Below are 72,089 nucleotides of genomic sequence, written 5' to 3' on the forward strand. Positions count from 1 at the left end.
ATTAGCATGTGACGTTCAGAACTAGCATTCCCACCGAACACTTCCGGTGAATTTACTAAATTACTCACGATAAACGTTCACAAAAAACATAACAATTATTTTAAGAATTATAGCTACAGAACTCCTTTATGCAATCGCGGTGTCCGATTTTAAAATAGCTTTTCGGGGGAAAGCACATTTTGCAATATTCTGAGTAGATAGCTCGCCATCACGGGCTTGCTAATTTGACACCCACCAAGTTTGGTACTCACCAAACTCAGATTTACTATAAGAAAAATTGGATTGCCTTTGCTGTTCTTCGTCAGAATGCACTCCCGGGACTTCTACTTCAATAACAAATGTTGGTTTCGTTCCAAATAATCCATAGTTATATCCAAATAGCGGCGTTTTGTTGTGCGTTCAAGACACTATCCGAAGGGTGACGAAGGGTTACGCGCCCGACGCGTTTCGTGACAAAACATTTCTAAATATTCCATTACCGTACTTCGAAGCATGTCAACCGCTGTTTAAAATCAATTTTTATGCGATTTTTCTCGTAAAAAAAGCGATAATATTCCGACCGGAAACCCTGTTTTCGTTCAAAGACGAAAAAATAAAAACATGGTGTCGGCTCGTGCACGCGCCTCAGTCTCATTGTTCTCAGATCGACCACTATCCAAATGCGCTACTGTTTTTCAGCCTGGGCCTGCAAAGGCATCATTCAGCGTTTTGCCGCCTTCTGAGAGCCTATGGGAGCTGTAGGAAGTGTCACGTTACAGCAGAGATCCTCAGTTTTCAATAAAGAGAGTGTAGAATGCCAAGAAATGGTCAGAGAGGGCACTTCCAGTAAGGAATCTTCTCAGGTTTTGGCCTGCCAAATGAGTTCTGTTATACTCACAGACACCATTCAAACAGTTTTAGAAACTTTAGGGCGTTTTCTATCCAAAGCTAATAATTATATGCATATTCTTGTTTCTGGGCAGGAGTAATAATCAGATTAAATCGGGTATGTTTTTTATCCGGCCGTGAAAATACTGCCCCCTATCCATAACAGGTTTTAAAGGTTTAACGTTACATTACATCATTTCACAGTTTCATCTTTACTCATTCATTGTATACAATAATTGAGAAATGTACACATTCAAAGATATAGTTATGTGTGTTTCCTGTCCTCTCTGAGGTCACGAAATGAAACACACTCATCATACCCATCCCTTAAGTCTGCACAGACAACTAATGAAATTTTACACACTATTTGCTGACTGCCACGTATACAGAAAGGGGCTGAGTTTTCTCTATAAAAGCAGAGACCCAGCTATGTTGGTTAAGCTTTCAACTCTGAGCCATTCTTGGTGATGTTTGATTGCTTCATTTTTGCAAAAGTTTATAAAATTGTTGTTTGAAAGAATCTGCAGAATCTCTTCCTATAGAATTGCTACCACAATTTGGCGACGAGGAGGGACAGCTAACTTTTCTTGCTGATTGCTCCCGAGGAGACCGAGGTTACCTGTGTTTAGGGCTGCGTTAGATGTGGCCCAGGGAGTCTACACTCCAACTAAACCGGAGAAGAAAGGGACCCGCCTCAGACTGGCAGGGATCGCCAGTGAGTGGATACGCCATTCCGAACATGCAGAGTTAAGGGTGAGACTGATTTTCTTAAATGCAAACCTCCAATTGGGGAAAGTTAACTTTTAGAAAATCCTGTTCTGGGAATAGGTCACGTGTGTTAGAGATACCAGTCCTGATGAAAGCGATTCCAGAATAAGTACTACAGAGGTACTATAGAGACACCAGGACAAAGAGGGAGGCTTTGATGAAAACTACCAATGGGAAGAGGATGAAGCCTATCAGACCCAACTGGCTACACTGTGTGATCACATAAAATAACATTACCCACCCATGACCGATTGGGCAGCTAACCATAGTTGCACACAGAAAGAAAAAGAGTCGTTGGAAGACTACAGACATAGGCTGGAGACCTGCTACCGTAAGCATAGCTGGCTCAAACCAATGACTGATGGCCACCCCAATGATTACCACGAAAGCCTCTTTAAAGCTGCCCTAATGAATGGACTTTCGCCAGCCCTTGGTAAGCCGGTTAAAACAGCCTGCATTGGCTGGGAAACTACCACTCTACAAGCGGTTATTGAACACTGTAAACATGCTGAGAGGCCGCAACTGTCTCAAGAAGACAAGACAAAACAGAGAATAGAAGAAAAGAAGGAGTGAAGTTATAAGCTGCATAGCAAGCTTTTTATCAAGGACAGGGCCAGCAGCAGCAAGCTCAGGGAAAACCTCAAAATGATGGACAGAGGGGTAGAGGAAGAGGAGGGGGAGCCAGTGCTGACGGGTGAGCCAAACAACAACAGGACAGTAACTTTGCTTGTTACAACTGCGGAAAGGGGGGACATTTTGGCAGAACATGTCAAAACGAACCTACCGAACAGGGGGCAGCAGGGAGATTAGAAAACCAGACCTCCACTGAAAACAACCCTTTTACAACCCACATATCGACTGATGCGAGGTAGAGTCAGTTGACACCCTTAGAGAGCATTTAACCTGTCTGGGCCAGTGGGACGCTGCCTAATCAACAGCCAGTGGAATCGCGTCGCGCTAAATGCAAAACCTCATAAATGCTATAACTTCAATTTCTCAAACATATGACTATTTTACACCGTTTTATAGATACACCTCTCCTGAATCGAACCACGTCGTCCAATTTCAAAAAGGCTTTACAGCAAAAGCAAAACATTAGATTATGTCAGCAGAGTACCCAGCCAGAAATAATCACACAGCCATTTTCAAAGCAACTAGCATGCATCACAAATACCCAAAACACAGCTAAATGCAGCACTAACCTTTGACAACCTTCATCAGATGACACTCCTAGGACATCATGTTACACAATACATGCATTTTTCGTTCGATAAAGTTCATATTTATATATAAAAACAGCATTTTATATCGGCGCATGACGTTCAGAAAATCTTTTCCCTCAAATGCTTCCGGTTTATTAGCGCTACAATTTACAAAATTACTATTCGAAAACATTGTTAAAATGTAATATTGTCATTCAAAGACTTATAGATTAACATGTCTTGAATGCCATCGCTTTGCCAGATTTAAAAATAACTTTACTGGGAAATCACACTTTGAAATAAACGACTTGGTATGCCCAGAAAAAAAGTCTAGGCTATACATGTTGGAGCCAACTTGGAACGATTAACCATCAAAAATACTATTGTAAATAATACCTTACCTTTGATTATCTTTATCAGAAGGCACTCTCTTTGGCTCAGTTACTACCATAGGAGACTCAAACCACTTTGTAAAGACTGGGGACATCTAGTGGAAGCCATAGGAAGTGCTAAATGATTCACAAGCCCCTGTGTGTTTCAATGGCAAATGTTTGAAGTGATATCCACACATCAGTTTTCAGTTTCCTGTCAGGATTTGTCTCAGGGTTTTGACTGCAATATGAGTTCTGTTATACTCACAGACACCATTCAAACAGTTTTAGAAACTTTAGGGTGTTTTCTATCCAAATCAAACAATTATATGCATATTCTAGTTACTGGGCAGGAGTAGTAACCAGATTAAATCGGGTAGGTTTTTTATCCGGCCGTGCAAATACTGCCCCCTAGCCCTAACAGGTTTTAAAGAGTTTTTCAAACTTTGTCAGTGGTGAGTCAAATCGTATTTCTAGTAGATACTGGCGCTGCAATGTAAATCATCATACATTCTAAATCTATGTTCAAATCTCCCATGTGAAATGAATCAGTCACCACTTTAGGAGCCTTGGGAGTGACTATGAAATAGCTGCTCACGATGCCCCTACCTGTTAAAGTTGATAACACATGCATTTCAATTCATGTTTTCTACATGTTGTACTGTACATTTGGCAGGAAGAGGTCTTCTCTGTAAATTGGCAATTCATATTCTTTGTAAAGGAAAAGGCCCCACTGTTGTATTGCCTTAGGAGACATGTCATCTCATGATGTTGTCCGACACTGTCTCAACATGTGATTAGTACTATGCATGGGACGTACAGGATATTGATGGGTCACATTATGACCCTACTGACGAAATGTTGTCAACTGCTAGCAGTTGTTGGAAGCAGAAAGGTAGTTTTATGTCACAGACTGGCTTATATTGCACTGTGCATTTCTCACCATTGACAAGAGATTTAGATTATGAACAAAGTTGGCTGACAGGGACCATACCCCAAGAGAGCTTACTTTGCAGTGACATGTATAGTGGGCCCGAAATTTGAGCTTTAAGTGTTAAATTGACTAAGAACAGGCTTTGTTGTATGTATTTAGTGACAGGGTGCCACATGTATCGGTAGCTAAAACAGATGATGTTGCTTGGGACGATACTGTTATTTGGTTGATGTCTGTCTTGCAGGTCACTGACTGGGGACTTAAAGCGGATGGGTCTATATTCTCCTTTTTTGGGCTGTACATGTTCAACGAGGTGTACATGGCCTTCATAGCACTAAACCAACTAAACTAATGATTTCCGTCAAGAATGAGTCACCCTTGTTTATGACTCCCAAGTAGCACAGGGTTGATAGCCCAAGAGCTCAACCGTCTAACTCAGGGGTGTCACACTTTTTCTCCATCCCTAGCAAACACAGCTGATTAATGAAATTGCATTCTAAACTGAAGATCATGATTAGGTCATTATTGGAGTCAGGTGTGTTAGCTAGGGCTGGGGAAAAACTGTGACACCAATCAGGCCCCTGAGGACTGGAATTGCCCACCCCTGGTAACTGCATTCACAACAACAAACACTATAATGTACTCCTTTCTGCAAGTTTCCATACATGTGACTTTCTGTAGATGGTCAACCCACGGGATGTCACATTCTGCGGTTGCACCCAAACGGCTCTTTGCTGTTAGCTCAGTCTTATGAGTAAGTCACACTTAGACAAGTTTATATCAGGTTAGAAAATACACTAGCATATAACAGACTATTCTTTAAGCAGTAAAACATGGGATAGCATGACTAATTATGTAATTTTCCACGACACTTCATAATGTCATTTAAACCCATATGGACTACGATAGAATCGATTTCCATGTCTTGACGGAGTACGGTTGGGAGCAGCTTAGTAATGTCATTTGCTCGAGCTCTAGGATAGGACGTTGTTTTTGTACCAGGAACGGTCACATTTCTTATCATGGAGCTGCCCAAAATCATAACAGCAAGTGGCCACTCGATAAAGGGATTAGGGGCCAAGTGTCCCAATTTGAGATTCAGCCTAACTATTAACTGTAATTTGAGACCCTGAATGAGGTCCTACATTTTATGCTTATGCCTGGAACCGGCCCTACCACTGTGTTAATTTAACTCCTGAATCAACTCTAGAAATCAACACTTTTTAACACTGGCCAATTTGCTGTGTATGCTACCCTCAGTCACTTTCTAAAGCAGCTAAAGAGCACGGAAGAGCCAAGTTAAGTCTGTAGCATGGCTCTTCCATACCGTCCTATTCAAGCCAAGTGGAATCAATGCATGCAAGTCCACTAATTGTTTGGACAGACTGGCACATCCCCCATGCATGGAGGAGTTTAGACACAGCCTGGGATTCCATCAGGGACAACTGCAGTAAATCATCACTGTTATCTTTGCATCCACATGGTTCCCAGCATTCCTGGATCACTGGCACACTGCTCATGATCTCATGCCGCCTCCACCAAGGGATCAGCGTGTTTGCAACCAATCTTTGGGCACATAATCTGGGCTGCTAGTGTGGCATATTTCAAACAATTGATCAGGGTGTTGTTGGAGTATGCTTGGTGCTTGGGTCTTATTGTGGCTGCGACTGGAAAACTGGACTGTCTCTGATGGATGCTGCCAATGGTTGCTTGAAACCCAGACAAAAAATGTGATCTTGGATTTTTTTTGTTTGTTCAATTGTAGGCAACATTTGTTATTACGGGAGAACACAATATGGAATCATTGGCGTACCTGCTGTCTGACATGAATGGCCATAGAAAATGATTTCTCATGTTATCCCTCAAATAACAAAAGTTACAGAAACAACAAAACCTTCCATACAGGATACGCACTTTTACTTCAGCTTATGTCTATAGGAAATGCACATTGACCACACTTTAAACCGCAAAATCCCCTCATAGGCCCCTGCTGCTACAATCTTCATGTCATCAGTGGGAGTGAACATTAGGAAGGCATCCACCAGGGTTGTACTGCATAATGTGAATACAGTATTGAGGTAAATATGGCTCCGTCTGGAGAGTTCTGTATAGCAACAGGGTGTACAATCAGCCCCCATATTAATGACCCTCGGGCATTCTTCCAAAGAACATTGTATTGACTAACTTACAGTGTATATATAACAAATCAGCATCATGTCTGTTTTTCAAGTGGTTTAAAATTAGAATCCGTAATTGAAACAATAAGTGTCACCCCACCTCTCTATTAAAGGTATAAAGCTAAGGGATGGGCCTGGAGAAATGTAACCACTCTCAAATTCATAGAAAGAACTATGGATGCAAGGACTGACCGTTCATGATAAAACAACTATAGTATAGTTTCAACCATATTTTAAGGGTATACAGTGCTTGTTTGCATTTACATTGTTTACAAACATTTGAGTAAAACAAGCTTATTATTTGGGTTCTCATATTGTATGACGGTTGATCTAAGCTCATGAGGCATTTATAAGTTAGATTCTTTAAGAAGCAATGGGTATATATCATTCATCATTAAATCTAAAAATGTATGAAGCAACTAAGGATTCTAGCTTTAATGGCAAACTTATAGATAAACCACTTTGAATTCCTTTTATTCTGGGTCTATGTGATGATAACTACAGGCAGTGCAGATTTTTTCCACACAGAAAATGCATTGACTAAACAAAGGAAATAACAAAACCCCCACAAGGGATAGTGTTACTGAAGCCCTAAAAAGCTGTGTGGCCAGAGAGGCCTGATGAAAAATCTTGGCTGACTACACAGAGGCAATAACAAGTCCACACAGTTGTGAGAGGTGAGGAGGGAATGGAGGGGATGCCAGACTCCTGGGGGACTTCCTAATGTGTTTTTCACTCCGGCTTCTCCACTTCAGAAATGTTGTCACACCAAGACCCATCTTCTCCCTCCTTCCGCCTGTCATAGTTCCCCGCCAACTTCTATTCACCAAGTAGCAATGTGGAGCTCTGGGGTTTGGTACTCTTGATGTATTTTCAACATTCCTCAGTCGCAAATTAACTCTAGGGAGATGGGAGAGTTTATCCATCCTAACATTTGTCAGTCACACAGACGTAAACCTTTGTTTTGCAGCCTTCCCCTCTGAGGCACAGCAAGAGGTTAGCTCTGCCTTGAGGAAAGCCAATAAACGCTAAGGTCTGCCATGTTATTTCCAGTGCAAACTATCTGACACTACATTATTAACGTCAGTCAAAAGCTATTTCCTTTCATCCATCTAGCACAAGACAGGTGAAACAGATCAGGTGTGATGTTGTACATGACCCTAAGCATGATGGGATGTTAATTGCTTAATAATTAACTCAGGAACCACATTTGTGTGGAAGCACCTGCTTTCAATATACTTTGTATCCCTCATTTACTCAGGTTTTTCCATTATTTTGGCAGTTACCTGTAATACACCTAACAGTGAGCTATTAAAAGTGAAGTGTGTACCATGCCTACCCAGGGATCGGTTTAAATCCTATTAATGAAATGGTATTCTGATGAAAAAATATTGTGCAAATATATAGTATACGGAGCTCTTTTCTGAGTGCATGTCAACTGAAGCTAAATTACTATGGTGTTCTCTCTGCTATACAATATACTTGAAGAAATGCAACACTCTCTGTCTCTGTTTGTTACATTACCTAGCTGTGTAGTGCATCTTGTGCTCTGGGTGCTTGAATGACAGTAATTGTGCAGTTTGGGACCACTCTGGGAGATAGTGGAAAGCGAGGAGAGGCTAGAGATGAGTAGATAAAGGCCACAGGGTCACAGTAATTTTACTAGAGCTGTCCTGTCTATGTATATTCCAGGTGATCTAGCTACCTGGCCTGAGCCCACTTCATTCCACTGCGTATTACCTGTAGAGGACAGTCCACACAATCATGAACTTTTGGAATAGTGTCCAGTGGCTATTTGGTTATCCAAACAAAATCACAGTAGCAGAAGTTTAGGAAACTTTCAGAAAAAGTGCCTTCAGGAGATGGCAGTTTGTATACTTACGCTATGATACCCTTCCCATCCCCTCTTATTAGTTGGATGTGTCACTAAAGGTTGAATGTATTATCTTTGCTAAAATGGAACCCAACACCGCCTCAACTGATCCACTTCATTTTGCCTCCATTGATTTCTGTCGCCCTATTTCAGATCAAGTTCACCAGATTATTAGATACGCTGCACTTTGTTTAAGTGGAAAGACCCATGATTGCCTACAACTTCCTTTAAGGCAATTTGTATACAGTATTGATGACAATCCTCTGTAATTGCCACGTCTCTGTTAACCATAAATGTCAATGTGATACAACATGATTTGATTTGGAATTCTTAAGTATACATTGGGAAGACTTCAAATTAAACATTGTGTACATTGAGCTGTCATCTAACCGAAGTGCTAAGAATATTATCTGAGAGACAAGGTGACAGGGTGTGAGTATGAGAAGTTGTAGCTGAGGGGAGTCTTAGAAGCTGGGTAATGAATGTTTCTTTGTTGTTGACACTCTCTGTGAGAGAGAGCACTTTGTGTATTTTGCAGAAGTGAGAGCTAATAACCTCATCAACGTGGAGCAGCGGAGCATGAATTTTCATCTAAGGAATGGATCTGTCTGTGCATCTCTCCCTATTACTGGAAGCATAAAAAACTGACAACAACCATAATGAACCAATAAACATACTAAGTTGGTGAAAAAACCCTGACATAATGAAAACTAAAAAGAGCACTTAAATGGATAAACGAGGAGCGCAAACTGGTGAAGAGAAGCTAACATGAGGAAGTTAATGAATGTTTAAGAGTATATAAATGAACTTGTGGGCTTCTTTGCTGAGCACCCCAGTAATTACTGCATCTGGAGGGAGTTCTCACTCACACTTAATACTATTATTGTAAAATAACAATGTTTTCTTATCTGACTTGCCTAGTTAAAAAAAATATATATACACACAGTAAATGTGAAATTTTATTTGTAATTTCGAGTCTCATAGCAAAGGGTCTGAATACTTATAAGTATATTCTATTTGTTATACATTGCAAAAAAATTCCAAAAACCTGTTATTGCTTTGTCGTTATGAGGTATTGTGTGTATATTGATGAGGATAAAAAAAAATGATTTAATCCATTTAGAATAAGGCTGTAAAGATGAACGGAGCAAAGTACAGAGAGATCAAAGATGAAAACCTGCTCCAGAGCACTCAGGACCTCAGACTGGTGTGAAGGTTCACCTTCCAACAGGACAATGACCCTAAGCACACAGCCAAGATTGGCTTCGGGACAAGTCTCTGACTACCCTTGAGTGGCCCAGCCAGAGCCCGCACTTGAACCCGATCGAACATCTCTGGAGAGACCTGAAAAAAGTGGCGCAGTGATGCTCCCCATCCAACCTGACAGTGCTTGAGAGGATCTGCAGAGAAGAATGGGAGAAACTCCCCAAATTCAGGTGTGCCAAGATTGTAGGGTCATTCCCAAGAAGACTCAAGGCTGTAATCGCTGCTAAAGGTGCTTCAAAGAAGGTCTGAGTCTGAATACTTACGTAAATGTGATATTTCAGTTTAGTTGTAATATAGAGCCTATAGAGCACCCGTCCAGTGCTCTAACATCCATTGGAATGGAGAGGGGTTGAGTGGGGATGCCCAGCTCGGACGCCAGGGTAACGTCCATGAGACTCACATCGGCCCCCGAGTAGATGAGTACCTGGAGAGACTTGGACTGGTCACCCGACAGCAGGGTGGCAAGGAGAGGGAAGCGAGTAAGGGGAGAAGACCAATTATCTTTAAAACCCACCAGAGTACTCACTCCAACGAATGAGCTGGGACCCTTGAAAGGACAGATAGACACATAATGACCGACAGTACCACAATACAGACAACTCTGGGTGTTCAGCCAGCGTACACACTTGGCTGAAGGCAGCCTAGCCCTGCCGAGCTGCATCAGCTCGAGAAGAGGCAACTCGGCAGTCTTCGGAGACTCTTTGAGGAACTCGGGTAAGCTCGGATGCTCTCAGGGCCTTCCGGAGCTCATCAGATGCAAGGTGGGATCCTTGAGTGAGCGATTTGGACCTCTTCTCCCTCCTACGTTCCCGTAACTGTCCATCGATCCGGATGATTAAGGCGATAAGTGAGTCGAGATCCGTCGGTAGTTCCCAGGCTGCAACCTCATCCTTTCCCCCGATAATCTGTGCAGAAACGTGTCAAACAGCGCTCCCGGGTTCCAGGTACCCTCCACTGCCAGCGTGCGGAACTCCATCGCATAGTCTGCCAACTGAGGGAGCCCCGCCCGAAGCTGGAGTAACTTCCGGGCAGCCTCCCTCCCAGACACCGGAGCCTCAAAAGCCTTTCTCACCTCCGCCAAGAATACCTCCAGACTGCTGATTGTTACTCCAACACCACTGTGGCCCAGGCGAGTGCCCTCCCAGACATCAGCGTAATAATGTACGCTATCTTCGAGCGGTCTGAGGGGAACGAAGAAGGCTGCAACTCGAAAAGGAGGGAGCACTGGGAGAGAAAGGCCCGGCAGGTTCTGGAATCTCCATCGTAGCGCTCTCGTGGAGGTAGGCGGGGTTCCCTGGAAACCGTGGTGATGGCGCTGGGAGGTTACCGTTGTGGTAGACTACCTTGTAGGCAACCCACGGAATTGCTCCCGGCAAAGCGTCTAATACCAGGTCGTGACATTCGGCCACATCCTAGAACCCTTCCATCAGACCATGAAGCATCTCCTCGTGTCGACCAATGAGGGATCCTTGGGAGGAGATGGCGTTGCGGAGCTGGTCCAAGTCTGCTGGGTCTGTCATGGCCAGTTTGTACTATCAGGAATCAAGGTAAGACCTAATTACAGACTGTAACAATGTTTATTGTAACCACAGGGGCAGACAAACAACAGGTCTAGCTTCCCTGTGGCTCAGTTGGTAGAGCATGGTGTTTGCAATGCCAGCATGGTGTGTGTGCAACGCCAGCGTTGTGGGTTTGACTCCCACGGAGGGCCAGTACAAAAAAAAATGCATGAAATGAAATGTATGCATTCACTACTGTAAGTCACTCTGGATAAGAGCGTCTGCTAACCTGTTGGGGATAGAGGGCAGTATTTGCACGGCTGGATAAAAAAACATTCCCGATTTAATCTGGTTACTACTCCTGCCGAGTAACTAGAATATGCATATAATTAGTAGTTTTGGATAGAAAACACCCTAAAGTTTCTAAAACGGTTTGAATGGTGTCTGTGAATATAACAGAACTCATACGGTAGTCAAAACCCTGAGACAAATCCTAACAGGAAATGGAAATCTGATGTGTGGAAATAACTTCAAAGATGTTAATCTATAATTCTTTGAATGACAATATAAAATTTTAACAATGTTTTCGAATAGTAATTTTGTAAATTGTAGCGCTGATTCACTGGAAGCATTTGAGGGAAAAGATTTTCTGAACGTCATGTGCCGATGTAAAATGCTGTTTTTATATATAAATATGAACTTTATCGAACAAAAAATGCATGTATTGTGTAACATGATGTCCTAGGAGTGTCATCTGATGAAGATTGTCAAAGGTTAGTGCTGCATTTAGCTGTGTTTTGGGTATTTGTGATGCATCTAGTTGCTTTGAAAATGGCTGTGTGATTATTTCTGGCTGGTTACTCTCCTAACATAATCTAATGTTTTGCTTTTGCTGTAAAGCCTTTTTGAAATCGGACAACGTGGTTCAATTCAGGAGAGGTGTATCTATAAAACGGTGTAAAATAGTCATATGTTTGAGAAATTGAAGTTATAGCATTTAATGAGGTTTTGTATTTCGTGCGACGCGATTCCACTGGCTGTTGACTAGGGTGGGACCTTGCCCAGACAGGCTAAATGACTAAAATGTAAATGTAAAAATGTCAAGGCAGGCAGGGTTCGATAATCCATAGCAGAGCCCAAGGTACCGGACTGCAGGCAGGTTCAAGGGCAGGTCAGGCGGGCGGGTACCTGGACAGGCAAAGGTCAAAAACCAGAAGGACGACAAAAAGAACCAGGAGCTGAGACAAAACGCTGGTAGGCTTGAGCAAACAAGACGAACTGGCAACAGACAGACAGAAAACACAGCAACAAGTACCCAGGGGATAATGGGGAAGATGGGTGACATCTGGTGGGGGGTGGAGACAAGCACAAGGACAGGTGAAACAGATTAAGGCTTGAAACTATATACACATGGATACCAACAGTTCTGTAAATAGGCAGTCTACCACCCTAATAACAAAACTTCCAGCACTGTTCATTAACCCTGCAACACATTTCATTTGTGATGTTTCAACCGGCCAATAAACCTCTAACCCCTTTTCACCATATCAAAAACACATTCTGCATTGAAAGTTGATAAACTTGAAACTCACTTTTGAGAAAATGGCCTTTGAATGTTTTGATATCTACTGGAGAGCTCTCCTTTGTCTACAACCATTCAGCATTGTTCACACCCTCTTAAACCAGCCCCAACCATGTCTTTAACCTCTATGGCACGGCTTTAGGTGTGTTACTGAAGCTACTGTCACTCTGGAGGAGTTTCTGGTCGCCGTAGGAGATTCGGCAGTTGTGTTTCCTGTTTCCTGTTTCCGGTCCCAACTTGCAGACTTGTTTACGCTGCTGTGCGTTTTTGTTGCCGATCTTACTTTGCTACCTGACGGTTTTTACTTTTTCATTACCGTATATTTTTACTTTTTACCCTCACTCAACTTTTTTCATTCAACTTTCTTACCCCGGAGGTTTTATCTGGACATGGTTCGTCAGGACTTCAAACAGCCGAAGCTAAGTAACATTAACATGATGCCTTCTAATTGCAGTCGTTGTACTTATAATATACAGGAGAATGATCGCCTTACGGCAAGGATAGCTGTGCTGCAAGCCCAGCTTCAGACGCAATCGTTAGGCAAGGGTAATTTCAGTGTAGGAAAGGATGAAACAGCGTCTGCGCCACCAGCAAGTACAGATAGTAACGTTAGTATAAACCCCCTCGCACGGTCCCCGCAGCCGGACAACTTTCTCATGGCTTCTGGAGGGAAACGCTGTAGGAATGCTCAACCGGTGTCGCTTATTCAGCCGACAAACTTTCAACCGGTTCTCCCCATTAAGCGAGTCGGAGTCAGAGGCCGAGACTTCTCTGGTCACTACTCCTCCCGCTGTGGGGTCTGAGACGCCGACGGCTCCCACCATTAGCTCTGACAAATTGAAAACCCTAGTCATTGGCGACTCCATTACCCGCAGTATTAGACTTAAAACGAATCATCCAGCGATCATACACTGTTTACCAGGGGGCAGGGCTACCGACGTTAAGGCTAATCTAAAGACGGTGCTGACTAAAGCTAAAACTGGCGAGTGTAGAGAGTATAGAGATATTGTTATCCACGTCGGCACCAACGATGTTAGGATGAAACAGTCAGAGGTCACCAAGCGCAACATAGCTTCAGCGTGTAAATCAGCTAGAAAGATCACTTAATTGTCTCTGGCCCCCTCCCAGTTAGGGCGAAATGATGAGCTCCACAGCAGAGTCTCACAACTCAATCGCTGGTTGAAAACTGTGTTCTGCCCCTCCCAAAAGATATAATTTGTAGATAACTGGCCCTCTTTCTGGGACTCACCCACAAACAGGACCAAGCCTGGCCTGTTGAGGAGTGACGGACTCCATCCTAGCTGGAGGGGTGCTCTCATCTTATCTACGAACATAGACAGGGCTCTAACTCCTCTAGCTCCACAATGAAATAGGGTGCAGGCCAGGCAGCAGGCTGTTAGCCAGCCTGCCAGCTTAGTGGAGTCTGCCACTAGCACAGTCAGCGTAGTCAACTCAGCTTTCCCCATTGAGACCGTGTCTGTGCCTCGATCTAGGTTGGGCAAAATTAAAAATGGCGGTGTTCGTTTTAGTAATCTCACTAGTATAAAGACCTCCTCCATTCCTGCCATTATTGAAAGAGATTGTGATACTTCACATCTCAAAATTGGGTTACTTAATGTTAGATCCCTCACTTCCAAGGCAGTTATAGTCAATGAACTAATCACTGATCATAATCTTGATGTGATTGGCCTGACTGAAACATGGCTTAAGCCTGATGAATTTACTGTGTTAAATGAGGCCTCACCCCCTGGTTACACTAGTGACCATACCCCCCGTGCATCCGGCAAAGGCGGAGGTGTTGCTAACATCTACGATAGCAAATTTCAATTTACAAAAAAAGAAACAATGCCGTTTTCGTCTTTTGAGCTTCTAGTCATGAAATCTATGCAGCCTACTCACTCACTTTTTATAGCTACTGTTTACAGGCCTCCTGGGCCATATGCAGTGTTCCTCACTGAGTTCCCTGAATTCCTATCGGATCTTGTAGTCATAGCAGATAATATTCACATTTTTGGTGACTTTAACATTCACATGGAAAAGTCCACAGACCCACTCCAAAAGGCTTTCGGAGCCATCATCGACTCAGTGGGTTTTGTCCAACATGTCTCTGGACCTACTCACTGCCACAGTCATACTCTGGACCTAGTTTTGTCCCATGGAATAAATGTTGTGGACCTTAATGTTTTTCCTCATAATCCTGGATTATCGGACCACCATTTTATTGCGTTTACAATTGCAACAAATAATCTGCTCAGACGCCAACCAAGGAGCATTAAAAGTCGTGCTATAAATTCTCAGACAACCCAAAGATTCCTTGATGCCCTTCCAGACTCCCTCTGCCTACCCAAGGACGTCAGAGGACAAAAATCAGTTAACCACCTAACCGAGGAACTCAATTTAACCTTGCGCAATACCCTAGATACAGTTGCACCCCTAAAAATTAAAAACATCTGTCATAAGAAACTAGCTCCCTGGTATACAGAAAATACACGAGCTCTGAAGCAAGCTTCCAGAAAATTGGAACGGAAATGGCGCCACACCAAACTGGAAGTCTTCCGACTAGCTTGGAAAGACAGTACCGTGCAGTATCGAAGAGCCCTCACTGCTGCTCGATCATCATATTTTTCCAACTTAAAATAAGAACAATCCGAAATGTATTTTTGATACTGTCACAAAGCTAACTAAAAAGCAGCATTCGCAAATGGAGGATGGTTTTCACTTCAGCAGTAATAAATGTATGAACTTCTTTGAGGAAAAGATCATGATCATTAGAAAGCAAATTACGGACTCCTCTTTAAATCTGGGTATTCCTCCAAAGCTCCATTGTCCTGGGTCTGCACAACTCTGCCAGGACCTAGGATCAAGGGAGATACTAAAGTGTTTTAGTACTATATCTCTTGACACAATGATGAAAATAATCATGGCCTCCAAACCCTCAAGCTGCATACTGGACCCTATTCCAACTAAACTACTGAAAGAGCTGCTTCCTGTGCTTGGCCCTCCTATGTTGAACATAATAAACGGCTCTCTATCCACCGGATGTGTACCAAGCTCACTAAAAGTGGCAGTAATAAAGCCTCTCTTGAAAAAGCCGAATCTTGACCCAGAAATTATAAAAAAACTATCGGCCTATATCGAATCTTCCATTCCTCTCAAAGATTTTAGAAAAAGCTGTTGCACAGCAACTCACTAGAATATGCAAATAATTGTTTGATTTGATAGAAAACACCCTAAAGTTTCTAAAACTGTTTGAATGGTGTCTGTGAGTATAACAGAACTCATTTGGCAGGCCAAAATCTGAGAAGATTCCAAACAGGAAGTGCTCTCTCTGACTATTTCTTGGCCTTCTTGATCATCTCTAACGAAAACAGGGGATCTCTGGCATAACGTGACATTTTCTAACGCTCCCATAAGGCGCCAGAACGATGAATGGTGACTTTGCAGGCCATGGCTGAAAAACAGTAGCGCATTTGGATAGTGGTCGATCTGAGAACAATGAGACTGGAGGCGCGTGCACGAGCCGACACCATGTTTACTTTCTCTCTCTTTGAACAAAAACAACGACTCCCGGTCGGAATATTATCGCTTTTTTATGAGAAAAATCCCATAAAAATTGATTTTAAACAGCGGTTGACATGCTTCGAAGTACGGTAATGGAATATTTAGAATTTTTTTGTCACGAAACGCGTCAGGCGCGTAACCCTTCGTCACCCTTCGGATAGTGTCTTGAACGCACGAACAAAACGCCGCTATTTGGATATAACTATGGATTATTTGGAACCAAACCAACATTTGTTATTGAAGTAGAAGTCCTGGGAGTGCATTCTGACGAAGAACAGCAAAGGTAATCAAATGTTTCTAATAGTAAATCGGAGTTTGGTGAGGGCCAAACTTGGTGAGTGTCTAAATAGCTAGCCCGTGATGGCTGGGCTATCTACTCAGAATATTGCAAAATGTGCTTTTGCCGAAAAGCTATTTTAAAATCAGACATAGCGATTGCATAAAGGAGTTCTGTATCTATAAGTCTTAAAATAATTGTTATGTTTTTTGTGAATGTTTATCGTGAGTAGTTTAGTAAATTCACCGGAAGTTTGCGGTGGGTATGCTAGTTCTGAACGTCACATGCTAATGTAAAAAGATGGTTTTTGATATAAATATGAACTTGATTGAACAAAACATGCATGTATTGTATAACATAATGTCCTAGGATTGTCATCTGATGAAGATCATCAAAGGTTAGTGCTGCATTTAGGGTTTATGTGACATTATATGCTAGCTTGAAAAATGGGTGTCTGATTATTTCTGGCTGTGTACTCTGCTGACATAATCTAATGTTTTGCTTTCGTTGTAAAGCCTTTTTGAAATCGGACAGTGTGGTTAGATTAACGAGAGTCTTGTCTTTAAAATGGTGTAAAATAGTCATATGTTTGAGAAATTGAAGTAATAGCATTTCTAAGGTATTTGAATAACGCGCCACGGGATTCCACTGGCTGTTGAGTAGGTGGGGCGATTTTGTCCCACATACCCTAGAGGTTAACATGTGAGGTCATGTGCTAAACAGTGAGTAGTATAGCGGAACACCTGCTCCAATATCCAATGATCGCGAAATACAAATTCCTCTAAAATCCGAAAACTTCAATTTTTCAAACATATGACTATTTTACAGCATTTTAAAGACAAGACTCTCGTTAATCTAACCACACTGTCCGATTTCAAAAAGGCTTTACAGCGAAAGCAAAACATTAGATTATGAAGACAGCTAAATGCAGCACTAACCTTTGATGATCTTCATCAGATGACAACCCTGCTGTTACGTGACACTTCCTATGGCTCCAATGGGCTCTCAGAGCCCGGGAAAAACCTGAATGACGTAATTCAAAGCCCTGGCTGAAACACACGAGCGCTTTTGCTAAGTGGTCTATCAGCAGACTAAAGGCTTAGGCGCGTGCACTGTCCGCCCCCGTCTTTCTGTTTTTCCCTCTTTTTACCGAAACGCAGATTCCCGGTCGGAATATTATCGCTTTGTTACGAGATAAATTGCATAAAAATTTATTTTAAACAGTGGTTGACATGCTTCGAAGTACGGTAATGGAATATTTAGACATTTTTTGTCACAAAATGCGCCATGCGCACGACCCTGATTTACCATTGGGATAGTGTCTAGAACGCACGAACAAAACGCCGCTGTTTGGATATAACGATGGATTATTTGGGACCAAACCAACATTTGTTATTGAAGTAGAAGTCCTGGGAGTGCATTCTGACGAAGAACAGGAAAGGTAATAACATTTTTCTTATAGTAAATGTGATTTTGGTGAAGGCTAAACTTGCCGGGTGTCTAAAAAGCTAGCCCGTGAGTGCTGGGCTATGTACTTAGAATATTGCAAAATATGCTTCATCCGAAAAGCTATTTTAAAATCGGACATATCGAGTGCATAGAGGAGTTCTGTATCTATAATTATTAAAATAATTGTTATGCTTTTTGTGAACGTTTATCGTGAGTAATTTAGTAAATTGTTAGTAAATTCCCCGGAAGTTTGCGGGGGTATGCTAGTTCTGAATGTCACATGCTAATGTAAAAAGCAGTTTTTTGATATAAATATGAACTTGATTGAACAAAACATGCATGTATTGTATAACATAATGTCCTAGGTGTATCATCTGATGAAGGTCATCAAAGGTTAGTGCTGCATTTAGCTGTCTTCTGGGTTTTTGTGACATTATATGCTAGCTTGAAAAATGGGTGTCTGATTATTTCTGGCTGGGTACTCTGCTGACATAATCTAATGTTTTGCTTTCGTTGTAAAGCCTTTTTGAAATCGGACAGTGTGGTTAGATTAACGAGAGTCTTGTCTTTAAAATGGTGTAAAATAGTCATATGTTTGAGAAATTGAAGTAATAGCATTTCTAAGGTATTTGAATAACGTGCCACGGGATTCCACTGGCTGTTGAGTAGGTGGGGCGATTTCGTCCCACATACCCTAGAGAGGTTAAGGACATTACATCAAAGTTGGATCAGCCTGTAGTGTGGTTTTCCACTTTAATTTTGAGTGTGACTCCAATTCCAGACCTCCATGGGTTGATAAATTGGATTTCCATTGATTATTTTTATGTGATTTTGTTGTCAGCACATTCAACTATGTAAAGAAAAAAGTATTTAATAAGATTATTTCTTTCATTCAGATCTAGGATGTGTTGTTTAAGTGTTCCCTTTATTTTTTTGAGCAGTATATATTATTCAACTTGTTTTTATGGGCTAACAAGCAGTAAAGTCAAATACAATTTTTCATATATTGTTTTTTTATACTTCAAGGGGTATTAAAATTCAAAATCAAATAGCAAAATGATCCTTGGTATGACCTTTTTAAAACAGTTCCATATAGCTTAGTAGAACCCCACTCTCCTTCCCCTGTCTTAGACAGAACTTAGACTCTGATGGTTAAGCAAACTAGACGGCACCATTTCCTTTTGGATCGCCAGGGGTAAACTCCAACATTCAAACATATTATAAAACTTAAGCATTTGTGTTTTGTGAGTCCGCCATATCAGAGGCAATAGGGATGATAAGGGATGTTGTCTTGATGTGTGTGAATTGGACCATTTGCCTGTGCTGCTAAGCATTTGGATTTGAATTTATTATGGATCCCCATTATGAATGCCCAGCAGCTACTCTTCCTGGTGTCCAGAAAACATTAAGGCAGTAATATACATTATAATTCAATTATAAACATTAAAATACATTATACAACAATACATTCAGTGTGTGCCCTCTGGCCACAACTCTACTACAACACACAATCCAGGTGTACAGTCGTGGCCAAAAGTTTTGAGAATGATGCAATATATATTTTCACAAAGTCTGCTGCGTCAGTGTCTTTAGATATGTTTGTCAGATGTTACTATGGAATACTGAAGTATAATTACAAGCATTTCATGAGTGTCAAAGGCTTTTATTGACAATTACATGAAGTTGATGCGAAGAGTCAATATTTGCAGTGTTGACCCTTCTTTTTTAAGACCTCTGCAATCCGCCCTGGCATGCTGTCAATTAACTTCTGGGCCACATCCTGAATGATGGCAGCCCATTCTTGCATAATCAATGCTTGGAGTTTGTGGGGTTTTGTTTGTCCACCCACCTCTTGAGGATTTACCATAAGTTCTCAATGGGATTAAGGTTTGGGGAGTTTCCTGGCCTTGGACCCAAAATATTGATGTTTTGGTCCCCGAGCCACTTAGTTATCACTTTTGCCTTATGGCAAGGTGCTCCATCATGCTGGAAAAGGCATTGTTCGTCACCAAACTGTTCCTGGATGGTTGGGAGAAGTTGCTCTCGGAGGATGTGTTGGTACCATTCTTTATTCATGGCTGTGTTCTTAGGAAAAATTGTGAGTGAGCCCACTCCCTTGGCTGAGAAGCAACCCCACACATGAATGGTCTCAGGATGCTTTACTGTTGGCATGACACAGGACTGATGGTAGCGCTCACCTTGTCTTCTCTGGACAAGCTTTTTTCCAGATGCCCCAAACAATTGGAAAGGGGATTCATCAGAGAAAATGACTTTACCCCAGTCCTCAGCAGTCCAATCCCTTTACCTTTTGTAGAATATCAGTCTGTCCCTGATGTATTCCTGGAGAGAAGTGGCTTCTTTGCTGCCCTTCTTGACACCAGGCCATCCTCCAAAAGTCTTCGCCTCACTGTGCATGCAGATGCACTCACACCTGCCTGCTGCCGTTCATGAGCAAGCTCTGTACTGGTGGTGCACCGATCCCGCAGCTGAATCAACTTTAGGAGATGGTCCTGGCGCTTGCTGGACTGTCTTGGGCGCCCTGAAGCCTTCTTCACAACAATTGATTAGCTCTCCTTGAAGTTCTTGATGATCTGAAAAATGTTTGATTTAGGTGCAATCTTACTGGCAGCAATATCCTTGCCTGTGAAGTCCTTTTTGTGCAAAGAAATTCTGACGGCACATGTTTCCTTGCAGGTAACCATGGATGACAGAGGAAGAACAATGATTCCAAGCACCACCCTCCTTTTGAAGCTTCCAGTCTGTTATTCGAACTCAATCAGCATGACAGACTGATCTCCAGCCTTGTCCTCGTCAACACCCACACCTGTGTTCACGAAAGAATCACTGACATGATGTCAGCTGGTCCTTTTGTGGCAGGGCTGAAATGCAGTGGATATATTTTGGGGGGATTCAGTTAATTTGCATGGCAAAGAGGGACTTTGCATTAATTGCAATTCATCTGATCACTCTTCATAACATTCTGGAGTATATGCAAATTCCCATCATACAAACAGAGGGAGCAGACTTTGTGAAAATTAATATTTGTCTCATTCTCAAAACTTTTGGCCACGACTGTATGTGTGTGTATGGTGTGTATGTTCAAATAACATTTCATTTGTCACATGCATTGAATACAACAGTGAAATGCTTACTTACAACGCTTTTTTAAGAAGATAAATTAGCATAATAGTGGTGCTGTGCCCAGGAGAAGGTCGATAGCACAGTCGTCGGGCCGATGCGGAGGAAGAGTTGTGGCGCGGGCAGAGTTGAAAACCTTTCGTAAGTCCTGGTACTCCGCAGGAATGGCAAAGATATCCGAGGCTTTACTCAAGCCCGCAGGGAGACGTCCCAGGGCAGGCTGTGCTGACTTCAGACAATGTGCATGGCAAAACAGACTCCAACCCATGAAGGAACCCATAGCCCAGTCGATTAGAGAGTTGTGCCACTGGAGCCATGAAAATCCCAAAACAAAAAGGTACATGAGGAGACACCAGCAAGTGGTTGCTTGACACTTGCTGGTTGATTGGAACCGTATTGTGGGTGACTGTGCCAATAGAGCGCCCAGCGTGGATATACCCAGCTCCAACACTAGGGTAGTGTCCATAAAGCTCTCATTGGCCCCAGAGTCAATGACCACCCGGATGGATTTGGGCTGGTCTCCCCACAACAGGGTAGCATAGAGGCGATTACGAGTAGTAAGAGATTGGAAACCCTCCGTACAGCTCACCAGAGTACTCGAACCTACTGATGAGTCTGGTATTTTAATGGGCAGGTAGATAAGACATGTCCAGTAGTTCCACAATACAGACAGCTATTGGTGTTCAGTCTGCGTAAGCGCTCAGCAGGAGACAATCTAGCCCTGCCCAGGGAACAGACCCCCTTTCCCTCCTACGTTCCATCGATGTGGATGGTCAAGGCTATGAGGGAGTCGAGGTGCATGGGCAGCTCCTGGGCTGCGAGCTCGTCTTTAATCACAACCGATAATCCATGAAGGAACGTGTTGAACAGGGCTTCCGGGTTCCAGATACTCTCAGCCACCAACGCGTGAAAATCCACTGTGTAGTCTGCCACACTACGGGAGTCTTGGCGTAGTTGGAGCAACTTCCCAGCAGCCTCGCTCCTGGACAACAGAGAATGGAACACTTTTTGTACCTCCGCCACAAACTCCTCCAGACTGAGGCAAACGGCGGACTGTTGCTCCCACACCACTGTGAAAAAAGCGAAAAAGCCCAGCCGAGTGCCCTGCCGAACGTCATCGGTATCAGGTTCGCTATCTTCAAGCGGTCTGTGGGGAATGAAGAAGGTTGCAGCTCGAAGGTGAGGGAGCACTGGGAGAGAAAAACCCGGAAAGGTTCCAGAATCTCTAGCGTAGCGCTCCGGAGGAGGTAAGTGAGGGTCTCGGGACACCTGGGAAGAAGCGTCGCTTGTGACTGGGTTGTTGAGAGCCTGGGGGATTATGTTCTGGCTTGTTGGCTAGTTGAGAATTGCTCCAGCAATGTATTGAATGCATGGTCACGCAGTTCTGATAGGGTATGGAGTCCCTCCTTGCAGTAAATCCTCATGTCTTCAAATGGTGGCTCCTTGGAAGGAGACTGTTCCAGTTTGTACTATCACGGCTCAGGCTAAGACCAAGATGCAGACACAGGAGGCAGATAGTAAGAGTTTGAGTTTATTACAGTACAAGGGGCAGGCAATCGGTAGGTCAAGGCAGGCAAAGAGTTGTAACCCAAATCAGTGTCAGGCAGGTACAGGATGGCAGGCAGGATCAGGGTCAGGACAGGCAGATAGGTCAGAACTGGGAAGACTAACAAAAACAAAAACTAGAGCACAGGAAACACAGGAACATGCTGGTAGCACTTGATGGGACAAGACAAACTGGCAACAGACAAACAGAAAGCAGGTATATATACACGAGGTAAAGGGAGACAAGACAGGTGACACAGATAAGGGTGTGACACCGAGTCAATGTGCGGGGGTACAGGTTAGTTGAGGTAATTTGTAGATGTACCTAGGTAGGGGTAAAGTGACTATGCATAGAAAATAAACAGTGAGTATCAGCAGTGTAAATACAAAGATGGGGGGTCAACGAAAATAGTCTGGGTGGCAATTTGATTAATTGTTCATTAGTTGTATGGCTTGGGGTTAGAATCTGTTAGGGAGCCTTTTTGACTTAGACTTGGCGCTCCGGTACCGCTTGCCGTGCGGTAGCAGAGAGAACAGTCTATGACTTGGGTAACTGGAGTTTTAACAATTTGTTGGGCCTTCCTCTGACGCCGCCTTAGTGTATAGGTCCTGGATGGCAGGAAGCTTGGCCCCAGGGATGTACTGGGCCTTATGCACTACCCTCTGTAGCACCTTACAGTCAGATTCCGAGCATTTACCAAACCAGGCGATGATGCAACCTGCCAGGATGCTCTCGATGGTGCAGCTGTAGAACTTTTTGAGGATCTGGGGACCCATGTCAAATCTTTTCAGTCTCCTTAGGGGGAAAAGGCATTGTCATGCCCTCTTCACAACTGTCTTGGTGTGTTTGGACCATGATAGTTCGTTGGTGATGTGGACACCAAGGAACTTGAAACTCTCAACCCGCTCCACTACAGCCCCATCAATGTGAATGGGGGCGTGTTCGGCCTCCTTTTCCTGTAGTCCACAATCATCACATTTTTCTTGCTCATGTTGAGGGATAGGTTGTTGTCCTGGCACCACACTGCCAGGTCTCTGACCTCCTTCCTATAGTCTGTCCCATTGTTGTCGGTGATCAGGCCTACCACTGTTATGTCATCAGCACACTTAATGATGGTGTTGGTGTCGTACTTGGCCATGTAGTTGTGGGTGAACAGTGATTACAGGAGGGGACTAAGCACACACCCCTGAGGGACCCTCATGTTGAGGATCAGCATTGCAGATGTGTTGTTACCTACCCTTACCACCTGGGGGCGGCCCGTCAAGAAGTCCAGGATCCAGCTGCAGAGGGAGGTGTTTAGTCCCAGGGTCTTTAGCTTAGTGATGAGCTTTGTGGGCACTATGGTGTTGAACTTTGAGCTGTAGTCAATGAACAGCATTCTCACATAGGTCTTCCTTTTGTCCAGGTGGGAAAGGGCAGTGTGGAGTGCGATTGAGATTTCATCATCTGTGGATCTGTTGGTGCGGTATGCGAATTGGAGTGGGTATTGGATTTCCGGGATGATGGTGTTGATTTGAGCCATGACCAGCCTTTTAAAGTTATGTTATGTGTGTTTGTATCGGTGGTGTGACTCTTCACAGTCCTCACTGTTAGATAAGGTGTATTTTTATCGTATTTTTTTTTACTGATTTTACTGCTTGCGTGAGTTATTCCGTATGGATTAGAGTTCAATGGTAAATGGTTCTATGCAGTAGTGTGTGCCTCCCATACAGTTTTGGACTTGGATACTGTGAAGAGACCTCTGGTGGTATGTCTTGTGGGGAATGCATGAATATCTGAGCTTCTTGGTGCATTCTGCTCGGTGCATTCAACATGTCAATACTTCTCACAAAAATGAATTGTGATAAAGTCTATCTCTCATCTACTCTGACCCATGAGAGATTGACATATTAATGTTAGCTCTCTGTGTACATTTAACCTCTCTTGGGTAGGGGACAGTATTTTGAATTCTGGATGAATGAGGTGCCCAATGTAAACTGCCTGTTACTCAGGCCCGGAAGCTAGGATATGCATATGCGTGGTAGTCTTAAATGGAAAACACTCTAAAGTTTCCAAAACTGTTAAAATAATGTATGTGAGTATAACAGAACTGATATGGCAGGCGAAAACCTGAGGAAAATCCATCCAGGAAGTGGGATATTTTTGATGTGGGTACTTTTCTATTGAATGCCTATACAGTATCTGTTGGGTTAGGGCCCAGATTGCAGTTCCTATGGCTTCCACTAGATGTCAACAGTCTTTAGACTTGTTTCAGGCTTGTATTCTGAAAAACAAGGAAGAATGAGACCATTTTCTATGTGGCATGCAGAATGAACCAGAGCTGTTTTGCGCGCGTGACCGATTGCTCGCAGTTCGTTGTTTTTCCTTTCTATTGAGGACGCTATTATCCGGTTGAAATATTAGCGATTATTTAGAAAACCTGAGGATTAATTATAAACATCGTTTGACATGTTTCAACGAACTTTACTGTTACTATTAGGATGTATTCGTCTGCATGTCATAACCGCCTTTGAGCCAGTGGATTACTGAACAAAACAGTTTTTGGGACATAAAGAGGGACTTTATTAATCAAAACGAACATTTGTGTAACAGGGACACTTGAGAGTGCAAACATATGAAGATCATCAAAGGTAAGTGATTAATTTTATCGCTATTTCTGACTTTTGTGAGTCCTCTGTATGCTTTTGTAAGTGGGCCGCTGTCCTCAGATAATCGCATGGTATGCTTCCACCGTAAAGCCTTTTTGAACTCTGACACAGCAGCTGGATTAACAAGAAGTTCATCTTTAAGCCGATGTATAACACTTCTATTTTTATGAATGTTTAATTTGACTATTTCTGTATTTTGAATTTGGCACTCTGCAATTTCACCGGATGTTGGCCAGGTGGGATGCTAGTGTCCCATAAGAAGTTTTAAGGGCCAGCCGTGCTGCCCTGTTTTGGGCCAGTTGTAATTTTCCAAAGTCCCTCTTTGTGGCACCTGACCACACGACTGAGCAGTAGTCCAGGTGCGACAAAACAAAGGTCTGTGTTGGACCTGCATTGTTGATGTTGTTGTTACCAAGGCAGAGCAGCGCTTTATTATGGACAAACCTTTCCCCATCTTAGCTACTGTTGCGTCAATATGTTTTGACCATAACAGTTTACAATCCAGGGTTACTCCAAGCAGTTTATTCTCCTCAACTTGCTCAATTTCCACATTATTGATCATAAGATTTAGTTGAGGTTTAGGGTTTAGTGAATGATTTATCCAAAATACAATGCTTCTAGTTTTAATAATATTTAGGGCTAACTTATTTCTTGCCAACTATTCTAAAAACAGACTGCAGCACTTTGTTTAGTGTTGCAATGATTTCACTCGCTGTAGTAGCTGACGTGTATAGTGTTGAGTCATCTGCATACATAGACACACGGGCTTTACTTAGAGCCAGTAGCAGGTCATTAGAAAATCTGCCCTGGGGAATGCCTGATTCTTTCTGGATTATGTTGGAAAGGCTTCCATTAAACTCTCTGGTATCATTTGGGATGCTAGTGTCCCACCTCGACAACAGCCAGTGAAATTGCAGGGTGCCAAATTCAAACAGAAATCCCATAATTAAAATTTCTCAAACATGTAAGTAATACACACGATTTTAAAGATAAACTTCTTGTTAATCCAACCACTGTGTCCGATTTAAAAAAAAATGCTTTACGGTGAAAGCACACCTTGCGATTATGTTAGGACAGCGACTAGCCACAAGAAACCATACAGACATTTCACAGCCAAGGAGAGGACTCACAAAAGTCAGAAATAGCAATTAAATTAATCACTAACCTTTGATGATCTTCATCTGGTGGCACTCCCAGGACTCCATGTTACACAATAAATGTTTGTTTTGTTCGATAAGGTCCCTCTTTATGTCCATAAACCTAAGTTTAAATTGGCGCGTTATGTTCAGTAATGCATTGTCTCAAATAACATCCGGTGAAATTGCAGAGAGCCAAATCAAATTACAGAAATACTCATCATAAACATTGATGAAAGATACAAGTTATACATAGGATTAAAGATACACTTCTTGTTAATCCAGCCGCTGTGTCAGATTTCAAAAAGGCTTTACAGCGAAAGCACACCATGTGATTATGTTAGGACAGCGCCTAGCCACAAAACACCATACAGGCATTTTCCAGCCAAGAAGAGGACTCACAAAAGTCAGAAATAGCGATTAAATTAATCACTTACCTTTGATGATCTTCATCTGGTGGCACTCCCAGGACTCAATTTTACACAATAAATGTTTGTTTTGTTCGATAATGTCGCTCTTTATGTCCAAAAACCTCAGTTTTGTTGGTGCATTTAATTCAGTAATCCAAAGGCACAAAGCGCGCTCTCAACACAAAGACGAAAAGTCAAAAAAGTACAATAAAAGTTCGTAGAAACATGTCAAACGATGTTTAAAATCAATCCTCAGGTTATTTTTGTCATAAATAATCAATAATATTTCAACCGGACAAAAGCTTCGTCAATAGAAAAGGAGAAACAAGAAAGGTGCGCTCCCGATCACATGCTGGCTTCATATCTGGAAATTTCCACTGTCCACATGTCGAAGAAGCCATAGAGATCGTGAACTGGGTCCTAAGTCTTTGTATGGTGGATAGGCTTTCAATGGAAAAACAGCCTTTCAAAATAATAGTACTTCCTGGATGGATTTTCCTCAGGTTTTCGCCTGCCATATCAGTTCTGTTATACTCACAGACATTATTTTAACAGTTTTGGAAACTTTAGAGTGTTTTCTATCCAAATCTACCAATTATAAGCATATCCTAGCTTCTGGGCTAATTTGGGCACGCTTTTCATCCAAAATTCCGAATGCTGCCCCCTACCCTAGCGAAGTTAAAGAACACCCTCTGTGTTCTGTTAGACAGGTACCTCTCAATACACAATATGGCAGGGAGTGTAAAACCATAATATGATTTTCCAGCAGCATACTATGATCAATAATGTCAAAAGTCACACAAAACAGCTCCCACAATCTTTTTACTATCAATTTCTCTCAGACAATCATCAGTCATTTGTGTTGAATGTCCTTCCCTATAAGTCTTATGAAAGTCTTTTGTTAATTTATTTACTGTAAAATAGCATTTTGTCTGGGCAAACAAACATTTTTCACAAGTTTACTAGGAGTTGGTAACAGGCTGATTTGTCAGCTATTTCAGCCAGTAAAGGGTGCTTTACTCTTCATAGGTACAAAAATTATTAAGATTATGTTATAATACTGTTTATGCATTGAATAGCTTTGATGAGTACTCTCTCATCTGTGTCTGTGGGGCTGATTTGGGCCTCTGGGCCTTGGCGGTAGCAGTTTATTTATGATGGCTTGTTGATAAAACCTACAGCCTGCATTCAATAGAATGAGTTGTTGTTTGTATACTGTGAGGTATCATGGAGGAGATGTCTCTGGTGCAGACGGCTGATGGGAGGAACCTTGTCTTAGCGACCAAACCCTGGTTTCTATACAATTGGAACAGTCTTCACAGTAAATGCTATCTGAATGGGGGATATTCATTTCTCAAATAAAATCCTAACCTGTTGGCCTATTCCAGACTGTTGTTTGTCACGTATTCAGGAGGATATAAGGTCCCACAGTTGACATTGAATGACAGAGCAAAAACCAAGCCATGAGGTGGAATGAATTGTCTGTAGAGCTGCGAGACAGGATTGTGTCGAGGCACAGATCTGGGGAAGGTACCAAAAAATGTATTCAGCATTGATGGTCCCCAAGAACACAGTGGCCTCCATCATTCTTAAAACCTCTCTGGGCCAGTGGGACGCTTGCGTCCCACCTACTCAACAGCCAGTGGAATCCCGTGGCGCGATATTCAAATACCTTAGAAATGCTATTACTTCAATTTCTGAAACATATGACTATTTTACACCATTTTAAAGACAAGACTCTCGTTAATCTAACCACACTGTCCGATTTCAAAAAGGCTTTACAACGAAAGCAAAACATTAGATTATGTCATCAGAGTACCCAGCCAGAAATAATCAGACACCCATTTTTCAAGCTAGCATATAATGTCACATAAACCCAAACCACAGCTAAATGCAGCACTAACCTTTGATGATCTTCATCAGATGACACTCCTAGGACATTATGTTATACAATACATGCATGGTTTGTTCAATCAAGTTCATATTTATATCAAAAACCAGCTTTTTACATTAGCATGTGACTAGCATGTGACTAGCATTCCCACCGAACACTTCCGGTGAATTTACTAAATTACTCACGATAAACGTTCACAAAAAACATAACAATTATTTTAAGAATTATAGATACAGAACTCCTTTATGCAATCGCGATGTCTGATTTTAAAATAGCTTTTCAGTGAAAGCACATTTTGCAATATTCTGAGTAGATAGCCCGGCCATCACGGGCTAGCTATTTTGACACCCACCAAGTGTGGTACTCACCAAACTCAGATTTACTATTAGAAAAATTGGATTACCTTTGCTGTTCTTCGTCAGAATGCACTCCCAGGACTTCTACTTCAATAACAAATGTTGGTTTGGTTCCAAATAATCCATAGTTATATCCAAATAGCGGCGTTTTGTTTGTGCGTTCAAGACACTATCCGAAGGGTAAAGAAGGGTGACGTGCCCGACGCATTTCGTGACAAAAAAATTCTAAATATTCCATTACCGTACTTCGAAGCATGTCAACCGCTGTTTAAAATAAATTTTTATGCGATTTTTCTCATAAAAAAGCGATAATATTCCGACCGGGAAACCCTGTTTTCGTTCAAAGACGAAAAAATAAAAACATGGTGTCGGCTCGTGCACGCGCCCCTGTCTCATTGTTCTCAGATCGACCACTATCCAAATGCGCTACTGTTTTTCAGCCATGGCCTGCAAAGTCACCATTCAACGTTCTGGCGCCTTCTGAGAGCCTATGGGAGCGTTAGAAAATGTCACGTTATGCCAGAGATCCCCTGTTTTGGATAGAGATGATCAAGAAGGCCAAGAAATAGTCAGAGAGAGCGCTTCCTGTTTGGAATCTTCTCAGGTTTTGGCCTGCCAAATGAGTTATGTTATACTCACAGACACCATTCAAACAGTTTTAGAAACTTTAGGGTGTTTTCTATCCAAATCAAACAATTATTTGCATATTCTAGTTACTGGGCAGGAGTAGTAACCAGATTAAATCGGGTACGTTTTTTATCCGGCCGTGCAAATACTGCCCCCTATCCCCAACAGGTTAACTATAAAATACTATGTCTCAGTTCTGCTCGGGGAGCTGTCGGTCCAACACTCAAGAGTGTGGGATCGACCAGCTTCATTATTGCAATAATTAGTCGATATTAAATAAAGATGATTATTTGAAGAAATGACAAATTTTCGCTCACTTGATTAGAATATTCCACGTCATTCCCTCCAGGCCTTAGGGCACACAGTTTTTTTGTTACATTCAACATATAAAAAGTACTTTTGGGTGTCAAGAAAAATGCATGGAGTAAATAGCATATTATTTTCCTTAGGAATGTAAAGTGAAAGTTAAATAGTAAAAAATATAAATAGTAAAGTAAGATACCTCAAAGAACTACTAAAGTAGTACTTTAAAGAATTTTTACTGAAGTACTTTACACCACTGTGGACAAGTAAAAGCAGAATGATTAACAGTTGATGGACACACAACAGCTCTTAAGACATTGTAAATACTAATTCAGAGATTTTTTATGGCTATTTCAGGGATATTTGATTAACTTGTGGATAACATTTTTATGTCTCTGCGTGCAGTTTGAAGGAAGTTGCTAACTAGCGCTAGTGCAATGACAAAGTCTATGGTAACTGCTAGCATGCTAGTAGATACCATAGACTTGCAGTCATTGCGCTAACCCTAGTTAGCATTGGCTCGCAAAACTACACTACATGACCACTCTCTGTCGAACATCTCCTTCCAAAATGATGAACATTAATATGGAGTTGGTCCCCCCTGTGCTGCGATAACAACCTCCACTCTTCTGGGAAGGCTTTCCACCAGATGTTAGAACATTGCTGTGGGGACTTGCTTCCATTCAGCAAAATGAGCATTAGTGATGTCGGCCACTGATGTTGGGCGATTAAGCCTGGCTCGCAGTCGGAGTTCCAATTCATCCCAAATGTTTTCAAAGGGGTTGAGGTCAGGGCTCTGTGCAGGCTTGTCAAGTTCTTCCACACCAATCTCGCTTTGTGCACGGGGGCATTGTTATGCTGAAACAACAAAGTGCCTTCCTCACACTTTTGCCATAAAATTGGAAGCACAGAATCGTCTAGAATGTCATTGTATGTTGTTGCATAAAAATGTCCCTTCACTGGAACTAAGGGGCCTAGCCCGAACCATGATAAATAAACTCAGACCATTATTCCTCCTCTACCAAACTTTACAATTGACACTATGCATTTAGGCAGGTAGCGTTCTCCTGGCATCTGCCAAAGCTTGAGTCATCCGTCAGACTGCCAGATGGTGAAGCGTGATTCATCACTCCAGAGAACGGGTATTCACTGCTCCAGAGTCCAATGGCAGCAAGCTTTACACCACTCCAGCCGACGCTTGGCATTGCTCATGGTGGTCTTAGGCTTGTGTGCAGTTGTTCGGCCATGGAAACCATTTCCTGAAGCTCCTGAAAAAAAAATATTGTGCTGATGTTGCTTCCAGAGGCAGTTTGGAACTCGGTAGTGAGTGTTGCAACCGAGAACAGACGATTTGTATGCGCTTCAGCACTGCGGTCCCGTTCTGTGAGCTTGTGTGGCCTACCACTTAGCAGCGAAGACGTTGTTAGGCCTAGACATTTCCACTTCACAATAACATCACTTACAGCTGACCGGGGCAGCTCTAAGCACGGCAGAAATTTTATGAACTGACATGTTGGAAAGGTGTCATCCTTTAACGGTGCCATGCTGAAGGTCACCGAGCTCTTCTGTAAGGCCATTCTTTGTCTATGGAGATGGCTGTGTGCTCGATTTTATACACCTGTCAGCAACGGTTGTGGCTGAAATCCACTAATTTGAATGGGTGTCCACATACTTTTGTACATATTGTGTATGTCTAACATACTTCATACTGGTTGCAGTGACATAAAAAAAATGTATCCATGAGTTTATCTGCAGTAAAGGGCTTCGTTGCCAAAATCCAAAGAATGTTCACAGAGTAAACTTGCTTGAGCTGGAGGTACATTTTAAATGTGGCTAGCAAATGCTTGAGATGGTTTATCCTAACATAGCAGTCTGAAATGGTATTCATTAAAACTTATTCAGAATCTGTGGGTCCCCTGCTCACGGTTGAGCTAACATAGGCTAATGCGATTTGTATGAGGTTGTAAGTAACAAGAACATTTCCCAGGACATAGACATATCTGATTTTAGCAGAAATTCTTGTTAATCTAACTGCACTGTCCAATTTACAGTAGATATTACAGTGAAATAGTACTATGCTATCGTTTGAGGAGAGTGCACAGTTTTGAACATGAAAAGTTATTATAATATACAAATTAGGCACAGTTGGGCAGTCTTGATACGACATTTTGAACATAAATTCAATGGTTCATTGGATCAGTCTTAACTTGTTATGGATAGGGGGCAGTATTTTCACGGCCGGATAAAAAAACGTACCCGATTTAACCTCTTGACGGTCGCCTAAGATAAGGGGCGCTACAGCGATTTTTGAAAAAAAATGGTGCCCATTTTAAACGGCCTCCTACTCAAACTCAGAAGCTAGGATATGCATATAATTAATACTTGTGGATAGAAAACACCCTAAAGTTTCTAAAACTGATTGAATGGTGTCTGAGTATAACAGAACTCATATGGCAGTCAAAACCCCGAGACCGATCGTAACAGGATGAGGAATTCTGAATTACGGACTCAACTTCACCACTTTGCCTGTAATTCACACAGTGAGCAATGGTTCATTGAGCACTTCCTATTGCTTCCACTAGATGTCCCCAGTCTTTACAAAGTGGTTTGAGTCTCCTACTGTTAAAACTGAATGAATGAGACGCTGTTGAATTTGGTCACGAGGAGGGCCATCACCATTATGACGCCGGCGCCCCTGGCTACCCTCCCCTTTCGAAACGTTTTGAAAGACAATGCAAAAAAAAAGACAGTCCCCCTTGAATCTTATTGGAGCTCTGGTTGAAAAAGGCCCTAAAGATTTATGTTATACAACGTTTGACATGTTTGAACGAACGTAAATGAAAAAAAAAGCATTTTCTCGAAAGAGCTGTCCCGCGGCCGACGAAGCCTTTGGAGCAACCTTCAGACGCGCTAACAAGAGCAAGCTATTGGAACATAAAGGAGTAATTTTTTCGAACAAAAATACATTTTTGTTGTGGACCTGGGATACCTGGAAGTGCTTTCTGATGAAGACAACCAAAGGTAAGGGATTATTGACAATAGTATACAAGACTAGATTTGATATGTGATTGTTCCAAGATGGCGCTGACCTGTATTACTAGCCTATTGTTCTGAGTATCGCATCCCCTTTTATCGCAAAGTGTGATTACCCAGTAAAGTTATTTTTTAAGTCTGGCATTACAGGTGCTTTCAGGAGATATTCATCTATAAATCTTAGAATGACAATATTACATTTAAAAAATGTTTTCGAATAGTAATTTAGTAAATTGTAGCACTGTTTCACCGGATGCATTTGAGGGAAAATAGTTAGTCAACGTTACGCGCCGATGTAAAATGCTGTTTTTATATATAAATATGAACTTTATCGAACAAAAGGATGCATGTATTGTGTAACATGATGTCCTAGGAGTGTCATCTGATGAAGTTTGTAAAAGATTAGTGCTGCATTTAGCGCCCTCTCTGACCATTTCTTGGCCTTCTTGATCATCTCTATCCAAAACAGGGGATCTCTGGCATAACGTGACATTTTCTAACGCTCCCATAGGCTCTCAGAAGGCGCCAGAACGTTGAATGATGACTTTGCAGGCCATGGCTGAAAAACAGTAGCGCATTTGGTAAGTGGTCGATCTGAGGACAATGAGACTGGTGCGCGCGTGCACGAGACGACTCCATGTTTAAATTTTTTTACGAGAAAAATCGCATAAAAATTGATTTTAGACAGCGTTTGACATGCTTCGAAGTAAGGTAATGGAATATTTTGATTTTTTTTGTCACGAAACGCGGCAGACGTGTCACCCTTCTTTACCCTTCGGATAGTGTCTTGAACGCACGAACAAAACGCCGCTATTTGGATATAACTATGGATTATTTGGAACCAAACCAACACTCCCAGAAGTCCTGGGAGTGCATTCTGATGAAGAACAGCAAAGGTAATCCAATTTTTCTGAATACCAAACTTGGTGGGTGTCAAAATAGCTAGCCTGTGATGGCCGGGCTATCTACTCAGAATATTGCAAAATGTGCTTTCACCGAAAAGCTATTTTAAAATCAGACACCGCGATTGCATAAAGGAGTTCTGTATCTATAATTCTTAAAATAATTGTTATGTTTTTTGTGAACCTTTATCGTGAGTAATTTAGTAAATTCACCGGAAGTGTTCGGTGGAAATGCTAGTTCTGAACGTCACATGCTAATGTAAAAACATGCATGTATTGTATAACATAATGTCCTAGGAGTGTCATCTGATGAAGATTATCAAAGGTTAGTGCTGCATTTAGCTGTGGTTTTGTTTTTTGTGACATTATATGCTAGCTTGAAAAATGGGTGTCTGATTATTTCTGGCTGGGTACTCTGCTGACATAATCTAATGTTTTGCTTTCGCTGTAAAGCCTTTTTGAAAAACGGACAGTGTGGTTAGATAAAGGAGAGTCTTGTCTTTAAAATGGTGTTAAATAGTCATATGTTTGAAAAATTGAAGTTTTGGGATTTTTGAGGAATTTCTAATTCGCGCCACGCCTATCATTGGATATTGGAGCAGGTGTTCCGCTAGCGGAACTTCTAGATGTAAGAGGTTAAAATAGTGTAAAATAGTCATATGTTTGAGAAATTGAAGTAATAGCATTTTTAAGGTATTTGAATATCGCGCCACGGGATTCCACTGGCTGTTGACTAGGGTGGGACGCAAATGTCCCACCTAGCCCAGAGAGGTTAAACAATACATGCATGTTTTGTTCAATCAAGTTAATATTTATATCAAAAACCAGCTTTTTACATTAGCATGTGATGTTCAGAACATGCATACCCACCGAAAACTTCCGGTGAATTTACTAAATTACTCATGATAAATGTTGACAAAATACATAAATTATTTTAAAAATTATAGATACAGAACTCCTTTATGCAATCGCGGTGTCAGATTTTAAAATAGCTTTTCGGTGAAAGCACATTTTGCAATATTCTGAGTACATAGCTCGGCCATCACGGCTAGCTATTTTGACACCCACCAAGTTTGGGGCTCACTAAACTCAGAATTACTATTCGAAAAAATTGATTACCTTTGCTGTTCTTCGTCAGAATGCACTCCCAGGACTTCTACTTCAACAACAAATGTTGTTTTGGTTCCAAATAATCCATAGTTATATTCAAATACCTCCGTTTTGTTTGTGCGTTCAGGTCACTATCCGAAGGGTGACGCGCGAGCGCATTTCGTGACAAAAATGTGTCAAATATTCCATTACACTACTTAGAAGCATGTCAAACGCTGTTAAAAATCAATTTTTACGCTATTTTTCTCGTAAAATAGCGATAATATTCCAACCGGGAAACGTTGTAGTCATTCAAAGGCTGAAAGAAAAAAATGTAGTAGTCTGGTGAACGCGCATCTCAGTCTCACTGTCCCCAGGCTGACCACTCACAAACTCTGCTGCTGTTCTTTGCCCAGAGACAGCAGACACCCCATTCCACTTTCTGGCGGCTTTAGAGAGCCAATGGAAGCCTTAGAAAATGTCACGTTACAGCACAGATGCTGTATTTTTGATAGAGATGCAACAGAAGGACAACAAATTGTCAGACAGGGCTCTTCCTGTATGGAATCTTCTCAGGTTTTGGCCTGCCATATGAGTTCTGTTATATTCACAGACACCATTCAAACAGTTTTAGAAACTTTAGGCTGTTTTCTATCCAAATAAAATAATTACATGCATATTCTAGTTTCTGGGCAGGAGTAATAACCAGATTAAATCGGGTACGTTTTTTATCCGGCCGTGAAAATACTGCCCCCTCTCCTAAACAGGTTAATGAAATATGTCTTTCAACATGAGGTGAGTGATCGCTGTCCTGATTTCTAGAAGCTCTTTTCGGTCACAAGAGACGGTGGCAGAAGCATTATGTACAAAATAAGTTACAAATAATGTGAAAAAACAACCGCGGTTAGGAGACTGTAGCCATTTTCTCCGACGCCATCATCGTTTGTGTTTACCATTTCTTTGACATGCTTCGATTTTTTTCTCACAATTATGTATCCTTTTTACTGTTCACCAATAAAAAATCATTTTTTTTAAAATTTGTATTATTCTTTACTACTTATTTAATTACCATCACTGGAAAAAGTTTAACAGAATTTTTCAACTGTTCACCAAGATTTTGTATTTCTCAGGTAGCAGCTCAGGTTCTGAGGATCACCCCAGGTTCATTCTGTGTCATGGAATGTGTTATGGGATGTGTTAGGGGATTTTAGGATTACAACTGTAAGGGTCTGTTCACTAGGACAGTGTATTATTCAATTTGCAAGATTTTCATTCAGGATCTGTAACTTTAATGATGGCGCATACTGTGGCTGTGTGCTTGCCTCCGATTACAATGGCATACTTTCTGACAGCCTATCTGGAGGAGATGAAGCCCTCAAACAAGCTTGGGTGGTCATCTACATATAGCAAAGTGAGCATTGTGCAAAGTGAGCAGTATTCATATCTAGTGATTCACAGGTCTGCATAGAGCGAATACACACTATTTCAAGACATTCACTGACTCCTCAAGGTATGCATGGTGCCTCATCTTTTACGCTATTTGTTTTCCATCTGTATTGGAATGACATTTAAATTAATCTATTACATTCAGTTCTGAAGGTATTCCATGTATTTTTCTTCATTATATCCTCACATATTTCTCATGAACAATTAATCTCCTGCAATTCAGCAACCATATGAAAGTAACTGAATTAAATGAAAATGGGTTCCTGTCAATATGAAATTAATTCACATTGGTCCTCTCAAATATTACTGGAAGTATTCCACATCAGAACTTATAAATTCAGAGATGCTTTGCTGTTTTATTTGAGACGTCTCTTTCAAATTGTGGTAAGAAAGTTGAAAGTTGGCCTTCTTGACCCCAGACACTGCTATGCCCGTTTTGCATGATGAGACACACAAAGTGGGGATCTAGAGCAGAGCAAAAACAGAAGAAACATAACTAGCTTATTTGGTCTCAGCTAGACAATAGAAAGCATTGATATTTGAGGATATCAAGGGGAAGATACTAATAAGCAGGGCCGGCGTTATGGGCGTGCCTTCGGGGGCCTGACCCCACCCTACCATACCTCCTTAAACGCCCAAATAAAATATTGAGATAATTTATTAGTCTCAGATAAAGCATCCAAGCGAGTGCCCCTCTGACTCAGTATGTTTAGACCATGTAGTTATGATGTTGAGAAAATAAAACATTATAAAACGTTAACTGTTCCATGAAAATATGCACATGAAAATCATAACTGGCATGCAGATCGGTAGAAATGGTTGGATACATTGTAAGTTTCCCCAAACTTGAGTCTCACGTGTCTCATGGTCTTTACTTATTATAACACCCATTAAAAAAATGATTGCCCCCCATGGAAATCAAATGCCCGTCCAAGTGATTCGTTCTGGCCGTGCTAATAAGATACTGGCATCAGCACTGTCTGCTATGGAAAAAATAAAGTAAAAGGAGAAAATAGTCAGAGAGAGCAATGGGTTCTCTGAGGACCCTGTTCATATAAAGTGTTCTGTTCACACTGACTCAACAAGTGAACCATTGGCAACTCTAAGCTTGCACTAGATCTGTGTTGTCATGGTAACTCCACTGTTGAAGCACAGCAGGCTCAAATGATGATATACTGTATAGAGATATACTGTATAGAGACATTTCAATAGTTCACATTATTGCATTATACAGAGTATGATACTTTTATTGGTATTAGTAAATTTACAAACCTTATTTCTGTAGAATGCAACTGAAAGATAGATCCTTTTGTCAGACCCCAAATCTGTGAAACAAAAGTCAAAACATTAGGCTTTTGCTTATTTTTGTATTTTCATCGTGGCATGACTGCTGTTTTTTTGTCGTCTTTATTCAATATACTGTATGTTCCTCAAGTTGACCTTGTTCTGTACGTTTACTTGAAGTCATGCCGACTGCGAGAAAGTGTGAGCAAAGACATCTTGTTCAAGCAGTGAAAGTGGCCTGACAACAGTCAAATGTCAATGTGTAAGAGAAGAGGCTAAAGATCTGTATTGAGTCTTTACTGCTCATTCACAGAAGGGGTCAGGACTTTAATCTATTATTTGTTGATTCTCCTATACTACAAAATGACATCCATTGCTATCTACACAGAGGGTAAAAGAACACTGAATGTCGATGGCATTACGACATTCACTTTTGATACCATAGGTTCCTCTCTATCCCAAAGTTACTTAACCAACAAAAGACGTGTATTAAGAAGATACAGTGGGATACAAATATACACAGCTTCATTGATGTACAACACGATATTCTAGTCTTCCACAATCCTCAAATCCCTTGTTCTACATTCTGCAAAGTTCATAGATGAAAGCAGTACTTCCCATTAAAGTTGTTTACAAAAAACAATGTTCTATTGCATGTGGTGTAGTGACTCATTGTTGTAAGTCTCACTGCACCAATGCACACACCAAAAGGATTGCCATTATAAAACAAATATATCCGAGGATCTCCTGCAGGCATGCTGTTATCATTGACCACAAGTTGATATAACATGTTTTTCAGAGAAGTGAAATTCGAATATGTATAGATTACCATGTACATCTGGGATCTGCTTCCTTCCAGAGGGGCTTACAAAGTAACGTTTATTGGGTTTCTTCTCTAACCAAGACAAGACTTGTAAGGGAACTGACAGTGCAGCAGCATATAATGTTCAATAGGAAAATGTTTTCTTATCTATATTTGAGAACCTAGGATAAAAGGTTTTTGAGAATAATAGTATTCCTGGAAAAGCTGCCTAAAACTCAGGCTGCCTAAAACTTTGTCTGCAATAAATAATCTCCTTCAAACATTACAAGATTTTGTGTAGAACCGGACTATTTCCTTTTTTTACACTGCTGCTACTCGCTGTTTATTATCTGTGCATAGTCACTTTACCCCACTTACATGTATATATTCCCTCGACTAACCTGTAGCCCCTCACATTGACTTGGTACCTGTACTCCCTGTATATAGCCTCATTATTGTTATTTTATTGTGTTACTTTTTTAACCTTAGTTTATTTGAATTTCTATTTTTTTTTACATGTGTTAAGGGCTTGTAAGTAAGCATTTCACGGTAAGGTTCTATCCTATTGTATTCGGCGCATGTGACAAATAAAATAAAATTAGATTTGTATGAGAATTTGTATTGATGTTTTGATATATTCCTTTACAAAGTATAAGCATCTCATATTCTGGGAAAACGGTATCTATGCAATACCATTCAAAACACATGAGTCACTCTGTAAGCACAACCAACATGGTATCAAGGATGGCACAATAGAGGCTAAATATGATTACATTTTTTGGGATTTGACACTTTTCTATATTTTCTGATGTATTTATTACCTGGCAGACTAGGGTAAAGACCTTCGCACACTGGGCAGTGATTTTGGAAAGTATTCAGACCCCTTAACTTTTTCCACATCTTGTTACGTTAATGCCTTATTCTAAAATGGATTCAATAAATACCAATTCTCAGCCATCTACACACAATACCCCATAAAGACAAAGCGAAAAACAGGTTTTTAGAAAGGTTTGCAAATGTATAAAAAAAATCAAACAAATACCTTATTTACATAAGTATTCAGACTCTTCGCTATGACACTCAAAATCGAGCTCAGCTGTATCCTGTTTTCATTGATCATCCTTGAGATGTTTCTGCAACTCTGACATAGACCTGTGGTAAATTCAATTGGTTTAACATGATTTGGAAAGGCACAAACCTGTCTATATGTGACTCATCACCTGGATTCGGTCTTATTTAGCAACATTTGAAAGAGCTAGAAAATGGTGTATCATACACTGCATTTTTGAGGAACAATGGGAAAGTAATTCTGCTTTGAAAGTTGATACACTTGTAAACTCACTTTTGAGAAAATGGCCTTTGAATGTTTTGGTACCTACTGGAGAGCTCGCCTTTGTCTACACCCATTCAGCATTGTTCACACCCTCTTAACCTCTCTAGGACCGGCGGGACGAATTCGTCCCACCTACGTAACAGCCAGTTGAATCCTGTGGCGCGATATTCAAATACCTTTGAAATGCTATTACTTCAATTTCTCAAACATATGACTATTTTACAGCTATTTAAAGACAAGACTCTCGTTAATCTAACCACACTGTCCGATTTCAAAAAGGCTTTTTACAACGAAAGCAAAACATTAGATTATGTCAGCAGAGTACCCAGCCAGAAATAATCAGACACCCATTTTTCAAGCTAGCATATAATGTCACAAAAACCCAGAAGACAGCTAAATGCAGCACTAACCTTTGATGATCTTCATCAGATGACACACCTAGGACATTATGTTATACAATACATGCATGTTTTGTTCAATCAAGTTCATATTTATATCAAAAACCAACTTTTTACATTAGCATGTGACGTTCAGAACTAGCATACCCCCCGCAAACTTCCGGCGAATTTACTAACAATTTACTAAATTACTCACGATAAACGTTCACAAAAAGCATAACAATTATTTTAAGAATTATAGATACAGAACTCCTCTATGCACTCGATATGTCCGATTTTAAAATAGCTTTTCGGTGAAAGCACATTTTGCAATATTCTAAGTACATAGGCTCAGGGATTGAGCCTCAACCCAGCCAAATGTTGTCTGTTCAGTGTAAAAGTGTGAAAGCGATGGAAATCCTGGAAGCACAAGAGCTTGTACATATCGCTTTTAATTAAAGCTTCCTTCTGATATTAATAATTGTAAAGCTCCCTCTGATATACAATGAGCAAACTTGCCCCTCTGCCATAGTCATGAGGAACATTATTGCAGTCCTGCATGTCGTGAGACCACATAGAAGAAAAGAGAATGTATACACAAGAAAAGCCAGAATAATCATGGATTTCACATTCCTCTGAGCCTCACAGAACAGTGCTGTTATTCTATAAGGGCTTGAACGTAATGTGGGGGAAAATAAGCATTCAGCCACAAATACATTTCTATTGTTAAAAAAAAATACTGGATGTTAAGATCAAACCCTTTAGGAACCTGTGCTGAGAGCTTGTGTACAAGGTAAGATGAAGTAAGATATTAACATGGACACAGCAGTATCATGCTGCAGACATCATAGCTGTGTTAGAGCATGGTCTAATTTCTCCCTTAACGGAGTGCAACTTGTTCCAAAGATTGTTATTGTAAACATGTCCTCAAGTGGAGAGAAGGCACTGGTATGAAACATGAAAAAAGCAATTTGCTTTACAATAGATGCAGAAAATGCAAATGAATAGGAGCATGATTTCACAGAACCCACTGTCCCCCTGCCTGTCACACATAAGTGATGTTATTGTGTTATACCCTGAGCAGTGGCAATTTGAGCATGTCAATCTTGGTGGGGCAAACTAAAAACTTTTTTTTTTCAGATGCATATCAGCAAAGCCACTACACATCACTAAACAATACATGAATTGCACTATAACGGTTACAAACGGTGCCCACAAATTGTTAGGGCCTACATAAAGCTGTCCAACACCTTACCACTACTACAATTGGCTATCAGCGGAGCCTTGTCTTGCAGCGAAACAGTTCATTCAGCCGTTTAAAAAAACATATCTGATATGGCTGACTTGCTTAATAAACAAATGTGGTTTCTACTGAGAATTGAGATGTACAGACTATGGCATAAGAGGAAGACGAGCGGATAAGAGGCAATCCGTAATTTCGATAAAGACATAAATGAGCGAGCTAGGACGGACGTAGTCAATATAACTATTTGTTCAGCACTTTTGAAATGTACAGCGACAGAATTCAGAACATGGGCCGTTCTGACAGTATTCTCCCTGTACACCAAGTCAGAACCGTAGGATAAATTACATTTCTCTTAAACAGGCTATAGGCTACAAGTGCACCACCAAGTCAGAACAGTAGGCAAAATTATGAGGGAAAAAAGGACCAAATTATTAGTTAGGATGAGGCACATGGGCTACAAACAGCTGACTACACAACATACACTTATTATTACTTTCTTAGCTACAGTATACATACATCCCTGAAATATTACATAAATTAAGCAGCAGCATACAGGATATTTTTGGACTCACCTTGTTGTGCAGTGCTCACTTGAAAAGGAAGGTGGCGCGGTGGTCCATCGTGGGCAAATTGTCCTCAATCTTTGCCATCAAAGTCTGGCATTCTCTGGATTTATAGTGCCTTCAAGACAACTGGAAAAAAAAACAAGGTCTAATCATGATGACATCAGTGATCTTCAGGTCGGAGGTCTAGAAAGAGGCCTGGGTTCCCAAATTGAATAGCAGGCTAGTGACTGCTTTGCAATGCTAGCGGTTAGCCACTGATTCCTTCTAAACCACTCATTGTTGCATTTGCGATTTCCAACTGTTTATGGCCTATGAACACCGATACGTTTTATCTATAATTTCTCTTAATTATTTATTTTCACATGACAAGGATTAAAAATTATTTGCCTGTAGATTATCGACTTGATTCAATATACTGAAGGATCAAAAGTAAATGTGATTGCTATACTTAAGTGTCAAAAGTAAAAGTATAAATAATTTCAAATTCCTTATATTAAAACCTCTATGGGCTAGGTGGGACATTAGCATCCCACTCTATTCAACAGCCAGTGGATTCGCGTGTTGCGAAATACAAATACCTCAAAAATGCTATAACTTCAATTTCTCAAACATATGACTATTTTACACCATTTGAAAGATAAGACTCTCGTTAATCCAACCACATTGTCCGATTTCAAAAAGGCTTTACAGCGAAAGCAAAACATTAGATTATGTCAGGAGAGTACATAGCCAAAAACAATCACACAGCCATTTTCAAAGCAAGCATATATGTCACAAAAACCCAAACCACAGCTAAATGCAGCACTAATCTTTGATGATCTTCATCAGATGACACTCCTAGGACATTATGTTATACAATACATGCATGTTTTGTTCAATCAAGTTCATATTTATATCAAAAAACGGCTTTACACATTAGCATGTGATGTTCAGAACTAGCATAACCACCGAAAACTTCCGGTGAATTTACTAAATTACTCACGATAAACGTTGACAAAATATATAATTATTTTAAGTATTATAGATACAGAACTCCTTTATGCAATTGCTATGTCAGATTTTAAAATAGCTTTTCGGCGAAAGCACATTTTGCAATATTCTGAGTACATAGTTCGGCCATCACGGCTAGCTAATTTGACACCCACCAAGTTTGGGACAACCTAAACTCAGAATTACTATTAGAAAAATTGGATTACCTTTGCTGTTCTTCATCAGAATGCACTCCCAGGACTTCTACTTCAACAACAAATGTTGTTTTGGTTCAAAATAATCCATAGTTATATCCAAATACCGCCGTTTTGTTCGTGCGTTCAGGTCACTATCCGAGGGGGAAAGCGCGAGCGCATTTCGTGACAAAACATTTCTAAATATTCCATTACCGTACTTAGAAACATGTCAAACGCTGTTTAAAATCAATTTTTATGCTACTTTTCTCGTAAAATAGCGATAATATTCCAACCGGGCAACGTTGTATTCATTCAAAGGCTGAAAGAAAAAATGGAGAAGTCTCGTGAAGGCGCATCTCAGTCTCACTGTCCCCAGGCAGTCCACTTACAAACTCTGCTGCTGTACTTTGCCCAGAGACAGCAGACACCCCATTCCACTTTCTGGTGCCTTTAGAGAGCCAATGGAAGGCTTAGAATGTGTCACGTTACAGCACAGATGCTGTAATGTTGATAGAGATGCAACAGAAGGACAACAAATTGTCAGACAGGGCACATTCTGCATGGAATCTTCTCAAGTTTTGGCCTGCCATATGAGTTCTGTTATACTCACAGACACCATTCAAACAGTTTTAGAAACTTTAGAGTGTTTTCTATCCAAATCTACTCAATACATGCATAATCTAGTTTCTGGACAGGAGTAGTAACAATATTAAATCGGGTACGTTTTTTTTATCCGGACGTGAAAATACTGCCCCCTATACCACAACAGGTTAACTGTGAATCTATGCAATACATACAAAATAAACGGAATAAACAAAAACAACAAACCGTGACGAAGAGTTAACATACACGTACTCAAAATCAATCTCCCACAAACCCAGGTGGGAAAAACACCTACTTAAGTATGATCTCCAATTAGAGACAATGATGACCAGCTGCCTCTAATTGGAGATCCTCCCAAACAAAACCCAACATAGAAATACAAAAACTAGAACATAACAACATAGAAAATCTAAACTAGAAAAAAATCTGTCACGCCCTGACCTACTCTACCATAGAAAATAACATCTTTCTATAGTCAGGACGTGACACCGGATGAACCCAGAGTGGCTTATGATGCCCCAATCTGCATGGGAGGGGTGGAAGCAACCATGACTAAGCATTGTTAGTGTTGGCTATATATAATAGTTTGTATTTGAGTAAAGGTTAGGCTACTCGCCCCAACAGTCACGACTGTTGTGTTGACTGGTCTCATTATTGTAATAATTAATCGATATTAAATAAAAAGTATTGTTTAATGAAATTACTAAGTCTCTCTCAGTATGAATTTCCACTACACTCATCTATCACAAAAACATTTAGGGTAAAATAATGATTGGCCATAAATGTAACAGTCCAATCAAGTTTCCACTGTCCAACAAAATAGGAGAAGCTAGAACAACAATAGAGATATAGTCAGCCACTAACTGTGCTTATAAATAACCCCAAACTTGACACGAGTGCCAATGTAAAGAGTGATTCTTCCTTTTGATGATCATAGAAAGATGCAAACACATAGTAGATTAACCATTTTATTTGTTGCCCAGCCTATCTGAATCAAGGCAAACATTTTAGCTCTAAATATCTTTCACAGGAGATTTACAAAACCTCTGAAGTTAACAAGGGTATTAAAAATCAGAGAAAAAGCTCCAGCTAAATGGATGGGGAGAATTGTTGTGAAGGCTGGAAGGCACAACAAAGACAGTCAGAGGTTAATGCTTTGATGCCTCAATTAAAGGAACTTAATAATAATTAATGTGCCAACTTCTAAAGATGGAGATCAGTTGTATTTCAGAGCAATTGTCTCCAAGGTATAAACAATAGAAGTCTCACTCCCATGAGAGGAAGATGAAGTTCTCCTCACAGGTGCAGAGGATATGTCTAGCAGGAAATGTCATGATAGACTTGATGATGTAAAAGAGTCTGCTCATTACACTATTGAATGGGAAGCTACAGATATTTGATATCACAAACAGTTTTGTTTTCTTTCAGGGTATTGCCTAGCAGCCTGTCTAAACTGAAAAGCTGCGGGGGGGCTGCACTCTGTGTGGTGTGGTAGTAGCATTTGGGATGTTAGAAGTGTTGCACTGCCATCATTTGTAATGTTTCTGTGTGTGCTACTGCGTCTGCACCAATGCCACACTTATCCTCTGATGAATGAGGGGAACCATTGTCTTAATGTAATGAAAAGTAACTCAAGTACCATTCGTTATTTCCAACAGAAGCGTTTGTCATGATGCCTCATTTACCAACCAAGATGAGGAATGCAGCCTCATACGGTTTTATTGAGAGCATGACATATTTGAATATATCACAATATGTAGACTAAGATGAAACATGTTTGTACACCAAAGCTTTGTCTGTTTCGTGTTTTTTTTTCAAGTAGAGAGAAGACTGGTTTTCCAGTGAACTGGCTATTATCAAAATGTAATCAGATCCCATGTTGCTATCTAGTTGCTATCTAGTATTACACCTATCCAATATAACCAGGAGGGACAAGTCTGGTTTTTAGCACATAGATGAAACCTAGCTAATTGCATTCATGTGAGGCAGATTGTTCAACATGTTCCTACAGAGATCACAGAAGCCGGGACAGTGGGATGCTGTTTAACAAATGGTTTAACCACAGTGAACTTCTCCAATTATATTATATGTCACACTACCGCTGTGCTCACCTTGTGTGGTCAATAAATTGAAAGCAATTGGATATTACCAGATCATTCACGAGGTATTGTTTGATTTTAATATGGATATTCTATGTTAGCTACTTCCTGCACTTACGTAGGCATACTGTATGTGGAACATTTCTTTGAACTTAACATTCTGTTCTGTACCTGGATGTATATTCCCAAGATAAATAAACAAAATGTTTTTTCCCCGTTTTAAACTTCTTAAGGATTGGTAGGTCCCCTGCGGAACGGTTGAGATAACGTAGGCTAATTTTATTAGCATGAGGTTGTAAGTAGTAAGAACATTTCCCAGGACATAGACATATCTGATATTAGCAGAAAGCTTAAATTCTTGTTAATCAACTGCACTGTACAGGATCTATAACAGTGAAAGAATACCATGCTATTGTGTGAGGAGAGTGCACTGTTTTGATCATGAAAAGTTATTAATAAACAAATTAGGCACATTTGGGCAGCCTTGATACAACATTTTGAACAGAAATACAATGGTTCATTGGATCAGTCTAAAACGTTGCACATAAACTGAGGCCATCTAGTAGCCAAAATCTAAATTGCACCTGGGCTGGAATAATACATTATGTTCTTTCTCTTGCATTTTGAAGATGATGGTACAAGAAAATACAAAAAAACAGTCGATTTTTTCTTTCTATTATCTTTTACCAGATCTAATGTGTTATATTCTCCCACATTCCTTTCACCTTTCCACAAACTGCAAAGTGTTTCCTTTTTAACAGTACCAACAAAATGCATATCCTTGCTTCAGGGCTTAAAAACCTCTTACATGTACACGTTCCGCTAGCGGAACGTCTGCTCCAATATCCAATGATGGGCGGGGCGCGAAATACAAACTCCTCTAAAATCCGAAAACTTCCATTTTTCAAACATATGACTATTTTACAGCTATTTAAAGACAAGACTCTCCTTTATCTAACCACAAAAAGGCTTTACAGCGAAAGCAAAACATTAGATTATGTCAGCAGAGTACCCAGCCAGAAATAATCAGACACCCATTTTTCAAGCTAGCATATCATGTCACATAAACCCAAACCATAGCTAAATGCAGCACTAACCTTTTATGATCTTCATCAGATGACACACCTAGGACATTATGTTATACAATACATGCATGTCTGTTCAATCAAGTTCATATTTATATCAAAAACCAGCTTTTTACATTAGCATGTGACGTTCAGAACTAGCATTCCCACCGAACACTTCCGGTGATTTTACTAAATTACTCATGATAAACGTTCACAAAAAGCATAACAATTATTTTAAGAATTATAGATACAGAACTCCTCTATGCACTCGATATGTCCGATTTTAAAATAGCTTTTCGGATGAAGCACATTTTGCAATAATCTAAGTACATAGCCCAGCCATCACGGGCTAGCTATTTAGACACCCAACCAGTTTAGCATTCACCAAAATCACATTTCCTATAAGAAAAATGTTCTTACCTTGCTTGTTCTTCGTCAGAATGCAGTCCCAGGACTTCTACTTCAATAACAAATGTAGGTTTGGTCCCAAATAATCCATCGTTATGTTCCATCAAGACGTTTTGTTCGTGCGTTCTAGACACTATCCCAACGCTAAATCTCGGCCACGAGCATGACGCAGAATGTGACAAAAAAATTCTAAATATTCCATTACCGTACTTCGAAGCATGTCAACCGCTGTTTAAAACCAATTTTTATGCAATTTATCTCGTAGAAAAGCGATAATATTCCGACCGGGAATCTGCCTGTCTGTATACTGAGGGAAAAACCGAAAGCCGGGGGGGGGGCGGGTCGCGAGCGTAAGGCTTAGTCCACTGAGTGACCACTTAGCTTTTGCTCTCCTTTGTTTCAGCCAGGGCTTTGAACTACGTCATTCCTGTTTTTCCCGGGCTCTGAGACTCCATTGGAGACGTGCGAAGTGTCACGTAACAGCAGAGATCCTTAGTTTTTGGGAGAGATGTCAAACAAAGAAAATAAAAGGTCTGACAGGGTACTTCCTGAACAGAAGCATCTCAGGTTTTTGCCTGCCATAGGAGTTCTGTTATACTCACAGACACCATTCAAACAGTTTCAGAAACTGTGGAGTGTTTTCTCTCCAAAGCTAAAAATTATATGCATATTCTAGTTTCTGGGCAGGACTAATAATCAGATTAAATCGGGTACGTTTTTTATCCAGCCGTGAAAATACTGCCCCCTAGCCATAAGAGGTTAAGCTACAGGCAGTTAGATTTGGGTATGTCATTTTAGACGAAAATTGAAAAAAAGGGGCCGATCCTTAATCATGTCCTAAACGGATCTGCAGAACAGATTGAGTGTAGTGAATGAGTTTGATAAGAACCTCCTGCTGCGGATAGCAACATTGCTATGGAGAGCACTATGTAATCAGTAGAACAAGGTTGATCTCCTCACCAGTCACCTTGAAAACCTGCAGAGGATAAGATGGATATTGGTTTTATTTCAATTATGCCCTGCCTTATCTTCCCCGCAACCAATCGTACCTCATAATCAGATTATGAAGGGGCTGGCAATTAAAAACCTAAGAAGGAGTGAGATGATCCGACCTTCATGCTTCATTTACAAAGAGCTACAGTACTTCCCCAGTCTAGGGGTTTACTCAGACTGATACTAAAAAATGGTTTCAAGACAATGCTGGAAAGATTTTCTGAAAATGATGGAACACTTACACCAACATAATACCAGCCTTGGGCCAGTCGGTGCAAATGAAGATAATATAATACACCTTGAGCAGTAATTTGATGGAAGTTGGGGAATGCCATAATTATAGGGTTAACTGCCCATTTACCCTTTATCTCAGTAATAGGACTAATTGATGAAACCTGAGTAAGAACGAGAAGTATAATTGGAAAACATTAAATTAGTCATGTTTGAACGTTTATGTATGAGGAACGTGCTGGTGGTGTGAGGAACTCTCAGGCTCAGATACCCAATATGCCATGAGTTCAAGCAAAATGTTATAGCCATTTTAAATATTGAACTTTCTAAATTAAATAACTGGTGTAATTTCAAACCAGATTGTTCCACCATTCAAGAGATCCAGCAATGCCCCCATAAATTCAACTGGCATATGACAACACTCACACAGAGACCGACAGACAGAATGATGCATACACACACCATCAACATATTGACAATGAGTGTAGCCTCAAGGGCTATTTTACAGGATAGGTGTTATGAGAAAGGTTGGATATATGTTGTTCAGCCTCAGTAATTAGCGGAGCTCCTCTTTAAACAAAGACACAGCTCAAGAGACCTAAGAGGAATTGGTGACACCACTACCGCTTTACTATACATGGGGGTACTTTACTACTAAAACTTCTCTGTCACCTTGTCACACGTATGCCACCGGTGGCTCTGCTTCACATTAAGGGGCCTTGTCACTAGGTACATCAACTGAATTCCCAAAGCTGGAGGCTGTGTGTGCATCATCATGAGTCGTGATGCCTCGATGCTGGGCATGTCATGGTGTATGGAACCCCTGCTGTTATGCTAGTCCCAGCTAAGACTTTATCTTTAGTCAACATATAGCATAGGGGTTTGGAGGGGGATTTTGCTGTTGACTGCATTTCAACCTGACTCACATCAATAATCCACACATGTTGGCCGATATTTACTCTTCTGGCTGCTCTGTCCTGCCTCATGGGATATGATAATGTCCAGGCTTTTCCCGCATATATGAATACCTAAGCTTATGCAATATGACATTTCCTTTTCTCCCATAAAGAAATGCAATTGGAATATATGAAATGTATGATAAAAGTGTAATACTTATGTAAATATGATCATGGTGGAAAATGTGACAGACCTGCCTTGATTCGGTCTTATGCAGCAAAATTTGAATTTGTGTTTTTTACATTGTGTAAAAGCAGAGACACAGCCCCACAAAATGGTATATCATACACTGCATTTGAGGAACAATGAGGAAGTTAATTCTGCTTTGAAAGTTGCTAAACTTGGAACCTCACTTTTGAGAAAATGGTCTTTGAATGTTTTGGTACCTACAGTACTGGAGAGCTCTTCTTTGTCTACACCTATTCAGCATCATTCACACCCTCTTAATCTTACATCTAGATGTTCCGCTAGCGGAACGTCTGCTCCAATATCCAATGATGGGCGGGGCGCGAAATACAAACTCCTCTAAAATCCGAAAACTTCCACTTTTCAAACATATGACTATTTTACAGCTATTTAAAGACAAGACTCTCGTTAATCTAACCACACTGTCCGATTTCAAAAAGGCTTTACAGCGAAAGCAAAACATTAGATTATGTCAGCAGAGTACCCAGCCAGAAATAATCAGACACCCATTTTTCAAGCTAGCATATAATGTCACAAAAAACAAAACCACAGCTAAATGCAGCACTAACCTTTGATTATCTTCATCAGATGACACACCAAGGACATTATGTTATACAATACATGCATGTCTGTTCAATCAAGTTCATATTTATATCAAAAACCAGCTTTTTACATTAGCATGTGACGTTCAGAACTAGCATTCCCACCGAACACTTCCGGTGAATTTACTAAAATACTCACGATAAACGTTCACAAAAAGCCTGTTCTTCGTCAGAATGCACTCCCAGGACTTCTACTTGAATAACAAATGTAGGTTTGGTCCCAAATAATCCATCGTTATATCCAAACAGCGGCGTTTTGTTCGTGCGTTCTAGACACTATCAGAATGCTAAATCACGGTCGCGCACATGGCCCAGAACGTGACAAAAAAATTCTAAATATTCCATTACCGTACTTCGAAGCATGTCAACCGCTGTTTAAAATGAATTTTTATGCAATTTATCTCGTAGAAAAGCGATAATATTCCGACCGGGAATCTGCAATTAGCTAAACAGCCGAATGAAAATACTCCACGGGGCGAATCGCGCACGCGCCTAATTCTATGGTCCCCTGATGCGACACTTGGAAAAGGAGATAATGTGTTTCAGCCTGAGGCTGCCTCGTCATCGTTCAGGTTTTTCCCGGGTTCTGAGAGCCTATTGGAGCCGTAGGAATTGTCACGTTACAGCTAAGATCCTGACTCTTCAATAAGCAGAAGCAACAACAACAACACCTTGTCAGACAGGGTACTTCCTGCATGAAACCTTCTCAGGTTTTTGCCTGCCATAGGAGTTCTGTTATACTCACAGACACCATTCAAACAGTTTTAGAAACTTTAGGGTGTTTTCTATCCAAACCTGAACAATAATATGCATATTCTAGCTTCTTAGTTGGTGTAGGAGGCAGTTAAAAATGGGCACATATTTTTTCCAAAATTCTCAATGCTGCCCCCTAGCCCGTAGAGGTTAAGCACAGTATTAAGGAAATGATTTCCCAAAGATTGAGACTGGAATCAAGAGTTGATGCTCAATCGGGTGTTACTGATGCAATATGGCTTTTCTGTAATGTTTTTGAGAGTGGGGCTTGGGATGCCAAAGACTACAGTCCCAGTGGTGTGTCTTACTGTATTGCATTCCAACGCAAGGATACAATTGTCAGGAAGGTGTTAAAACCTGTTGGGGATAGGGGGCAGTATTTGCACGGCCGGATAAAAAACGTACCCGATTTAATCTGGTTACTACTCCTGCCCAGTAACTAGAATATGCATATCATTTGTTTGATTTGGATAGAAAACACCCTAAAGTTTCTAAAACTGAATGGTGTCTGTGAGTATAACAGAACTCATATTGCAATCAAAACCCTGAGACAAATCATGACAGGAAACTGAAATCTGATGTGTGGATATCACTTCAAACATTTGCCATTGAAACACACAGGGGCTTGTGAATCATTTAGCACTTCCTATGGCTTCCACTAGATGTCCCCAGTCTTTACAAAGTGGTTTGAGTCTCCTATGGTAGTAACTGACCCAAAGAGAGGCTGTGGCACTTGGTCACAGGGATGGGCCATTACCATTGTGACGTCGGCGCCCATGACTACTCTCCCTTTTCGAAACGTTTTGAAAAACAATGCAACCGTCCCAATGGAATGTTATTGAAGCCCTGGTTGAAAAAGCCCCTAAAGATTTATGTTATACAACGTTTGACATGTTTGAACGAACTTAAATATATATTTTTTGCTCATTCCTGGCGACAAGTCAGACGCACACGGTACATTTTCACTAGCCTTCGGAGCGTGCTAACACTATTGGGACATAAATTATTAACTTTTTTGAACAAAACTACATTTGTTATGGACCTGGGATTCCTAGAAGTGCCATCTGATAAAGATAATCAAAGGTAAGGTATTATTTACAATAGTATTTTTGATGGTTGATCGTTCCAAGTTGGCTCCAACATGTATAGCCTAGACTTTTTTCTGGGCATACCACGTCGTTTATTGCAAAGTGTGATTTCCCAGTAAAGTTATTTTTAAATCTGGCAAAGCAATGGCATTCAAGACATGTTAATCTATAAGTCTTTGAATGACAATATTACATTTTAACAATGTTTTCGAATAGTAATTTTGTAAATTGTAGCGCTAATTCACCGGAAGCATTTGAGGGAAAAGATTTTCTGAACGTCATGTGCCGATGTAAAATGCTGTTTTTATATATAAATATGAACTTTATCGAACGAAAAATGCATGTATTGTGTAACATGATGTCCTAGGAGTGTCATCTGATGAAGGTTGTCAAAGGTTAGTGCTGCATTTAGCTGTGTTTTGGGTATTTGTGATGCATGCTAGTTGCTTTGAAAATGGCTGTGTGATTATTTCTGGCTGGGTACTCTGCTGACATAATCTAATGTTTTGCTTTTGCTGTAAAGCCTTTTTGAAATCGGACAACGTGGTTCGATTCAGGAGAGGTGTATCTATAAAACGGTGTAAAATAGTCATATGTTTGAGAAATTGAAGTTATAGCATTTATGAGGTTTTGCATTTAGCGCGACGCAATTCCACTGGCTGTTGATTAGGGTGGGACGCAAACGTCCCACTGGCCCAGACAGGTTAAACAATAGCATGGTATTATTTCACTGTAATAGCTACTGTAAATTGTACAGTGCAGTTTGATTAACAAGAATTTAAGCTTTCTGCCCATATCAGATACGTCTATGTCCTGGGACATTTTCTTGTTACTTATGTCATGCTAATCACATTAGCTCAACCGTCCCGAGGGTGGGACACCGATCTGTAGAGATCCTTAAGAGTTAATATGGACCCCTCCCCCTATAACAGTTTGCCACTGAAGAGAAGGCTCAAAGTATATCTTTGTAATCAGTGATTTATTTCAACACCAATGACCTGAAAATGAGGGACACATTATTCTAGTAAAAAAATAGCATTTTAATAGCATTTGTTTTTATTGATCTATACAATATATTAAATAGTTCTGTTTACTGTCTAGCATTCTAAATAATAGATATCTCTAAATTCCATGTCACTACAACTCTACACCTCACTATTGGGAAAAGCTAATTTGCTTAACCTAAGCACGGTATTTTTGTGCATTCAAATTGCCATTGATAAAATGCAATTGTGTTCGTTGTTCGTAGTTTATGCATGCCCATTCCATAACCCCACCACCACCATGGGGCACTCTTTTCACAATGTTGACATCAGCAAACCTGGTCTGCGATTGTGAGGACAGTTGGATGTATAGCCAAATTCCTTAAAACAACGTTGGAGGTGGCTTATGGTAGAGAAATGAACATTAAATTATCTTTTAACAGCTCTGGTGGACATTCCTGCAGTCAACATGCCAACTGCACACTCCTTCAAAACTTGAAACATCTTTGGCATTGTGTTGTGTGACAAAACTGCACGTTTTAGAGTGGCCTTTTATTGTCCCTAGCACAAGGTGCACCTATGTGATGATCATGCTGTTTAATCAGTTTTTTGATATGCCACACCTGTCAGGTGGATGGATTATCTTGGCAAATGAGAAATGCTCACTTAAAGGGATGTAAACAAATGTGTGCACAACATTTGAGAGAAATAAGCTTTTTGTGTTTATGGAAAATTTCTCTGATACTTATTTCAGCCCATGAAACATGGGACCACCACTTTACATGTTGATTTTATATTTATGTTCAATGTATTTGTCATTTTAAAGTGTTTTTCATGGTTTAAAAGGCAGGGAGGCAAATTTCACCACAATTCAAGATTGCCACAGAAGCAATACTGCCCTACAAAGGCAAAACACAGAAGCTACGCCAATAGTGAAACAGAGAAAAATGGCTTTGAAGTTTTTTGCTATCCAGCCAAGTAATGTTTATGCATATCAACCATAACCTATGACCCCTAAAATGCAGACACTGCACTCTGCCTTTGTTTGACATTAAACAATTATATGGGTAATGTGAAGGCAAAGTGCAGTATCTACAATCTAAGTGTGTACATCAAACTTTCTTGTTGGTTTTTCTGCTTGATGGAAACACTTTGAAAGTTTTAACTACATTCCAACTCTATTTAATGAGGTTATGCAGTTATGTTTTCATGTTTTGAATGTTGAATTGTAGTAACCCTCATTTAAGGTCAGGACTATTTTATCAGGCAGAATGTTTATACGTAAAAACCTTTTTGACTTTGTGCAGTATCTACAACCTAAATGTGTTTATCCAACTTTCTTGCTTATCCAACTTTTCTGTTTAACTGTGTATGTTCATTTATTTGACTTAGGGGTCATATGTCAAATAAGACAGGTTAAAGAATATGTTTTAAGCCTTGAGACAATTGAAACATGGATTGTGTATGTGTGCCATTCAGAGGGTGAATGGGAAAGAAAAGATTTAAGTGCCTTTGAACGGGGTATGGTATTAGGTGCTAGGCACACCGGTTTATGTCAAGAACTGCAACGCTGCTGGGGTTTGTGTGTATCAAGAATTGTCCAACACCCAAAGGATATGCAGCCAACTTGACACAACTGCGGTATGGTCCTGTGGAACAAGTTCGACACCTTGTAGAATCCATGCCCCAACGAGGGGGGGAGGGGGGGGGGGGTGTAACTGCAGTCAAAACACGGTGAAGCAAAGCCAAAGTGAAGTAACTTCAATTACTGCTGTTTGCCTTTTACTTGGATTTTGTAGTTACTGCAAACTTCAGGACACTTTGTCACAAGATAAAACCAATAGTACAAAGCCAGATTTCAGTCTTAACTCAATTTTGACCAAAAGTGTAGTTACTACATTTTGCCTTTGTAGCGCAGAATAGATATCTGATCTAGTTTGAGGTCATTGCGATGAATTTCAAGTGTGCTTCACTTCATCCTGACTTTACTTTGTAATAAATTCTACTTGGAACATACTGTATGTCTCTGGCTGGGGAGATTATGATGGAACACGACAGATCCAGTAAGATCAAGACCTCCACATCTATTCCCTCAATGGGAACATCCAATGAGCAATTCTCAACGTCCAATGCTCAAGAAAGGCATGAATGCCATGAACATAAAGTTTATTCACAAATGAATCGACTGGCATACAGAATTAAACCAACACTCCCCAAAATACACTTAACAGTTTAGGCTCAGTCTCAGAATCACAAAATAAAATGCAAATCATGTCTCTGTTTTAGTTTAGCAACAATGTGTTTGTCCTCAAATAAAAGAAAATGTTACATTTATTTCAGTCAAAAATCCAGCAAGAAATCCCAAAATAAGATCCCAAAGAATCCAGCCACAAAATAAATTAGATGTAATGCAGCAATACCAGGGCTGGATTTCCCAAAAGCATCGTTAAACTGAGATCATCTTACATCCATTTAGTTTCAATGGAATTAAGATGATCTTAGTACGATGCTTTTGGGAAACCAAACCCTGCTGCTGTAGTGTCCAGAAGAAAACCCCAAAATACAGTACCAGTCAAAAGTTTGGACACACCTACTCATTCAAGAGTTTTTCTTTATTTTTACTATTTTCTACATTGCAGAATAATAGTGAAGACATCACAACTATGAAATAACACATATGGAATCATGTAGTATTTTATATGAGATTCTTCAAACTAGCCACCCTTTGCCTTGATGACAGCTTTGCACACTCTTGGCATTCTCGCAACCAGCTTCATGAGGTAGTCACCTAGAATGCATTTCAATTAACAGGTGCCTTGTTAAAAGGTAATTTGTGGAATTTATTTCCTTCTTAATGCATTTGAGCCAATCAGTTGTGTTGTGACAAGGTAAGGGTGGTATAAAGAAGATAGCCACATTTGGTAAGTCAAATATTATGGCAAGAACAGCTCAAATAAGCAAAGAGAAATTACAGTCCATCATCACTTTAAGACATGAAGGTCCGACAATCCAGCCAATTTTAAGAACATTGAAAGTTTCTTTAAGTGCAGTCGCAGAAACCACTGTTGAAACTGGCACTAATGAGGACCGCCACAGGAAAAGAAGACAAAGAGTTACCTCTGCTGCAGAGGATAAATTCATTAGAGTTACCAGCCTCAGAAATTGCAACCCAAATAAATGGTTCAAAGAGTTCAGGTAACAGACACATCTCAACATCAACTGTTCAGAGGAGACTGCATGAATCAGGCCTTCATGGTCGAATTGCTGCAAAGAAACCACTACTAAAGGACATCAATAAGAAGAAGAGACTTGTTTGGGTCAAGAAACACAAGCAATGGACATTAGACTGGTGGCAATCTGTCCTTTTGGTCTGATGAGTCCAGATTTGAGATTTTTGGCTCCAACCACCATGTCTTTGTAGGTGAACGGAGTAGGTGAACGGATGATCTACGCATGTGGGATTCCCACCGTAAAGCATGGAGGAGGTGTGAAGGTGTGGGGCTGCTTTGCTGTTGACACTGTCAGTGATTTATTTAGAATTCAAGGCACACTTAACCAGCATGGCTACCACAGAATTCTGCAGAGATACGCCATCCCATCTGGTTTGTGCTTAATGGGACTATCATTTGTTTTTCAACAGGACAATGACCCAACACACCTCCAGGCTGTGTAAGGGCTATTTGACCAAGAAGCAGAGTGATGGAGTCCTGCATCAAATGACATGGCCTCCACAATCACCCGACCTTAACCCAATTGAGATGGTAAGGGATGAGTTGGACCACAGGGTGAAGGAAAATCAGCCAACAAGTGCTCAGCATATGTGGGAACTCCTTCAAAACTGCTGGAAAAGCATTCCAGTGAAGCTGGTTGAGAGAATGCCAAGTGTGTGCAAAGCTGTCATCAGGGCAAAGGGTGGCTACTTTGAAGAATCTAAAATCTAAAATATATTTTGATTTGTTTAACACTTTTTTGGTTACTACATGATTCCATTTGTGTTATTTCATGTCTTGATGTCTTCACTATTATTCTACATTGTACAAAGTAGTAAAAATAAAGAAAAACTCTTGAATGATTAGCTGAATCCAAACTTTTAATTGGAACTGCAAATAAATAGGACTTTTTCATATAAATTGGAAATATAACCTTCCAAACATTGATCCTTAGAAGCAAAAGTCCACAGAGTGATTGAAAAAAGCTAGGCTTTTTTAACAGTTATTAAATATTTCTGACCACAGACAACTGTGACCCCCCCCCCCCCCATAGAGTTAGTTCGAGTACTCAGCTTTATATCTGTCCCATCTGTGTGTCTGTGTGAGAGCACGAGCAGTGACATTGAGTCTGTTTCCATTTTGAAGTAGTACATTTTTTTGTGTGTGTGTTTGAAAAAAGCATAAAGCTAATATTGGTGAAATGCTGAACCAAATAATGTGTGTCATTTATCGTGGCAAGTAGATGGAGGTGATACAGCTTAAAGCCATTTACAAACCATGCAACCATATTTGAAGAAGAAAATTGTCTGATCATTGGGTACTTTTAAATATTGGAAGCCCTCAATGGCAATGTCCATGCATAAAGGGGTTATATTCATGATGAATCCTCTAACTAAATCTATGTTTCCACCTTCCTGATACACCGACTTCCGCTTTTACTCAAACCAGGAAGTGACTATGGGTGTGGCTAGGGAGTGACCTGGAGCCCACAGCCTATAGATGGGTTGGCACGAAAATGATGCACGGGTATTAATGTGTCCAGAAGGTGTTTGCTGTTATGATTCTAAACGGTCAAATAGCTAGCAACAATGACAAGAAGCTGCCATGTGGTGAATAGTAGGTGGCTCATTTCATATCGTTGCATCTTGTTATTGATACCATGTCTTAGTTTTGAGGTGTTTTGACTGATGTCATGTCAATGCTAATATGTCTAAAATTCGCTAGCTAGCTAAAAAATAACTCTAATGATGTATTTGAGAGGCAACAAGTGCTCATTGTGCAAATGTATTTATGTTTTCAATGGACATTTTGAGAGGAAATATAGTTTACATGTTGTCAACCGTCAAAGACAACCCCGTCTATTTTGCCCCATAGTTGTGCACGCGTCGGTTTTGTTGCTAAACAACCAATCTGTCTATACAAATCTCAAGGAACCATGGACCAATGAAAGTGGTCTTAAAGTCCATAAAGACATTATTGAGAATGGACCCAAGATAAGTTATATACAAATTAACAGATATTCAGACATACTATTGTGCTCTGCAATTCATTTCAAAGCAGTTAAACATCTTTGATGTGTTGAATAATGACCATTTATACAATGGGTGGGTCTAATCCTGAATGCTGGTGTCTATTCCACAAGTTCCACAAAATTCCTATTTACTCTGTTCCATCTGAGTGTGCAATTCACTGTCTCATCAGCCCAGCCAGTCAATTTATAAACTTAAACTCTAATTTAAAAAGCATCTATAAAAACCATCATGGGTTCCTGAGTGGGGCAGCGATCTAAAGCACTGCATCTCAATTCTAGAGGTGTCACTACAGACCCTGGGTCGATTCCGGGCTATATCACAATCGGCCGTGATAGTTAAATAAAGGTTAAACAGACATTTTCTCACATTTCTTTTAGACTAACATGTAGTTTTCAACAGCGGAGATTTGCATAAACCTTGCTGTCTGTGTCTCCAACATTTACAACATTGTTTCAATATTCAAATAGTAATGAATGTGTCGGGAGTAGGGATGAGAAAGACAGACATGTAGGCAGCGTTTCTCAGCCAGTCAAAATCATGAATCAGCTAAGCATACTTTTTATGGATGTATACAAAGAAATGTAAATTGAAATAAAGTCAAACTAAACGAAGTGCAGCTAGTTTGCAGTCTTTTCAGCTTCAGTTTGAAATGATTGTGTTAGCTGTGTTGTTGGCTAGCTCCTCTGGACAACAATGTCCTGATGAGAGAGCACATTTTCTATGCCAGGCGAAATCATGCCTCAAAAGCTCATTGTTATGTATTTGTCCAAATAAATGTCACTAGAAAACAGCTTAAACAAATACAAATGCAGCTACTGTTGTTATTCTGATTGCACTGTTTGACATTACTGTAGGTTTGCCATAGTTCCTAGCAGGCAAGGAATAAGAATGTTGCCAGCCAGTATGGCAATGGAACATTTAGAACGAACGACAGGGTCGCGTCCATCGATACAGAACAAAAAGTCTGATCGACTGGGTTGCTTCTCTGGCAACCAAACTGGTAGAACAAACCTGCCGGATGGGTAGCAACCCTTGATTTGTGTCGAGACTATATCTTGTGTAAGGATGAAATGGTTTGAATAAAAACATCAAAATAATGTTTTTAATTAAAATATTTCAATCATTATTTGAATATGTTGGTAACCATTGTATTAAAGTGATAATGCCCTCGAAGCCAGTGTTTGGAGGATATATTGGCACGGTTTGCTAACAACACCCAAACCAATATATCCTCCAAACACCAGCTTCTTGGGCATTATCACTTAAATGTCATTGAAATCTCTACCAAATGTGTTTTCGAAAGAAAAAAACAGTATTGGAATGGGGATAATATTGAAGTATAGATAATATATGAAAGGTAAAATAATAACACGAGTGTTAATGGTGTCTGATACACTGTGCATAATGTTAAGAACTATTCTACAAATTAAATTAAGGTCTAGTAGCCCTGGCATTAATTTTTAAAATGTTTTTAAGATGATATTTCATGAAAAAAGGTAACAGGTTATTGAGGAATCTTAGGCTAGACTGAATTAAGTTATCCTTCTACCGACATGTTCATTGATGTTTGGAAAATATACATCAATAATGACTTACACCAGAGATATATTATTTATCGCATCAATGACTTTCATAAAACAATATACATTGTGTGGTGGCTAATTTCTGCATTACCAAATGAGGAGAGTTACAAACACACCAGTCTGAGTTAAACTACATCTTTAACTTGTTGGGGATAGGGGGCAGTATTTTCACGGCCGGATAAAAAACGTACCCGATTTAAACTGGTTACTACTCTTACCCAGAAATGAGAATATGCATGCAATTAGTAGATTTGGATAGAACACACTCGGAAGTTTCTAAAACTGTTTGAATGGTGTCTGTGAGTATAACAGAACTCATATGGCAGTCAAAACCCTGAGACAAATCCTAACAGGAAGTGGAAATCTGATTTGTGGAATCACTTTCAACACTTTGCCTATGAAACACACCGTGAGTTAGGATTTATTTAGCACTTCCTAAGGCTTTGACTAGATGTCAACAGTCTTTACAAAGTGGTTTAAGTCTTCTCCGGTAAAAACTGACCGAACGAGAGGCCTGGAAAGTTTATCATAGAGGGAGGGCCATTACTACTATGATGCGCATGCCCGTGGGTACTCTTTCGTTCCGAAACGTTTAGTAAGACAATGCAATCATCTGCCTTGAATATTATTGAAGTTCTGATTGAAAAAGGCCCTAAAGATTTATGTTATACAACGTTTGACATGTTTGAACGAACGTAAATCCATTTTTTTTGCACATTCGTGAGGACAAGTCCCGCGCGCTTCGTACATTATGAGTAGCCTTCGGAACGCGCTAACAAGAAGGAGCTATTGGGACATAAATTATTAACTTTTTCGAACAAAACAACATTTGTTGTGGACCTGGGATTTCTGGAAGTGCCTTCTGATGAAGATAATCAAAGGTAAGTGAATATTTACAATAGTATATTTGATTTTAGATGAGTCCAAGATGGCGCTAACCTGTATCGCCTAGCCTATTTTTCTGAGCATAGCACCTCGTTTATTGCAAAGTGTGATTTCCAAGTAAAGTTATTTTTAAATCTGGCAATGCGGTTGCATTCACGAGATGTTAATCTATAATTCTTTGAATGACAATATTAATCGAATAGTAATTGTCATGACGTTGGCCTGTGAGTAAGGTTTATGACCCCCCCCATAAATACCTTTCTCCCTTCCCCTCTCTTTCTGACCCTACTGAAGGACTGCTGTCCTGTTAAATATAGAGAGTCTGGGAACATCAAACAAATGGGGAAAGGAACCATATTTTGGTAATAAAACCAGTTGGAAATATGCTTTGGAACGTAATGAGTATGGATGTCAGTTCGGTTGTCATCTGAGACATTATGACTGAGGACAGGACGACATAAACTGTACCTGGGAAAGTATACACCCTCTAGTTATCAGAGTCACATGGAATTGTTATGCAATTGAAATGTTTGATATTGAAATTGTTTGTTAGGAGATTAAATGTAATTTTAGCTTCCAAATGAGAGAATTTGGTTTTCATAAGGAAAGTGCCCTGCTTGATCAGTGGCCCACCCCTGTGAAGAGACAGTGGTTATAAACGATGAAACACATCCTTCCCCCTCTCCACTATATAAGCCTTTGACGAAAAGATAACCACATGTTCCAGTACGTGAGGTCTGCAGCCTCTACGTTAGAAGGACAGAACTAAGCCAACCTCGGCGTGAGCTTTGGTGGCGAATGGTATGAACTTTGAGCTTAATCACTACAGAAGTGATACTTCCTAGCCATTGAGTTAGCAGCGGCCGCTGTAGACGTGGGCTAGGAAAGGACGGACGACGGATCCAGTCTAACAAACAGACGAAGATACCACCACGTATCCAATTTACCACCAGAGACATTCTTCCCGAGGGCAGGAAGATCTGTTGGCCAACCCGGCCAGCATCTACGACCAATCTACCAAAGCGCAGCTCAGAGTAAATATTTATTGCATTTTTCTTTTCCAAATGGGCGGTAATTTAGTAATGCATAAGATAATGTATTTACGATAGCATAGCTGCTGTTTCTTTGTTCCTAAGTCTTCCCGCTCTTTCATTCAAGCCCAACCCCCTTTCCTTTGTGTAACCAGCTTTCATACAGGTTCCGTCCACCAGGGATGTTTTCTGTATGACATCATTGTATTCTGTGTATTTGTAATTCTGTGTGATTGGTTTAGGTATTTAGTAAATAAATAGTTAAACCCAATTTTGTATTGCTGATTCAACTTGTTAGCCAGGGTTCGTGAAGATAACCAAGAATTTACAACTTTCATTATGAGACTGAAAATAAGATGATTAAAATGACGGCTATCGATGTAAAAGATTACTAAGTATTTTAAGAGTTTATTCGGAAGATAACGGCTCTATAAACGTTCTTCTGTGGTGCCCCGACTTTCTAGTTAATTACATTTACATGATTAGCTTAATCAGGTAATATTAATTACAGAGAAAGGATTTTATAGAATAGCATGAAATATCACTTAATCTGACATAGCCAACGACACGACATAATTTAGTAAATTGTAGCGCTGATTCACCGGAAGAACTCATGAACGTTGAACATTTTTATAACAATTATTTAAAGAATTAGAGATAATCTACTCCTTTATGCAACCACTTTGTCAGATTTCAAAATAACGTTACGGAAAAAGCACATTGTTCAATATTCTGAGTACAGAACTTAGCCTTCAATGCTAAGCTATACAGTTAGCCTACAACCACGGCGTCGACAAATCTCTAACAATATGTTCGAAATATTTACTTACCTTTGCTGATCTTCGGCGGAATGCACTCAGATGGGCACCCACTTCCACAAGAAATCTTCATTTTTTCTTCAAAGTCCATCATTTATGTCCAAATACGTCCGTTTTGTTGACCCATCCAGAACACCTTACAATGCCATGTGGCGTGGACGCAAATCCATAGACGAAATGTTCAAAGTTCCATTACCGTTTGTAGAAACACGTCAAACGATGTTTACAATCAATCCTTTAGGGTATTTTTTAAAGTAAAATTGTGTTAATTTTACAACCGGGCAATAGCTATTCATCCCAGAGGAAAAATAAAAAGATGATGACGGCACGTGTACGCGCATCATAAGACACCTCTCCTCAGACTGGCCTGTGATTGACTGAGCCAAAATTATCTGCCCGGTAACAGATGACGATTGAAACCTGTTCATAAAGATTGTTGACAGCCAATGGAAGAGTTAGGAGGTGTAACGTAAATCCTATGTCACTGTAGTTTTCCAAAGAATTCTAAACAAAAACTACATTTCTAAATTCTCCCACTTACTGATTCAATTTTTCTCAGATTTTTTGCCTGCCATATGAGTTCTGTTATACTCACAGACACCATTCAAACAGTTTTAGAAACTTCAGAGTGGTTTCTATTCAAATCTACTAATTATATGCATATTCTAGTTTCTGGGCCAGCCAGAGTAGTAACCTGTTTAAGTATCTTTAAAATGCCGTATAATACTTGAATTGTAATTTTTAGATTATTTAGTTTTGATTATCGCACCGTGCTATCTCACTGGTTGTTGTCCAACCAATCCCATTAGCGGGATTGTAGCCTCAAGAGGTTTTAAGATACTTTTGCAAAAGCACTTTGACTTTCAACGATTCACCATTTCTAATGACCCGTTAAGAGTGTCAACACAATGGTTACTGAGATATTTTATAGCAAATATCCACCCCCCTTTGACATGACAAACCACAGGTCTTAGGAACAGTTCACAAAGGGACCTTATACTTTAGAAAGGAGTATCCACAGCCAGATAGCATTCACTATAAATTATCGTTCAGTTTGGTCCCCAATGACGAGGTTCTAATCTCGTCCATGGTACTTCATAGAACAAAAACACCATTTCATCCAATGGCATATATCAGTTGTCAACTCTAGATACTCCCATCTCAAGTAAACCCCCTCTTGACCCCACTCCTGGACAAGCTCACTGAGGGGAGTGAGTTGCGCACAGACATTGTGGAGACAAATAATTGGTTCCCCATTAATCACGCCATCCCTTCACATGGTTTAAGAATAGGTAAAGACACATTCACATATGAAGACAATGTTTCATTCTGTCCTCCTCCCTGTCTGATATTCTGCATAGCAACAGAGCCATGTAAAAAACAAGTCTGACCTCTCTCCTCTCTGGGCCCCAAGTGACTGAGCCCCAGCTAAGGGAAATGTGCAACTGAAAGACACCTGAGTCCAAAGGACACTTTCTAATGACAAGTGCCTCACATAAGCATATTATACAAATAAAACATCTTAATTATCTATGTTACCCAACTAATTCTGATTCATCCACCACAATTGTGACAGGAATCTTAATTTCTTCAGTAAAGTGCACTCAAGGTGAATTTACTTTCATACTAAAGTTCAAAATTATAAACCACCTTCCAGACAATATTTTACATCCTATTCATGCCCATCAGGTGGCAGGGATTTAATTGTTAGGTCTATTGGGACTGTATGGCATATATAACAACATTGATTTCAATTTGATTTGTGATAGAGAAACTAGAACAGCCTGTCATATCACTAAGCAATGAAATAAGACAATGCTCTTTTTTCACCTTAAAAATGACTTTTGTTGGGGTATGAAGTGATTGAATGAGCCTTCACTATGTGATTGTCTCGCCAAGCCATTTTAAGATGAATGCACTAACTGTAAATTGCTCTGGATTAGTGTCTGCTAAATTACTAAAATGTAAAATGTACTATAGCTTAGATGTTGTTTAGTGTAACGGTCGTCGTACATCATGGAACAAGGCGCAGCGGGTTGAGTGCTCATCTTAACTTTAATAGAACACGTAACAAACAAAACAAGAAAACAATCAAACGAACAGTGTTGCAGGCTAACACACAGCAGTAGAACAACAACTTCCCACAAAGGGACAGGTGAAAACAGGGCTACTTAAGTATGACTCTCAATCAGCAACAACGATGTACAGCTGTTCCTGATTGAGAGCCATACCAGGCCAACAAAGAAATACACAACATAGAAAAACATAGAAATGCAAAACAAGAACATTACCCAAAAACCCCAGAACACATAAATCAAACACCCCTCTTACATAACTATATATGCCATTAAACCCCGAACCACATAAAACAAATACCCCCTGCCACATCCTGACCAAACTACAATAACCAATAACCCCTTATACTGGTCAGGACGTGACATTTAGTCATCCTGTTTGCTGTGAGTGGGAGTCTCACTACGTAATTTAAGCAATACAATGTAAAATAAATATGTATAGAGTGCATTCAGAAAGTATTCAGAACCCTTGACTTTTTCCACATTTTGTTATGTTACAGCATTATTCTAAAATTGATTAAATTGCTTTTTTTCTCATTAGTCTACTCACAATACCCCATAATGACATATCAAAAACAGGTGTAAAAAAAACATGAAATATCACATTTACTTAAGTATTCAGACCCTTTCTTCAGTACTTTGTTGAAGCACCTTTGGCATGACACACAAGCTTGGTACACCTGTATTTGGGGAGTTTCTCCCATTCTTCTCTGCAGATCCTCTCAAGCTCTGTCAGGTTGGATGGGGAGCGTCGCTCCATAGCTATTTTCAGGTCTCTCCAGAGATCGATCAGGTTCAAGTCCGGGCTCTGGCTGGGCCACTCAAGGACATTCAGAGACCTGTCCCGAAGCCACTACTGCACTGTCTTGGCTGTGTGCTTAGGGTCATTGTCCTGTTGGGAGGTGAACCTTCACCCCAGTCTGAGCTCTCTGGAGCAGATTTTTTATAAAGGATCTCTCTGTACTTTGCTCCATTCATCTTTCCCTCGATCCTAACTAGTCTCCCAGTCCCTGCCACTGAAAAACATCCCCACAGAATGATGCTGCCACCACATGCTTCACCGTAGGGATGTTTCCAGGTTTCCTCCAGACGTGACACTTGGTATTCAGGCCAAGAGTTCAATGTTGGTTTCATCAGATCAGAGAATCTTGTTTCTCATGGTCTGACAGTCCTCTAGGTGCCTTTCGGCATACTCTAAATGGGCTGTCATGTGCCTTTTACTGAGGAGCGGCTTCCGTCTGGCCACTCTACCATAAAGGCCTGATTGGTGCTGCAGAGATGGTTGTCCTTCTGGGCATTTCTCCCATCTCCACAGAGGAATTGTGAAGCTCTGTCAGAGTGACCATCGAGTTCTTGGTCACCTCACTGACCAAGGCCCTTCTCCCCTGATTGCTCCGTTTGGCTGGGCGGCCAGCTCTAGGAATGGTCTTGGTGGTTCCAAAATTCTTCCATTTAAGAATGATGGAGGCCACTGTGTTCTTGGGGACCTTCAATGCTGCAGAAATGTTTTGGTACCCTTCCCCAGATCTGTCCCTTGACACAGTCCTGTCTCGGAGCTCTACGGACAATTCCTTCGACCTCATGTCTTGGTATTTCCTCTGACATGCACTGTCAACTGTAGGACCTTATATAGACAGGTGTGTGCCTTTCCAAATCATATCCCTCAATTGAATTTACCACAGGTGGACTTCAATCAAGTTGTAGAAACATCTCAAGGATGATCAATGGAAACAGGATGCATCTGACCTCAATTCCGAATCTCATAGCAAAGGGTCTGAATACTTATGTAAATAAGGTATTTTAAAAACATTTTTTAAACTGTTTTCACTTTGTCATTACAGGGTATTGTCAGTAAATTGATGAGGGGAAAAATGATTGAATACATTTTAGAATATGGCTGTAACGTAATAATGTGAAAAAAGTCAAGGGATCTGAATAATTTCCGAATGCACTGTATGTGTTGGATGCATTATAGTTGAATAATAGTATTATTTGTGTATAGACTCCCACCGTCATTGGCTGTTGCACACAAAAAGTAACAGTGGTTATGCCACAGGCATAATGACAAAATGTAGGTGAACCCTTCATACTAAACGATTTAAGTGTATTTAGAACATTTGATGAAAAACCTTTTTTTTTACTATGCTCTAAATAGTAAGAGAACCGATGATCAGATAATATGGCCCTAATTGTTTGTATATTCAAAGATGAACTCCACTATGATATTTTACAAACATGAGATAGGGGCTTCTCTGTTGTTTCATTCGTCACCCATCAACTTAGAACTCTTCTGTCTGAGAAACTATTAGTTAATTATATTAATTGATATCTCGTTTTACTGAAGATGGCTTTTAGATATCACCACCACATAATAAAAGTTCCTTTATAGAAACTTAGACGATTAAGCAAAAAAGCTTTAAATTGGATCTGGCAGTAAATGCATTGTTTACCATTGTTCATTTGTAAGATGATCTGAGTGAGAGAGAATAAAGTGGGGGAAAAATAAATCCCATTGTTTCCTTACCAATTAACCCCCTCAGGCAAAGTAAACAAAATGTTCTTTGTTGGATGAAAGACGATCTTCAAATTGCATCTGTAAACCTGACACATTGGCTTTGATCTTCTTTTTAAACAGATACAGTTTGGTGGTTTAGGGATTCAAAATTGTATTAGTCGATTTCACTTGAAAATATTAGATTGCACAACGTATCATGCTGGGACGAGCAGTGAGTGATTGAGCCCTTCCAAAAAACAGAGTTCATATAGCACTCGCAGCACAGTCACAGCGGTCTTACTGTATGTATAAGACCACAAATCCTGCCAATATCAAAAATCCTTATTATGCCAATTCAGTTTCTCTGTGAATTTATTTAATTAACTGGGGCATATGAGTTAGAGATTGGAGCGAGAGGTAGCATCTTCATTCTGAATAGAAAAGAGCATCAAGACTCTTAGCCTGAGAAGGATAAAAAGAGGTCACCTGGGAGCTGTGGTGTAAAGCACTTAAGTAAAAATACTTTGCACATACTTTGGGGTATGTGTACTTTACTATTGATATGTTTAACTACTTTTACTTCACTACAGTCGTTAAGAAAATAATGTACTTTTTACTCTATACATTTTCCTTGACACCCAAAAAGTACTCATTACATTTTGAATGCTTAGCAAGATCAATTTACATACTTATCAACAGTACATATTGATTTAGTTTTCATTAATTCGACCATGTACATATCCAGACTATCCTTTTCTCCAAGAAAATATAGTGACTGTTCCTTATTTTTTCTGTATGGAATGTAAATGCAATATTATGGCTATACATTTAAAAGGGAAGCTCAGATGATATCTGAAATTGCTTTTGCACACACCATTTGCTATCGGCACAGGAGGAAGTCAAGAAAGGGCTACCACCTCTGACAGCTACTAATATAGAGCCTGGTACTGCCTTTAGAATAGTAGCCTGGCTAACTAGTGTAAGGCCATGTATCCTGAGGGTAGAGTTACATGTATCGCATAAGAGTGTCACGACTTCTGCCGAAGTCGGTCCCTCTCCTTGTTCGGGTGGCGTTCGGCGGTCGATGTCACCTGTCTTTTAGCCATCGCCGATCCACTTTTCATTTTCCATTTGTTTTGTCTTTGTTTTCTACACACCTAGTTTCTATTCCCCAATTACATGTTCATTATTTAACCCTCTGTTTCCCACATGTTCGTGTGCATGTTCATTGATTGTTCATGGCGGTACTTGTCGGCTGGTTATGTTTGCCGGGTTATGTATATATGCCCGTTATTTTCGAGTGACCAGTATTTCTCCACACTTTGAGTATTGTCTGTATACTGGTGCTGTCGTGGAATTAAATACCTTGTACACTCATTTCTGCTCTCCTGAGCCTGATTCACTGCACCAGTTAACCACCGCCTGGCAAAGAGGGATTTACAATTGTCATAAAACACGTTTAAGGTCAGGAGCATAGATCGGAACTGTCCCCAGGGATAAAAACCCATACAGTTTAAGTTGAAATTATGATTCAGCAGTTCTCTACCAAACAGAAATGCAAAATGCCAAGTTAGAAGTTTTGGAAGTTACAAAATGACACTGTTTTGCACTGTTTCCTATTACATTTATAGTGCTGAGCATTTAACAGAAATTATGTATATATTTTGGGGTTATTACACAACTAATTGACCGATGTCGGTTATTATGTGAATGTCACGTTCTGACCAGTAAAGATGTTATTTGTTATTGTAGTTTGGTCAGGACGTGGCAGGGGGGTATTTGCTTTATGTGGTTCGGGGTGTGTGTTTATGTAGAGGGGTGTTTGGTTAGTGTTTTCCGGGGTTTTTGGGCTATGTTCTATATTTCTATGTTCTAGTCTTTTTAGTTCTATGTTTAGTTTATTGATTTGGCCTTCAATTGGAGGCAGCTTTTCCTCGTTGTCTCTGATTGAAGGTCCTATATAGAGGGGTGTGTTTTGTTTGGGTTTTGTGGGAAGTTGTGATTGCATAGCTGTGTTTATCCTGTAATCCTGGTCATTCGTACGTTTTTCTTGTTTTTATTCTTAAGTGTTCTAAATAAATATATAATGAGCACTCAACCCGCTGCGCTTTGGTCCACTTACTACGACGATCGTTACAGTGAATTTCATTCAGTTCATATTTGTGTAAGCTCAACGCGCCATTTCTCTAAAGAAGTCAAATCATTCACAAGAGAAGTGAAGTCGATAATTATGTGGGATGCTGGGCTGATTGGGAGTTGTAGTTTTCATTATGCAAATATTCAGAAACGTGGTAATTAACTACAATGTCCATAATCTGGTGGTATTCAAACTTTTTCAGCGGGGACCCCCGTGGCAGAATTTCTGGGGACCCTATTTGTTCCTCAAGAATTTATTGCGATCCCACTTTACACTAAATATAATGACACAACCTTAAAACTTCAACATTACGATTTTTACATGAACAAATAACCTTCAATTCATTACATTTTCAGCTATTATCAAAATGAAAAGAAACCAATAAATCCATTTTTTGATTTCAAATTATCTTTCTCAAAAACGTGTGTAGATTGTTCCATACAATAATCTGCACCCCCCCACAGACTTTGAATACCACTGCCATAATCCCTTGCGCCTGTTCTTTCCAGCCACGGACAGAGGCGCATACACACAGACCATGGGCATGTTTCTCTGCCCCAGGTGTTGCCAACGCATGCCAGATCTTACAACACCCGGATAGGTATTTTAAGTATCAGATAAACACATACGTTATAGTAATCTGTCAGTTGATGACACAGGCGATGATGTGGCATGCAACCATTGGTTGATGCATGCAATGTCTGAGCAGGGGAACGCAATCCATATGAGACCGCATGAGAGGAATGACACAACACAACAACAAAAAAAATAGAGACCGTTCGTAAGGTACCTCTACCCGATTGATAGTTTTATTGTTGGTAATAAGCAGTCTTGAAAGTATGCCTTATTTACTTAGAAGTAAAATGATTTCGCCAGCCAACTAGCTTAGCTAAATAGGATGACTCTTTCAATGGGGAGCACAGAGATAACGTTAGATGGTTGTCTGGCTGCCTGGCTGCTACTGCCTGAGCAGAGATTAGATGATGACTTTAAGGAATGAAAAATAATAAAGTAATCAAATAAAAACTAGTAATATACACAACTGAAATATTTTTAAGTAATGTGTATAAACTAAATGATGGTTAATAGGTGATAAGCAGTAATGGGCATTCTCTACCATCATGGGGTTCTTATTACAGCATTCAACCCAATGTCAGTGTCAGGAAAAGGCAGGTGATGGCTGAGGGAAGCTCTAAAATAATTTGAAGGTCTTTATTTCATAATGCATTATTACATTTTTTAAGTATTGAAAAACGGGATTTTTATATTTTTTATAATAGAACCGAAACCAAACCAACCTCAAAAATCACTAATCGCTCAGCACTATACTGCACATACTGTATATAAGAATCATTGCTATGCCTATTCTACATGTACCTTTAAGTCACTTGCTGTATTATCACCAGAGAGAATAAAGGAGACGGCATCGGTCAAAATCGTTTTGTACAGAGCCAACAGTGGCAGGGCATTGTTCGGCTAAGGAAGTGCATAATATATACGAATCCTGAGGATTATGATTCAAAGCAATCCCAAGAAGGCTCATCCTCAGAAGGGTCAGCCCCCGAAGAAAACTAAGTACGCGGCTGCGTTAACCACGCCCTGACCCCACCCAAAGGCCTGGTTCTACAATAAAAGGAGGTCCCTTAACCTGTTAGGGTATAGGGGGCAGTATTTTCACGGCTGGATAAAAAAATGTACCCGATTTAATCTGGTTACTAATCCTACCCAGTAACTACAATATGCATATACTTATTATATATGGATAGAAAACACCCTAAAGTTTCAAAAACTGTTTGAATGGTGTCTGTGAGTATAACAGAACTCATTTGGCAGGCAAAACCCTGAGACAGATTCTGACAGGAAGTGGATACCTGATGTGTTGAATTGACTTTAAGCCTATACCATTGAAAAACAAAGGGAAGGAGGAATATTTTGGCACTTCCTATTGCTTCCACAAGATGTCCCCAGCCTTTACAAAGTGTTTTGAGTCTTCTACAGTGAGATCTGACTGAAGAAGAGCGTTGGAACGGCGATGGCCCATTAGACACCTTGCGAGCGATTTGATGGTGGGTACTCTCATTCCGAAACGTTTTAAAAGAGAACCCAATGGTCCGCCTTGAATTTTATTCATGTTCTGGTTAAAAAAGGCCCTAATGATTTATGCGATACAACGTTTGACATGTTTGAACGAACGAAAATATATTTTTTCCGCTCTTGAAGTGAAGTGAAGTCCGGCTGGCTTAGATCATGTGCTACAACACGGAGGTTTTTGGACATAAATGACGAGCTTTTTTGAACAAAACTACATTCGTTATGGACCTGGGATTCTTTGGAAGTGACATCTGATGAAGAGAATCAAAGGTAATGGATTATTTACATAGTATTTTCGATTTTAGATCTCTCCAAAATGGCGGTTAGTCTGTATCGCAATGCGTATTTTTCTGGGCGCAGTGCTCAGATTATTGCAAAGGTTAATTTTAAATCTGGCAAGTCCATTGCGTTCAAGAGATGTAAATCTATAATTCTTTGCCATCACACTCTGTGTTCAACCCCCACGCCTGGCAGCAATAAGGCTGGTGATGAAGGGTACTGCTATAGTTAGCAACGGCAGAAGAAAACCCCCAGACTGTTGTAGGCTATGTCTTTTCTTTCGAAGACTGGCTCTTTTATTGGCAAAGAGTTTGATCGCGGTTTTTTGTCTCTTTAATTTTTTTAATTGGGTCAGG

The sequence above is a fragment of the Salmo trutta genome, chromosome 3, assembly GCF_901001165.1.
Source record: "Salmo trutta chromosome 3, fSalTru1.1, whole genome shotgun sequence".
Lineage (NCBI taxonomy): Eukaryota > Metazoa > Chordata > Actinopteri > Salmoniformes > Salmonidae > Salmo > Salmo trutta.